General features: G+C 34.4%; 2 protein-coding genes and 1 long non-coding RNA gene across 4 annotated transcripts; 1 reads left to right on the top strand and 2 right to left on the bottom strand.

Moving 5' to 3' along the window:
- Window positions 1-12409: 12409 nt before the first annotated feature.
- Window positions 12410-15207, bottom strand: LOC145806699 (uncharacterized). The gene is made up of 3 exons (XR_014350146.1): window positions 14955-15207; window positions 12847-14816; window positions 12410-12712 (listed from the first exon to the last, which is right to left on the bottom strand). It is a non-coding gene; the product is annotated as an uncharacterized LOC145806699 (long non-coding RNA).
- An 18977-nt stretch (window positions 15208-34184) lies between these two features.
- LOC114258501 (uncharacterized) lies at window positions 34185-37633 on the top strand. Its single transcript, XM_028198462.2, has 7 exons — window positions 34185-35201; window positions 35333-35584; window positions 35683-35817; window positions 35916-35987; window positions 36071-36277; window positions 36375-36477; window positions 37361-37633. Exons 1-7 carry the CDS (start codon window positions 34677-34679, stop codon window positions 37396-37398), a joined length of 1332 nt encoding a protein of 443 aa, XP_028054263.1. The 5' UTR covers window positions 34185-34676; the 3' UTR covers window positions 37399-37633.
- A 4695-nt stretch (window positions 37634-42328) lies between these two features.
- RD2 (Adenine nucleotide alpha hydrolases-like superfamily protein) lies at window positions 42329-45713 on the bottom strand. Of its 2 annotated transcripts, none has more exons than XR_003627985.2 (5): window positions 45293-45702; window positions 45092-45171; window positions 42857-42975; window positions 42696-42762; window positions 42329-42602 (listed from the first exon to the last, which is right to left on the bottom strand). XR_003627985.2 is itself a non-coding variant. In XM_028198464.2 (5 exons), exons 1-5 carry the CDS (start codon window positions 45522-45524, stop codon window positions 42577-42579), a joined length of 534 nt encoding a protein of 177 aa, XP_028054265.2. In that variant the 5' UTR covers window positions 45525-45713; the 3' UTR covers window positions 42329-42576. The 2 variants fall into 2 exon arrangements, 1 of the variants encoding a protein (XP_028054265.2); XM_028198464.2 differs by having other exon boundaries at window positions 42696-42772; window positions 45293-45713.
- Between the last annotated feature and the right edge of the window lie 26376 nt (window positions 45714-72089).

The following is a 72089-nucleotide window of genomic DNA, read 5'->3' as shown; positions in this document are numbered from 1 at the left end:
TTTTCAATATTATTATAAATTTAAAATTTTTGTTGCAAATTTTATTTAAATATCAATCTACAACTCAGATTCATTCAATACTTAAACTCTACACTGCACAAATTCAATCTGCATCATACAAACACCTTATAAGTAAAAATAGGAATACTTGTTCTAGATCAATAGGATTTCTGATAATTTTTTCTCCTTTCATCAACTTCTTCTACTACTGGACTTGGAAAAGCATATATGCTCGGTGGTCCATCCTAACAAATTGGAAGGTCCCTAAAAAAAGTATAAACTGTGAATTATAAATGTCCATGTAACCTCACTGTCGAAAATCCAACTCTAGATCTTTGATAGCTTCATTTAGGGATGGACCATGGGGCGCCTGAGGTGACCGTCTCCAAACTTTATTAAAAAAATAAACATTAATGATAATAGTATTAATTATAAATATTTTCAAATGTATCTACTATAAGCCTTTATTTGCCCTTCTAAGATCAAAATCTTGCATAATTCTTTCATAAGATGAAATTTTTTTAATCCATCTCTGAATTTATTACTACACAAATAAAAATTTAAAATGATGTGTTGAGTTATGAGTCTATTATTTTAATTAATCAACATATATTTAATTTATAAAAATATCACTGTAATATTAGAATGAGCAATGATACATTTTTCTAATTTTAGAGTTTTAATTGAGCTTTAATAATGTGATAGAAAATAAAAAAAATAAAATTAAGACCAAAACATCACATCGCAGTGGAATCCACTCTGATTAGCACTCATTAGAACTTATGAACTGCGAATCATTTTTATATCATAATAGGATCCTATGTGTATGTACAGAACTTTTAAGAAGATTAGGATTTGTCATTATTAAAGGGTGATGAAGCTAGTAGGGACTGACTTTTCAATGAGTGTCTAAAGAAGTCCACCACTCATATACATCATGGTCCATGCTAAAAGCTCAATCGAGAGCTGCCATTAGTTGAAATCTCTGATCGGCGCATAAACAAGGGAGAGAGAGAGAGAGAGAGAGAGAGAAGGATAAGCAGATAGACGTATGGGTATTGTGTGCCAACCAAAGGGAATCAAAGTGATCGATCACTCTCTCTCTCACTTCCTATACAAAGTCTTTGATATTTGTGTGTGTTTGTGTTTGTGTTTGTGTGTGCAAGTTGGAGATGATGGTGATTCTCTGTGAAAAAACAATGAACCATAAAAAAAATTATGTTGGAAAGAGAAGGTACCCTTTCAGTGGCTTGACTTGATTCCATAACATGTGAAAAACACGAAAACACAAAAAACAAACAAAACGAAAACACAACTAAACAGATTGTGTTTTTTTTCAAAAAAAAAAAAAAAAAAAAAAAAAAAAACACAAGGAAAGATATTTGCCACTTGAACTTGCTTTGACTCTTGAAAAGGGTGGCTGAGGTTATGAGAACAATAATAAAACTGGATCAATTCTTCAACTCAGCACATTTATTTAATGGTTTATGCATAACCTAGGCTTGCCCAGTATCAAAGTATGGTATTTTGAGCTTCATTGATTAATTTTACTTTTTCCCACAACACAAAAAGCAATTTGAAAATAAATAAATAAATTGAATAAAAAGAAAGAAAAGAAAGCAAGCAAGCTAGCTTTTGTTTTGGTTTGTTTTCATCTTTGGTATTTACTTTTTTTTTAAAATTATGTTTAAAAAAAAGCTTTCTGAAATTTTTGGTCGGATAAAGAAGTTGAATCAGTTCATTAATACAACATTTGGATCTTGGATTTATCAAGAAATATGAAAGAAATAAATTTACGGAAAAATTATTTATAAGTCCTATTAGGGAGACTTATGTTACATATAGTCCTACTAAAAAAGTTATGTTCCCATAAGTCCTGTGAGAAATTTGTTGACATATTTATCCTCAATATTAGTTGTTAATATCATAAATAATAGTAAAATCATATATAGGAAATTGAATGTTATCATAGATCATATCTATATAAACGTAACGTAACGTGACACCTACATAAACGTAACGTGACACTTACATAAACGTAACGTGACACTTACATAAACGTAACGTGACACTTACATAAACGTGACGTGACATCTATGATCTATGGTAACATTCAATTTCCTATATAACGTGACACCTACATAAACGTAGCGTGACACATATATGAAACATAACATGACACCAACATAAACAAGTAACATTTTCACATTCAATTTAAAAAAAATAAAAACTCATTAAGTTTGCGAAACGTAACGTGACACGTTACGTTATGTTTATGTAGGTGTCACGTTACGTTTATGAAGGTGTCACGTTACGTTTATATAGGTGTCACGTCATGTTACGTTTATGTAAGTGTCACGTTACGTTACGTTTATGTAAGTGTCACGTCACATTACGTTTATGTAGGATCTTGTGGAATACATTCCTATCTAAATAGGACTTGAGACTATATAAGAAATTACATAAGACTTAACCTAGCATAAGTGTTTGAAAAAAGACTTATCAATAAGTCTCCCTAAATTTAGCTTATTTCACTTTATTCAGTTATTTTCTTCTTTTTTTCCTCCTTAAATTCCTATACAAATTTATGATCCAAAAATAGCCCAACTGGATAATTAAGGGCAAATGTGATGCCAATGTGATTTTTTGTAAAACATTTTTTTTTTTGAATTTTTGGTTAATGGTTTAAGTAATTTGCCAGATTAAGCATATGCAACAAATGGGCTCTGTTTGGGTCATGAGTTTAATTTGTTGAACAATGAACAGGCTACACTTAAAGCTCAATCCATTACAATTGAAAGCCCAATCCCGGTCAGAACTTTTCAAATAGACAATGTAATAGCCTTATTTGCTAAGCCCAGGCCACATTTGTTTGATCATTCAATGGGCTGAATTTCAGCAAATAAGGTTTGGAGAACTAGAAATTGATGACATGGTGGGATAGGACTGGAGTTTACACGTATGCTATGTTTGGTTATTTGGAATTAGTGGCCATGAAAATCCCTCAAAGTTCTCTCTCTCTCTCTCTCTCTCTCTCTCTCTCTCATTGTTCTACTTTTGGTTTTATTACAATGATATCAACAGCCTATATTTAAATCAAAGAGCAATCTCTACAAATGTAGGGTAGTCACCCCAATTTAGGGCTGATATATGTGTAAAGGAAAATGCTTTATAAATAAAAAAAAATTTACAAACTTTTCTTACAAATTGATGTGATATGAAGTGATACAATTTTGGAATGTCAAATAAGGCTCAACTTATTAATATTTTAAATAACACATCAGTTTGTAAGAAATTTTGTTTAAATGCACTACTTATGTGTAAATTCACCCATTTTCTCAAACTTAGATGCCACAACCAATTGAGTTGGGTGAGTGGGTCCACATCTACCAGACAGCATATAGTTTTGTTTGTTGGAATTAAAGCTAGAAAAAGAATCTCTCTCTTCTTTCACAAAAATTTCCTTATTTAGTCTATCAAATCTTATGAATTTTGAAACCTTAACCAGTCAACTTTGGTCTCCACTCACTATTCTTTTACACTAGGTTAAGAATTAATAGATCACAAAAAATGCAATAATATATTAAAACTTACTATTCTTTTACACTAGGTTAAGAATTAATAGATCACAAAAAATGCAATAATATATTAAAACTTATTGTAAATGCGAGTTCTTTCAAAATTAGGTTAAATTACAACTTTTCATTGTATTTTTTGTAAATTATTCTATGATTTATTGTGTGTTCATAGCTAGAGACGGAACTGTGTATAGACTTACAGGAGCCTTAGCTCCCCCACCCGCTTTGCACAAGATGCTCTGTTGTTAAATATAGATTTAGTTCAACACCAACAACTTCTCCTATAGCCCCCTTTCCCATCTAATTTTTATGATTTTAACTATTCTCTTTAACAGCTCTTAACAATATAACAATAGTATAACATATAGGAGAATGTTATATGTACACCCATTATAAGAAATATATGAATTTTTTATTTTATGAAAGTTTAAAATATTTGTAGTCTTATGCATAGTAAAAGTTATTAGTGGTCAATTTATGATGTGCATCTATAAAGTGAAAGTGAAAGTTATTAATCATTTTTGTTATGTTATGAACGATGTAGTGTAAATTTTACGAATCATTTGTGATGCAAAACGTAACAAACTATTTTGGAGAAAGAAGTTGCAATTTGTTGTGGTTATGTTACATATATTGTGATAACGTGTATACGATATGCACCTTTTAAATAGTGCACACCATAATAACTCCCTAACATATTATGTTCTAAAATATATTTTTAATTATATTATTCACTTTGTAAATGAAATTAAGTTAACAATTTTTGTCTCTCATTAGCCCAATCATTATTTCTCAATACTGCAATGTAATCATTGATTAGTGACGCTATCACGTAATATTACTCTTACATTAAATATTTAACAAAAATAAGAGTTTATTTATTTATTTTTGGATACATCGGAAACTAAAAGAAAAACAAGAGGACTAGGCCTCATTACTTCCATCCAAATACAACAAATCCGTAACTAACGCATGGCGAATTTCGATGAATATTGTTAATACATTTTCAATAAGAGTTTATACATTTTCAATTAATAGCATGAAAAATCATAATTATTAATTGCATGAAAATCCGTTGCTTTAAATCTAACTCCACTTATCTTCTTATGTTTTTTTTTTACCCCCCAATGATCGAATCCTGGGTCCGTCTCTGTTTATAGCATTATTATATTCTTTAACGCTATGCTGAAATATTAGGGGAATGAATTCCTCTTTTTGTTAAGTTAGAGAATAGTTAACTACAAGTCACTTTCCGATGTACCAAAAAAAAAAAAAAAAAAAAAACTACAGGTGAAAGGAAGGTAACTTTTATTATTATTTTTATTTGCACTTGATTAGATAATGTTTATAAAGAAATTTAAGGTGCAAAGTCAAATAAGTAACATTTGAAAAAAAATAAAAATAAAAATTATTAATCTTCTCACAAATTCACAGGCAAAATTGCTATTAAAAATATCTTTAAGGACAAACACTTCACTTCCTTCCTTATCCTCCCAGTTTTGAAAGAAAATGAAATGAAAGTACTGAAATTTTTGGCCCTCTTTGTATTTTTCTTTCCCTTTTCCTTCTTAAAAACAACAATAATGTTATGGACACAAATTTCATGCATAGAAATAATAATAATAATAATAATAATAATATATGATCCAAATTTATTCAAAATATAGATTTCAAAAATTAAATCTGAATTACATGTTATTTTTCACATAAATTTTGTGCACCAGGTAGTGGTGTAAAGTTGTCCTTAGAAAATCATTATGCATAAGAAACCATTTCATATCAGATATCTGCATCAGCCTCTCCCTCTAAAAAAAGAAACCATTTCATAATACAGTACAGCTGGCCTCTCAAAATTATATTGACTTTTGATTAATCCCAACCAAACATCATTATGACCTTGAAAGTGCCATTCCCCATACCATCTTTACAGTTGGGAAGAACCCACAAAAAAATAAAAAATAAAAAAAAAATCACAAAAATAAAAGTATTAATTTTATCATTTTCTTTTATTAATTATGTGCAATCCACCCAATCAACTACATGCATATATGTACAGTTTATCATATTTAAAAATAATAATTTCACCTTGATTAATGTAAAATTATGTAAAAGATGAAGGGTTTTAAATTTTATTTTTTAATTATGAAAATAAGGAAATATAAACAAATTAATTTTCATTTGTAAAAATTATTTTCATTCAAAAATAAAAATAATGGGTGTTTTCAAACTTTTCATTGTTTTTGATTTAGAGAAAACACAATTTTAAAACAATAAATGAAAGTTTTAATGAATTTATAATAGCAAGTGTCATAAAAAAAATTAAAATAAAATTATAAGACCTGATTAATACCAGTCTCTGAATTGACTTTTTTTGACAAGTCTCAAATAGCATCATTTTGTAATTGACTGGATTAAAAGATAATTAAAAGTCCACATGATTCTTCAAAAGGTTAATAATTAGTAGTTTAAATCATTGTGAATCTTATCAATTAGACAATAAGTATTTTTATGTCTTAGTCTCAAGATTTGTTAGATTCCTAGTTTAGTTCTCTAATCCAAAAAGTAATACACTCAATGGTACATTAGGGGTCCCAAGAAACTACTCAAGCATGCAATAGAATTTTCTGTGTCACATAATTTATTGAATGAGTTGTGATTATGTGGGAGCTATCACTCATTGTATAAATAAAAAATTAAAAAAAATACATATAGCCTTCGTTTGGGAAGCCCAAACTTGGGCTTTTTTTTTTGGCTATTTTCACAACAAAAAACAAAATAGACTTTTTAATCCAATAAGACAAAACATCACATCCAGCCTATAATCATTACATTTTTTTTCTCACAAAAAAAGTCAAAAAAATCAAAAAAATCAAAAGCCCTTCCCAAATTAGATTAAATTAGATTTTTTAGCCTCAGGCTAAAATAGTAAAAAAAACCAAAAAGCCAACCAACTTTCTAAACGAAGGCATATATATATATATATATATATATTCAAAGTTAATATGGTTTGAGTTGCACCCTAAATAAATCTTATTCACACTTTTAAATTTTTGATACTTTTTAAATTATTTTTTTCTAAATGTGTAGAGCTGATTTTTTCTTCCTTTTTGTCCTGTTTGCATTAGTTACCTTAATTGCTTTGGATTAAGGTAGTCCCGTGGTCAAAACCGCCTTCAATGTCGGATGTTTTGAAAAATCTTTCTTAATAATATATCTGAACTTATCTAATACACTTAATTGGTGAGTGATTGCATGTATCTAAAGTATATAAGGATAAGTCCAAAGTTGCTTTGGCCTAGAGAAGCTCCTCCTTAGCAAAAATAATATATATACACACTTGTAGAAGTGATGTTAATTTATGATTCATGTCTTTGAAAACATTTTGGGAAGGGTTGAGGACTTGTCTTTGGTACTTCTGGTCAGTTGTTGCCATAAATCAATTGTCCCAGGTTTGTTACCTTGTTCTGTACCCATGCAATAACCTGTCAATTTTTAATTCCATTGCAATAAGGTTGCTATTATCATCAAAGAAAAAAGAAAAAAAAAAATACACTAGTAACAAGTCCACTAGTCTTTTGTTTGGGCGCCAACCCATAATTCAATTGGAAAACCTTGTGGCCATACAATGCATAGCGTTTAAGGGGTTGAGTTGACACAATTTTAATTTAAAAGCTTTTATGTTGTTCAAGAGAGAAGATCATGAGAATCACAAACAACCTAAGGTCATCTGACTTAATTGATGATGTGTTCCTTACATTATTGTAGAGGGTTCAAATTTCTTGACTAACTTGATATGTGAAGATGGGCTCCTCTAACATTATTTGGGATTAGATGGGTTCAAAGGGCTCTACCACAGAGGGATTTCAGAAGATCATGGTAATGCAACTATTAAGATGAAAAAAAGGTGCAAACTGATAAAGTAAGAGAGAGAGAGAAAAGTATATGAATTATATTAATGAATGTATACAATACAATATGAGAAGCTTGTATATATAGGTCAAGAAACCTAAGTATACAAGAAATTTAAGTAGTATAGAAATAGATAAGTATAGAAGATATACACATCAAAGAATGGGAAAGGCATACTTGAGAATCACGGATAGCTCTAAGATTATCTGGATTAGTAGATGACTATCCTCCCTACACAATTTACAAAGGTTTGAATTCTCTCACTAACTTGGTGTGGAGAGATAAGCTTCCTAACATCTCTCAAGATTTATTGTGCAAAGATTGGTCAAAGGGTTCTACCAAAGAAGAATTAGATTTATTTTAAGAGAGAAGATCATAATGATGCAACTACTAAGATGTAAAAAAGAAAGCACAAACAAAGAATACAAACTTGATAATCATGGATAGCTCAAGGTTAGTTAGTGTATATACGCTCTTTACACAACTGACAATAGTTCAAATTTCTTAATTAACATGGTATGTGGAAATGGGCATCCTAATATCACCTGAAATATACTGTGTGCACGAATAGGTCCAAAGGACTCTAGGGATTGAGTGAGAGAGAGAAATGTGCACCCTAACATCACTAAAAATTTACTGTGCACGAATAGGTCCAAATGATTGTAGGTGTTGAGAGAGAGAGTTGGGGCATATGAATAAAAATGGGTCAAGTGGGTAAACAATGGATGGCCTTCATGGCTAGAAGAATTGGGAACAAACCCATATGGCCCTATGGAAAATGGCAAGAGATCTTGCCAACAACTTGGTTTTCTTTTCCTACAATTCACTTATCCTTTCTTATTCCATCCTAATATACATCCTCTCTATAGTAGTTTTTTAATAAAAATAAGAAGATTGCTTTGAGATCTCTTGTCTTTGTGCCTAAATAGACATCCCCCCCAAATACCAAAAACCTCATGTGACAATGTCTCTTACCATAATATCCTTAGTTTTAATATCATCATCCAACTCATAATTTCTAATGAACTCCACTGCAGTGCGACAATGAAGTTGCTTCTTGTCTTTTCTTTTGGGAACTCCCATCCATTTAGTTGGGTTTTCTTTTTGGTTGAAGCATCTCAAGGGCCAGATTAGATATGGATTCCGGAGAAATGAGAAATTACAATACATATTGTATGAGTTATTATTTGTTTTTTAACTACTTAACAAAGGTGAGTTGTCATATATCACGTATAAAAATATTTTGTTATATGATTGATTTGGAGTACATGTAGCGCTATTTGCTTCAATTTTTTAATATTTACGTCACTATCTCTTTGCAAACAACTAAAATTAATTTCACACACATAATATATGCATCGACTACTAATATATATATATATATATATATATATTTATTTATATATTCACAAGTAGGTTTAGACAATGGTAAACAAGCATTAAAGGGAGTGTGTGCCACACCATCCAAAGCATGGTGTTGAGAGTGTTTGTGTCCAAGAATTGCCGAATTTTTGTCCCAAGAATCCCTTTTCTCATATTTCAATATTCTTCTTGAATGTATGCATAAGAATAGTTGGGCTGGCCTGAAATGAATAACCCAAAAAAATACTTTTTTTTTCAATGATCGATAAGAACGAAAATAAAAATAAAAGATGGAAATCGCAGACTCAAACTAGAACATCATACTCGATAAGGAAACATCTCATCTAATAAGCCAACATTTGATCTCACTAATTCATTAATTATGGTAACTATATATAGTGAATATAGCAACTTCAGGCCACAGATATGAAAACAAGAAGTCCTTTAGCTCATGAAACAATTCAATAATGATTGATGCAAAATAAATTGGTAAAAATAGCAAGCACATATGACATGTTCTGTGGTCTGTGGACAAGTGTTTTTCATCAAAATTTTATGGGTTTGGCTGTTGTTGTAGTAGGTTTCCTTATCTAGAGTTGAAAACCTTGATAAAAAAAAAATAAATAAATAAAAAGAAGGCAAAAATAATCATATACGCGGAAAAAATTATTGTTAATTTGTATGACAATTTTTCATTGGCATGATACAAAATTTCCTTTTGACCAAACTTGGAATTTTGACTCATCTAATCAATAAGAATGCATGCATCTATGCCTATACTATACCCCTTAATAAAAGCAATGATCCTTTTTCTGACTCCAACATTTTCTTATCCTCCTACTATTCAAGCTCAAAGAGTAGTTCTAAAGCAATATGCTATACAATCTAACAAAAGATTAGATTCAATGAAAAAGATAGATATTGAATATGTACATACATATGTTTAACAGCTACATATATGATATTTATGAAAGAAAAGAAAAAGTAATTGAGTTAGCATCATTCTCAATTAATTGTGAAAAAGATTGGTACAAAAATTGTTTAGGTGAGGCTATTTAGACAACTCTCTCCCATGAGAGATGAAAAACTATTGAGTACAATTGTGATTAGGGTGTTCACAAAATTGGTTAATTAAACTGATTCAAATTAATTTGAACCATACAGTTTGGTTTAAGTTTTTTAAAAAATTGTTGGTTCTAGTTCTACAAAATTAAGAATCGTTAATGATGATTCGATTCACCAATTGTGGCTAAAAAAAACAACCCGAATTGAACTGAACCAAACTGTTTCCTTTTTTAAATATTATTTTTAATATATATATATATGGGTATTTCACAAGATATTATTCTTTTGATTTCCTAAACCGTCAATCTCATTTCAAAAATTTGGACAGGCACTTATCCAATCGAACTTGTCTGAATTGGAACCTAACTTTGATTTAGGATTTTTTTTTTTTTTTTTTTTAAATTTAAGCTAAGATTTATTGGTAGCCATATCAAGAGGTGTTGTATAAAATTAATTATAATAGAACATTGAGGAGGGTTGAAAGGTTGCTTTCAATCACTTTATAGTTTTCATGATGGAAAGAGCTGGGCCTAGTGGGCTCACTCAAAAAAGTCCTAAGGGCCCACTACTACTGGCCCATCCATTACAGCAAAATCAAGGGGTCATTTGCATTACTAGGACTAGGACTCACCCACAATTAAATTGAAAAATATTAAAATAATAATAATAACAAATAAAGTACTATACTTTAAAAAAAAAATTTAAAGTACTGTACTAAATATTGAGGTATCAAAGGCAACCAATAAAAATGTAAAATAAAATGATAAGGGCAGAGTAACATGGATGATGGGCTCCCCACAAAAGAAGGGGTTCTGTAGTAGTTGCATCAAACGTCAGGAGGTTGGAACTTACTATCTGCAAAACCTAAACCCTCTATCCATTTATTTTTTTTTCAAATTTTAAATTTTTTTATGAGATGCTCAAAAAATATCTATGTTCCTAACTTGACTCGGATAGCAATCATGAGTCTTGACTCGGCATAATTATTAAGGCGTGCAGTTCGGATTTTTATTTTGTGATGACAACCTATAGGTTATCTGTTGGTAATGGATTCTCTATCTCCAAATTTTTTGTGTCTTTCTGTCTCGAGCTTTGTACCTTGTGAAATGTGTACACTATGGTGGTGTATCTATTACACAAAATACTACATCCTCAGCCCCAATGTATTTTTAGTTATTGGATTGTCTGTTGAAATCTTTGTATCTCAAAATTACATAATCCTATGGTTAGGAGCTCATTGGAACATAAACACATGAGAATTTGAGGAAAATGACTCTCTATTTTTATTGCTAACGGTGGTATCTTATATAGTATGCATACAATTTAGGATGAATTTATAAGATGATACAATATACTTTTATTTATGACAATTTTACAAGGTAGGCAATTGAGAGTTCGTTTGGAATATGGATTGACTTTTTGACTTTTTGGTTATTTTAGTCTAGGGCTAAAAAATTTCGTTTGTAATAGATTTTTTGACTTTTTTGAGAAAAAAATGAAATGATTATGATTTAAAGTTAACATTTTGTCTTATTGGCTAAAAAGACTATTTTATTTTTTTATGACTATTTTAATAAAAAAAAATCTCAATTTAACTTATATCAAACGAAGACTGAGTTAATTATAACAAATAATACTTCTAGGCAAAGGTTAATCCACACTTCTAACCATTAATATTACAATTTCACAAATATTTTGGCATATATGTATAAATAAAATTTAAAAAAAATAAAAAAACATTGAGTGGTGAAAAAAATGTGGAACAATGGAACCATCACAAACTCATCAAGCACGTGAAAAAAAAAAAATGTGGCCACTGAAAACCTGGTGAAGACTAAAAAATTCATATTAACATTATTAAAATATTATCAGCTAGAAACACTACAAAAAATGTCACTTTTGGCTACCAAAATATTGGTCGCCAAAAGTCCAATATTTAGTCGCTGAAACGATTTAGCGACTAAAATATTTTGTCGCCAAGCTCGTCACCTTTACCCTGTCGGCGATAGTATTGGCGACTAAATTTCGTTTGGTCGCCGAAAGTGACTACATTTGGCTACTAATATTAGTTTAGTCGGCAAATGTTATGTTTCCGCCACTAAAACCTTTAGTCGCCGAATGAGGCTTTTTGGCTACTAAGTTGTTGTGGTCGGGGAAGGTGTCACCTTTAGCTACTAAATAATTAGTCGCCGAAAGTACACATTTGGCTACGAAACTGTATTTAGTCGGCAAAAGGTGCATTCGGCGACTAAAGTGTTAGTCACTAAAAGTGCATTGGGTTATGTTTTTGCTACTAAATTCTTAGTCACCAAAACATTTGATTACGTATTTAGCTACCAAAATATTTGGTGGCCAAATACTTTTAACGTGTTTTTTAAATTTATTTTTTTTTTCTAAACAACCTGTATCCATTATTAATACAACCTGTACCCTGTATAAACAATATAATCCATCAACGCTAAATATGTTATCAAGCATTCAACAACGTACACACATTTTAGTTCCAACCATCCAAAAAATTAATATTGAACGTCCAATTATGTATATATTACAAATTTCATAAGAATCAAGTTTAATCCAACGTCAATAATTTAATTTCATACATAATACAGGAAAAATCAACTACTCCCATTGCACATTTTAGTTCCAACCATCCAAAAATAAGTACTAATAAGTGCAAGATGTCGTCCTGGCATCACTATAAGCTCCCATTGTTCGAGTCCTTCCATAAAACCCTTTGATTGGAAGGGGCCAACTACTCCCACTCGCCCATTCCCTTCGTCCATTGCTGCTGGCACCTGCAGAACCATTGCATGAATGTGAAATCAAGTGCATGTCTAATAAAAATATAGAAAGACATATTCATAGTGTCCTCGATCCAATTACACAATGTAAAATTACTGCATAAGAAAAAAATAAAAGGCGTGCTTACCTGTAGTGCCATGGAAGTTGAACACATTATCCCAACCAGGCAATTGGGCTTGTGTTCAGATTCTTGCATCTCCAGAGCCTGAAGAGACCTTCAGCAATTGAGTTAGGAAACATATGTAGTAAATAAAAAAGAAAACTCATCAATATTAAACAATGAAAGTCATTAATATTCATTTATTCCAATATAGAACATGCATATATGTTGTTATGAAAGAAGTGTTGTGAAGTATCAATGATGAGAAAGTGCTGATGTAAATAGAAACTTGTGAGAAAAGTCATTGCTATTCATTTCTTCTCTTTTGCTTTCAATATATCAACAATACTTAGATAATGTTGCAAAGGAGGAAAGGTTGCTTAGATAATGTGGTTTGCACTGGTATCAAACAAATTATTGAGGAAAGTTATTTATGGAAACAATAAAATAAGTAGTTCATGATACAGCAAAAATACTTCACATCCCAATTATTTACTGAAGGATCAAAAGGTTGGTGACAATATGTGAAAAAAATGCAAGAAGCCCCTATATGTTTATAATTCGAGGAACTTTCCCAAGCTCTCTTTTCTGACTCCAAAACAGTTACTTTATCATCTGCCAACATGCCAAATGTAAGCCGTACTAAAACTTAAATTGAAAGGCAAACTCATTCACACATTGAATAAATTGAATGAATTCTAACAGGGTACGCTTGTTAATGTGACTAGACCTAATCTCGATCATGATGGCCGAAGATGATGGCATAGACAACTGAATTACGAAAAACAATACATGAAGCCAACAAGAAGTAAATAGAATAAAAAGCCTTAATGAGTTGAGTACGCATTTAACAGGTTCAGCTTTATCATGTGTTTCCAAGACTAGCATATTACAAGCTCGCAAGACTTTGTTTTAATTTCACCTCAACGCATATGTTAATGTCATGAATCATGATGAAATCAGTCCTAATCCAAAATCCAAAACCAATAAATTGTTTGTCACTCCTATGCATGTCTACAAAACTTGCCCAACCAATAAATCATTAAATTGTTTGTATATAATAGAATTTGAAATTTTCATGACGAATACATACACTTCCCCAACCAATAGAATTCCCAATAAAACTTTGTCTAAACGCTAGAGTTGAACTACATGAAACTAATGTTTCTAAAACATTTAAACTTTTTTAAAAGTAACTCATGTTAGATCAAGGTTCTCATCATTGGGCAAACCAAAATTCAGAGTACATAATTATAAATCAATTGCATTTCCATATAGCATTGACTGAAGGCAAGAATTGAATAAGCCATTTCTTTTTTAAACCATTGAGATAGTTCAACTCTTGCAATTAATAGTTCTAAATTTAATAGTTCCAAGTTCCAACCACTCAGATAAAGGCTAAAAGCAGCAGTACCAACCGAAAACCTATTTTAGAATTAGCTACAGAGGGAATAGAATGGTGATTCCATAGGCTTTCCTATAGAATGACCAAACATAAGAAAGAATATTTGTCATTATTTTTTTAAGTCTAACCAAACATAAGAAAGAATATTTTGATGGAATAATCATTTCATTCCAATGAACCAAACACTATCTAAGTCTCTAATAGATTATCTGCAAATTATGAATTAAATTCACATAATCCATTGTTTTTGCAATTTGTTTACAACCCAATCTCCTCATCAACACATTGAACAAATTTGATAAATTCAATCCATAACCCACAGTCAGCCATTCATTTTAGCTGGGCAAATTCATAATGAATGAGTGCATTGAATCCAAAAAATCAAAATTTCATAAATCAGAGCATTAATAGAAAACACAAACAGATAAAAATGAAGCAAAATGGAAAAGAGTGAGAGCTAAAGGAGTGTTCTCACACAGAAGCCGGTTTTGACCATGAAAAACTCCATTGAACCTCCAATCATCGCCGACACGACTGATATCTTCAGGTACCAATCCCAAAACTTCATTTCTCTATTTCACTTCTTTTTCCACTGCAAATTTGTACAAAAATGAGCAATTAGGGCAAGTTGCTTTCAGCAATTAACGATCAAATAGCCATACTCAAACGCATACACACAGATGATCAGAGAAAGAACTGAAGAGATGTGAAGTAGAAGAAAAACACAAACCTGAGAAGAAATTAATGGATTAGAAAGCATACCTTCTGACTATTTGAAGAACCCATGTGTGTGCGTGTATGTGAAGCTGTATGGGTTTTTGTGAGTGAATGGTGAAAGAAAGAGAGACAGAAAAACAGAGCCGAGAGAGAGAGAGAGGATCTCAGGCGACGGTGACCAACAAGGAGGTGAATCGGTGCTCCGGTTACTGGCCAACGCGAAGAGGACTGGCGGTGAGAGTGGAGGGGAGAGGAGGGGCGGTGAGGGAGAGGGTGATGGAAAGGGAGAAGGACGCTGAAGAGAGAGAGAGAGAGAGAGAGAGAGGAAGAGAGAGAGACGCTATTAATGGTTCAGGGTTGGGTTTGGTTTGGTGAGAGCGTGAGATAATTTATAGAAATGGTTTTTGGCGACTAAAGCTTTTTGTCGCTAAAGGTATTTTATAAATCCCTCTAAATATTTGAAATGTCTCCCTCCAAAACATTTTACTTCTTTGGCGACTAAAATTCAATTTTGTCGCTGAAAACAAACTTTTGGCTACCAAAATTTTGGTCGCCAAAGGTAAAAAACATATTTTTTTATTTTTCGTTTTCATTCGACAAAACGAATCGAAAAATTATAATTTTTTTCTAAAATTTAAAAAAAAATTCAATGAAGATAAAAATTAACAAATAAATAGTAAATATTTGTTGCTTATTTTGAATTTTGAATTTTTTAAAATTCGGCTCGATAAAATGAATTGAAAAAATAAAAAATTTTAAAATAAAATTACTAAAGGACAAATTTTTTTGAAAAAATAGGTGATTTTTTTAGATGTTGCCCAATGGTTCATGTGATACAAAAATAAAATTTAAAATATTAATTTATTATCTTAAAAGAAAAGAGAAGTAAATGTTACAAAGTTTCTGTAGAGATTCAAACCAATGTTTTATTCATATACCTACTACTAGTGGGAATTCATTTTTATTTAATTAATAAGCATGTTTCATTTTTATTTTTATTTTTATTTTTAAAAAAGAAGCTTCTTTCAATTTTATTTTTCTCATTAAAAAAAAAAAGAGAGTCAAATTTTAAGTGGAGACATAAAATGTCATTGTTGTTAATCTATTCATACTGCAAAAACAAAAACAAAAACAAAAACAAATTTAAGATTTGACAATCTCTATATGAAAAATTCAAGATTTGACAACCTCTTCATAAAAATAAAAATAAAATAAAATAAAAGTAACTATTTTGTTTAATCATCTTTGGCGACTAAATATGATTTGGTCGGCAAAGATAAAAGTAATCATTTGTTTTCATTCGGCTACTAAACAATTTAGTAGCTCTACAGCGACTAAAAAGGAATTTTGTCGCTGAAAATATATTTTTGGCCACCAAAATTTTGGTCGCCAAAGATAAAAAATAAATTTTTTATTTTCATTCGGCTACTAAACAATTTAGTAGCCAAAAGTAACTCTACAGCGACTAAAAAGGAATTTTGTCGCTGAAAATATATTTTTGGCGACCAAAATTTTGTTTGCCAAAGATAAAAAATAATTTTTTATTTTCATTCGGCTACTAAACAATTTAGTAGCCAAAAGTAGCTCTACGGCTATTAAAATTTCTTTTACTCGCCAATTGTAATATTTTTAGCTACTAAATTTTTTTTAGTCGCCAATAATCAACGTTCCCCTACTAAAAAAATTTAGTAGCTAAAAACTTGACTTTTGCCGACTAATATTATTTTTGGTAGCTAATTCTGTAACTTTTGACGACTAAATTGCTTTTGATAGTCAAAAATGATCGCGAAAAATATATTTTCTTGTAGTGAAAATAAAAAAAGGTTCCTAGTAAGCAGCAGCACAGAGTTGTGCTATTAAAAAGGCTAGTGGAAGGAATTAGGAAGATTTTTAAAAATATAAATTAGAATACAAAAATAATCATGGATTAGGTCTCATCTTTTATCTCACATTTATGATAATTTTTATGTTTTAACTTTTATGTTCTAGACAGACACAGATCATGATAATACTAACTTACTTTAATTAAGTAATTGAGAAGCAACGAATAATCAAACCTAATATATTCTGTAATTTTTTATTTATTTAAAAGACAACGTAACTAATTTAATAATATTTCAGGATTATCAAATGATTTTTCATTCTCAAGATGCCTCAACCTCGTTAATCTATATATATTATATATATTTGTGAGAACTAGGATTTGCTATTACCTCGGATCTGCTGCCACATTCATTACCTCCTTACCCAACTCTTTTATCCAATACCTGCTTCCATACTTCCATGAAAGATAAGATAAGAGGGACTAATAAAATAAAATAAAATAAAATAACAATATCAATTGACTTGCTAGGGAGGGTCTCATTGTACAATGAGAAGTGATTGGTAGCTTGAATTTGAATCTCCGAATCCTTCCGAATTCAAAAATGACGTCGTTTTCGTCGTTATTTATTTTTTTATTTTTATTTTTTTTTTTAGAAGAAGAAAATCAGAAGAAGAGAAGGAAGAAGAAGGAAGAAGAAGAAGAAGAGAAGGAGGAAGAAGAAGACTGGAGGGGCCATCAAAAACGGGCTGGAGGCGAAGGCAGAGGCGGGGGCTGCGAGGCAGAGGCGGAGGCGACGGCGGGGCTACGACGAGCTGCTGTAACGAGTTGCGACGAGGCGACGGCAGGGCGATGATCGAGCGGAAGCTACAGCGGGCGGAGGGGCTACCATCTCTTCCCCTCTCTTCCTCCTCTTCCCCTCTCTTCTCTTTCTCTCTTCTCTTCTATCTGATTCGGGGGATTCGGGGGGGCTCAAATTCGGGGAAAAAAACATTTTCCTTGTACAATAGTGGTAATAATAATATAGGACAAATTTCACTTTATCCCCGTATGATTTACGTCATGTATGGTTTATTCCCTGACGTTCGAATATCACCACATAATTATCCTGTGATTTATGGAGGAAAATGCACAGTTAACTTTTCTATCTATTCTAACAGGCTGTGCATGACACGCGCCTAATATGTAAATGGACATGAAAATGTGATTGTTTTTTCTCCAAATTAAATGACCAAAATACCCACATCTTCATCATGAATTTCCAAAACCTACCCTTAGACCCTTTGTCCCATACAGCACTACCTCTACTTGGAGCGAAGCACAGCACGAATGGAAAGTCACTCAACTTTGAGGAATTTTCCTGGCTCATCAATATCCACACAAAGCTCTCTTCTATCTCCAAATCTCCAACTCTCCAGCAATACAATTGTCCCAACAAGTAAATAAAATAGAAAACAAAATTTAAATCACCAACTCTAACATACATATATATATATATATATATATATATATATATATATATATATATGTATATATATATATAAATCTACAAATTGTATCACAAACATATATATACACAGTGAATAATATATATATAATCTATATATATATATATATATATGTATATTTATGACCTATAAATGTATATATATTATCCAATCATTCAATATTCTACAAATCAATTTAAAATCTAAATACTAAATTCCTAAATCATTCACAGCAATGAGTATCTCTCTTCTTTCTTGTTTAAGACATTGTCATTTTGATTGTCTTCGTACACTTCGTATATTACCTTTAACGGTGCTCTCACATCCCATTCAATGAACGATTCGGCGTAAAACCAGTTTGGATACAAACCCATTTCTATTTTGAACTCAGAATTTGATTCGATCGAAATCCATTTGCAATCTTCGATTGTCGAATCATGATGATTTAAGCTGAATCAGCCCATACTTCTCACCTACACCATTGAATTCCAATACAAACAGGCATGATCTCTTAATGAACTTGATTTTGATTTTTGTGATTTTGTTCAATCATACAACCTAGTTCCCTCCCCTTTCATCTTTTTAGATGTACGACTGTTGGAAGTGCAAATAATAAGTAAAGTTAGATATATATATATATATATACAAGGACAAATTGATCTTTTTACGTCTGTCATTAACAGTGTTAACTGTACACTTTATTCTATCGATCATTAAAAATTATATGGTGATATTTCAACGTTAAAAAAATAAATTACATATGACTTAAACTATAAAGAGTATAGTGAAGTTTGTCCAATAATATAAGGTGACCTGAATTTGCATAGAAATTAGGACAGCCCAATCACTGGAGGGTCTTTGTGTCTTGTGCTGCCAGCTACTACTGACAAACCCCCATTGCCTTTTCAACTAAAGCTGACCACTCACCTTACATATATTCTCTCCAATATTGTCAAGTGTATGAATTTATTTATTTTCATTTTTATTTTTAATTTATCTTTTACATGACAGTCACTTTCCAAGTAAATGCTATGTCTTTCTAAATTGAACAAATCAAATCATATATTCTCTCCAACATTGTCAAGTCTATGAATTTATTTAATTTCATTTTTATTTTTAATTTACTTTTACATGACAGTCACTTTCCAAGTAAATGCTATTTCTTTCTAAATTGAACAAATCAAATCAATGTAAGTCTTTGCTCTAATCATTGGGATTCACTGGATCAAATTTTTTTATTTTTTATTTTTTATTTTTGGTCATTCTGTTCATCAAAGACTATTGCCTTGTTTAGTTTGTTTTTTTTAAAAAAATTTGAATTTTTTTTTTTACAAACAAATTTTTAAGAGTAATCCAATCAAATAATTTTTTTTTAAAAAAAATCTCAAAATTTTGTTTAGTTACTTACTTTCTTAAACCACTTTCTCTTTCATAAATCAATCACTTTTTTTAAAACTCTTTCTTTCAAAATAATTTTTTAAAATTATTTCTGAAAAAAGACAAACCAAATAAGTTTTTATATTTTTTATCTCAAAAATTACTCTACGAACACAAACCAAACACACCATATACTTGATCAAGTTAAGTCTTTGTTCTAATCAATAGGGATTCACTGGATCAATTTTTTTTTTTTTTTTTGTTGGTCATTCTGTTCATCAAAGACTATATACTTAATTGAATTAAATAAATTTATATATTTTTTTACTATTGCATCTCATATTAAGTTAAAGCCTCGTTTAGGAACAAGCTAATTTAGTAATTTTTTGGCTATTTAGCTAAAATATGAGCTAAAAAAATTAGTATGTTTGGAATGATTTTTTGACTTTTTACGAAAAGTTGTACAAAAAGTAGAGAGAAAAGAGAATTTTTAACTTTTTGGTATGGGTTGTTGGCTTTTTGACTTTTTTAGTAACTTTTTAACTTCTTGACTAAACCGGTCGTTTCTCAAACGAGGCCTAAGTCTTTTTTTCCCTAACATTTTTATTTATGATATTCATATCATCCTTTATTATCATTACTTCAATTCTTCATTACACAAATGAAAAATGAAGTAGTATTTCACAAATCTCTGATTCAAAGAAACTCAGGGTTGTTTTAAAAAGATGGTTAAAAATTAATTTTTTAATTTTTTTAATTTTTTTACTGTTTTATATAAGGGGTGATGTAACTCAAAATAAATTAAAAATTGACTTTTAACTCTTTTTTGACATGTTGCCAAAACAGGCCTCAAATATGGGAATTAGGTTAAGGGTTATGGATTCTTTATATTGAAAAAACAGATGCTAATGTATAGATCAATTAAAGCATTGACGAAAAAAAGGCAATAAAAAGCAAATCCCACTTCACTACTTTTAAATTAAACATCATTACTCCCATTCAAAGAAACTACATTAGTACCATGCAATCTATGGTGCAATAAAAAGTATAATATAGCAGAAATACGTTGTACTATTGGCTTTTTTTCAGTCAATCCAAATATAAAGATGGAAAGAACTTGGAAAAGAAAAGAAAAACACAGAGAGAAAGTGGTAGTGGCAAATAGAAAGTGATAGAAGAAAATAAGATAGAGATAGAGAGGTCCCATTTGCCTTTAGTTTTAATATATGGTCATGTGTGAGTGAGTGTACACAATTCATATACATATATATTTGGAGAGAGAGAGAGAGAGGCATACTCATAAAGTAGAGGGAGATGGGGGGATGAAGGGCCCAATGGAAATAATGGAATGGAAGTAGCCTTCATCCTCTCTGGATTTGTTCCCACCAATCCAAATCCAAATTATGTATATATATATATCTGGTACCACTCCCCACCCTTCTACTGTTGCAAACATCAAAATGTCTGCATATTATATATATATATGTGCAAAGAAGGATCCCAACTCCACCCGATAGTCTCTAAATGTCAAGTGGCTGCATAAAAATTCCAAGCCAGCCGTGACCAAACACATGTTATTTTAAGTTAAAATTTGATAATAAAATAAAATAAAATCAAATTAAATGAAATCTTAAATCTCATTAAATGGGGTCGGTTGTATCAATCCTTCTTCTTCACTCGACTCTATCCAAGACTATTTCGTCAGTCAAATTAAGGATACAACAAATGATATGTATCATAAGCAACTATTTTTTAAGCTGCAACAAACGATACCAATAAATTGAAAAACTTAGCTCACATTTCTCTTTAAAACCCAAGTATCAAGTATTAAGAAGAGGGAAACTGAAATCTTATAATTAGCACAGATGGAGCAACTCCAGGCGATGTGGAACACTGTATGATCAATTGTGTATGTTTACAAAGTGTTCATCAGTTTATATAGCCCTAAATCTATGACTGAATAAGGAATGACTGCAAATTCTTATTTACACCACAATATTTCCTAATGCCCAATTCTTAATATACACAATCATGCCATATATACAATATATTCTCACAACCCCGCTCAAACTCAAGGTATTTGAGCAGAAAACACTGAGAGTTTTTTAAGAAGAAACTGAAACCGAACAGTAGTGTGAGTCTTGGTGAAGAAGTCCGCAAGTTGCAAAGCTGAGGAGACGAAAGGAAACGAGATAGAGCCAGACTGTAGATGTTGTCGGACGAAATGGCAATATGTGTTTCATCCATTTATAGAAAACAGTATTATGGGCAATTTGAATAGCACTACGGTTGTCACAATAGAGAGAGGTCGGAGAAGACTGAGGGACACCAAATCAAAGAGAACTCAACGAAGCCAAACAAGCTCAACAGTAGCATAAGCCATAGCACGGTACTTAGCTTCGGCAGTAGAGCAAGCAATAACAGTTTGTTTCTTGCTTTTCCAAAAGATCAAGGAATCGCCAAGAAACATACAAAAACCAGAGGTGGACTTGCGATCATTAACATCACCAGCCCAATCACAATCAGCGTAGGCCATCAAGTCTAAAGAGGAAGTAGAGGATAACAATAAGCCCTGAAAGATGGTACCCCGAAGATAGCGAAGAATGCGAACCAAAGTAGCCCAATGGGTAGAGCGACGAGCAGAAACGAACTGACTAATAACGTACACAGCATAAGTAAGATCAGGGCGAGTGACAATCAAATAAACTAAACAACCCACAAACTCGCAATAGAAAGTGAGATTATCCAGAGGGACATCATCAGTAAAATTGAGCTTCACATTAAGCTTAATAGGTGTATCAGAAACCTTAGTATCAGTAAGATCGGTACGGTGAATAACCTCATTAGTATACTTGGCCTGAAACAGAAAATTGTCCTTTAGAGAAGAGGCAACCTCAATACCAAGAAAATACTGTAATGGACCCAGATCCTTCATTTTGAAGGTACGAAAGAGATGTTGCTTGACCTTAGAGATAGCAGAAGAGTCAGAGCCAGTGATGATCATATCATCCACATAGAGTAAGAGAGCAACAAAACCAGCTGAGGTATGTCTCAAAAACAAAGCAAAGTCGAAAGCAAAAGGATGAAACCCAAGCTCAGTAACAACAGTCTAAAAGTGATCACACCAAGCACGAGGAGATTGTTTCAAACCATACAGAGCATGCCGAAGATAACAAACCTGCCTAGAGGAGTGGAGAAAGCCAAGGAGATGACGCATATAGACCTCCTCAGTGAGATAACCGTTAAGAAAAACATTCTTAATGTCCATCTGATAGAGAGGCCAATGTCGAACAGCAGCAACAAAAATCAAAATACGGACAGTAGTCATCTTTGCAACAGGGGCAAATATCTCCTCATAATCAATACCATACTCTTGCGAGAAACCCTTTGCAACCAAGCGAGCTTTGTACTTCTCGAGAGAACCATCAAAATAAGTCTAGACTTTATAGACCCATTTCCAACCAACTAGATTTTTGCCAGCATGCAAAGGAACTAACTCCCAAGTGTTAGTCTTCTACAAGGCAAATAACTCATCCTCCATAGCTTGAACCCAATTAGAATCTTGACAGGCCTCCGTGTAAGACTAAGGTTCTGAAAAAGAAGGAATAACAGACAACAAAGTATGATAGAAAATAGAAAAATATGTATTAGACCAACCCCATCTGTTTGGAGGATGACACTCACGAGTAAGATATCGGTGTGCAGCAAGATTAGAGTTGTCAGAAGCAGAAGAAGTAGCAATAGGAGTAGAGACAACTGGTGGTGGAGGAGTCTGGCTACGAGAATAGACCAACAACAGAGGGAAATAAGAAGCTGAAGAAGGAGAATGAGCCATAGGTGACGCAGATAGAGAAGTAGGAATGAGCTCAAGAGGAACAATGGAGATGTACTCATTAGACGAGACCTCAGAAGGAAATAGGTCAAAATGAACCAAATCCTCTTTAGAAATTGGAGCAGTGAGAGGGGGAAGCTAAAAGTAAGATAGCCGTTCGTGAAAGGCAACATGACGGGAGACATAAAGGCGACGAGAGACTAGATCGTAACAACGGTAGCCTTTCTGAGTAAGACTGTAACCCAAAAAGACATACAAGACAGATCGAACACTGAGTTTGGTCCTATCTTTATGGGGAGAGAGGATAAAACAAGCAGACTCAAAGACATACAAAAGGGAATAATTGAGAGGTTAGGAATACAATGCCTTATAAGGGAATTGACCGGAGAGTAGAGGAGTCGACATGCGATTAAGAAGGAAAGTAGTAGTAAGAACTGTCTCACCCCGGAATGGTGCCAGAATAGAGACAGAGAGAAGAAGAAATCGAGCTGTCTCAAGGAGATTACGGTGTTTACGCTCAGCACGACCATTTTGGGCAAAGGTATCAATACAGGAGGTTTGGTAAATGGTGCCCAATTTGGCCAAATACTCACAGAATTCAGTTTTAAAGTATTCCCCACCCAAGTTAGACAGAAGTATTTTAATTGTGATCGCAAACTGTGTAGTGATCATAGACTGAAAGGTACGATATATCTAATAGAAGTCAGATTTATTAGCCATAAGATAAACCCAAGTATAGCGGATACAATAATCAACAAAGGACACAGAACCCCCTATAGTGAGAACAAGAGAAGGTTCCCAGACATCAGTATGTACAAGAGAAAAAGGGGAAGCAAAAATAGAAATACTGTTATTAAAAGGTAAAGCTATCATTTTAGCAAGTTTACATCCTCGACACTCATTAATTTGACTAGGAGAAACTTTATCTAACAATCTTGACTGAGCTAGAGACCGCAAGCAGTCAACAGACAAATGACCTAAACGAGAATGCCATAAATAAAACTGACTCGATTAAGAATCTAACTGAAAAGAGGAAAGTGCAACGGGGGAGGTAGACAGAGGTAGATGCAAACTTTCTACCACATAGAGATCTCCAACTCTACGGTCGGTCCCAATCTGCTTCTTGGACACCCAATCTTACATACAACAGACAGAAGAAGAAAAGATAACATCAAAACCAGAAGTATCAAGCTGATTGATAGAAAGCATGCTAACAGACAGCTGAGGAACATACAAAACAGAGAGAATAGTAACAACAGACATGGCAGAGGGTAAAACAGACCCAACAGATTGGACAGACATACCAGACCCATTAGCAGTATTAATAGTAATAGGAAAGAGAGGAGGGATACAATTTTGGAGTAAGAAAATGTGAAGAGTCATATGATGAGAGGCACCAGAATAAAAAAGCTAGACAAAGGAAGGAATACTTGAAGAGAACCCAAGAAAACCTAAATGAAGAGAGGTAAGAGCAGAGGCAGATGAAGATAACTGAGAGATGGACTAGAGATGTTGAAGTTGAGCAATCTAGGCACTCAAGGAAGCCAAGCCAGGATCAGAAGCCGGAGCAGAGGCAGTATAAGTAGCAGAAAGGCAAAAACTACTTGGAACAGGACCTCGGAACTGTGGCTGGGACGGCTAAGAAGACTGACGACCCTTCTTGGGACAGTTGTACTTCCAATGGCCCTTTTGATGGCAAAAAGCACACTCATCAGAGGCTAGTGACCTCTTTTGGGCTTTGCATTGGCCTGAAGCTGATAAGGTGGGGGGTTTGACAGCAGAGGAGATTGAGTAGGAGCCAACAAGACAGATGAAAACTGAGTCTGATTGGCTGTCTTAAGACGAGTATCCTTGGAGAGGAGCTCACGAACAATAGCATCCATAGAGGGGAAAGGAGACCGATGAAGGATGCCACAATGAATAGCCTCATACTAAGGGGAGAAAGCCTTTAAGGACTGCACTAAACGACCTTGCTCCCGAAACACAACATAAGCGTCTAGTGCCTTGATGCTAGATGGTTCCAAGAGAGCCAACTGATCCCAAAAGCCTGTCATCTCAATGTAGAAGTCCTGAATAGTTTGATCCCGCTGACGAGCACTTTGAATAGATGTTTCCAACTCATACCGCTTGGCAAAGTTGGACTGCTGATAAACATCCAATAAATAATCCTACACCTCCTTAGCAATATTGTATTTAGAAAACATCATTTCAATACGGTCATCCACAGGATTATGAAACTAGGTCAGAACTTGGGCATTATCACTATCCCAAGTATCACAGGAAGTCAGATATCCTTTTGCCTTTGGGTCCAATGAATGAGAAATAGAACTAGAAACATAACCCTATTTTTTTTGACCAAGAAAAAAGTTCTTCATAACACTACCCCAATATGCATAATTTTCACCAGTGAGTTTGCACTTGATGGCTTGATTTATAGTGTCCGACATTATAATAAAACATAAACTTTGGGGGTTGTAGTGTAATAAACTTGAAATAGGGTATTAAGTGTAATACCCAAGCAGTCTGAGAGCAGCAACCACTGAACAAACCAAGAACCATAGAAAGGGACTTCGAGAACCAGAGAGAGGCGGAAGGAGATTGAAGTTGAGAGAGATGAACCACAGAGACGAAGCAATCTGAAAGCAGTATTGAGAACCACCAAACAAAATCGCGAACCAGAGGTAAAGAGAGAGAGTCACGATTCTGATGTTCACGAACCAGAAACCTAGTGGGTCACGAGGCAGATAGGTTTAAGTTTGCGAATCGAAACAGAGATAGGAACAAGGAACTTCACCAGAAGAGATGGGTTGTGATTCCGGTAGGTGGGTCACAATTCTAACAAGATCAGAGGCTGATAGTGAGCACAACTTCGGAGGCTTATTAGGGTTTTCAAACACGACTTTGATACCATGTAGTTTTCTGAAGAATCTGTATATTCAATTGTGTATGTTTACAAAGTGTTCATCAGTTTATATAGCCCTAAATCTATGACTGAATAATGAATGACTGAAAAAAAAAAGAAGTCTAATTCCTATTTACACCACGATCTTTTCTAATGCCTAACTTCTAATATACACAATCATGCCATATATACAATATATTCTCACATTCCAACACACGCTCCTGAACCACAACATACACTAGTCGGACTGTTAGAAATTGGGCGCTCATGTGGCATGACCCTTTTGAACCTTATCCATGTAAGTTTGAATTTGAATTCAAAACTTACTTGGATAACCACTCAGGATATCCATATCTATCATATCAACTGATATGGATAGATGAGATATTATCCTATATATCTAATATGATATGGGATATGGGTGATTAAGAAAAAAACAATGTATGTCGTATGTTTTTCCCATATACTGACTCTCTTCCAAAATACAACAATCAATAGCCATTTTGCATTGTGACTTGTGTGGGTGATGTTCATTCTGTAATATTACTCCATTGCTGGGTTGATTGATCAGATTCAGGAAGCACGTGATTTACCCACGAGATCCTTCAATTCAGATTCTGTAGAAAAAGGTATGACCATAATTTTTCATCCACTACGTTTATACTTTGTTTTACATTGGTATCATAGCAAATATGGGTATTTTCGTGCTTATTTTTATGTATTAAAATATGTGTATATTTTTATATATACATGATATATGCATGAATATTAATAAAGGAGGAAGATGTCTTCATTTTTATGTTCATTAAATGTTATTTTTTAATTCCATAAATGTTTTTATTGTGAAAAATGGAGTGCGGCAGTACAAAAATCGAACCAGAAAACACCTTGGAAGGCGGAGCGTGGGCCTCACGCGCCACCTGACGCCGTGGGAGGCTTCCACGCATTGCCACGCCCTTGCACGCGCCTCCACGCGCCAAACGCGATTCAGACGCGCTTCCACGCATCGTCACGCGCGTGTCAGAGGCGCTTTCCACGCGTGCGCCGTCCACGCCACTCACGCGCGCCGTGCTCTGAGCCGCGTGTGAGCTGCTCGCTGAGCCGCTTGTGAGCCGCTCGCTGAGCCGCGTGCTGAGCCGCGAGCTAAGCCGCGCCATTTTTCCTTCGCCGGCTTGGCTGCTGATGTTAAGGGTCTATTTGTTTTGTTTTTAAATTCTGAATCGCGTTAAATGGTCATAATTAATTCGTTATAGCTTTGTTTTAAGTGTGGTTGGTACCGTTAGACTCAGAATTAAATTTTTTATCTTATGTAAAATTTTGAAAATTTTATAAAAATAAAAAATATTTTTCCTGAAATAATAATTCATTATTTTTTGGTTTAAAATGCATCTGGTATTGCATGATTAAGTTTTGTGGCTGATTTTTTTATTATAGACTACTGTTGTAGTTTACTATTTACTGGTATAGTTATAGCATTTTACCAGATTCTGGAATATTTATTTCTAATTTTATATGTGTTTATTAGTTATTTAAAATTTCAGAAAATACCAGAAAATTTCAGAAGTGATATAGTTTCTGTTATGGCATAATTTGAATATTAAATACAGCATATTGTTATTTTTTGCCTAGAGTTTCTAATATGTTGTAATTAGAATAACATGATTAATTGTTATTTGTTTAAATTCCATTATTAATTGTGACATAGCATAAGTTGGTTGTGAATCTACATTATGATGCTATTGTATGGAATTAGAATTTTTTATCATGCTTTTAGACATGCCATAGTCAGTGGGAGGTTATTCGGTGGAGAGAAATCTTTGTAGATTAACTTCTGAAAACCAATATTTTGCGCATAAATTAAATTAAATTTTGGATAATTGTCACCTGTGGCGCAAGAGATGATTATGAGCATAGCGGATTTTCGATCTTGCGACTTGTGTAATATTGTCACTATTTAATTTAGATTTTTGTGGCAAAATTATATTATGCTAATCAAATTAATCCCAATGCGAATTTCTCTCTAAATTGACTTAGCTTATGGAAGTTAATTGGTTGACCTAGACTTAGTAAAGATGTTCAAATGTGAACAATGTAATCCCATTCTTTAGATGAGCAAAAGTCTTGGAGACTTTAGGTCAAACCTTAATTGAGCCAAAGTAAGGAAACATGACTCAAAGTCGCCGTGGTTTTGTTGCCGTGTTTGTCATAATAAAAACTAATATGTGCGCTATGGTTAGCGGCACGCTACGTAGTTTTGGTTGGCGAGTTTTGGAGTTATGAAATTAGTAAGCCCTCAATAGATTTGTATATGATCTTGACTATTGAGCTGTGCGGATTGACTTTGTAATTTGACTTGTAAATAATGTTGCATCATTGGATGAAGTAACATTCAAGAGTCACATCATCCAAGAAATGCGAGCTTAAATAAATTAGTCATTAAGTGTAAGACGAGTAGCCAGTATGAGCAGTGTTTTGCTTTCTACCCAATTATTGGGAGTGAATGGAGCAAAATTTCATGCACTATAATAGTGTGCGTTGAAATATCACGTGAAGTTAAAAGATTAGCGCTTAGAAGCTGCAAAATCTATTAATACTAAGTGAAAAGATTAGCGCTTAGTGGCTGCAAAATCTATTAGCATTGCCGACTTGTCTAAGTCTGGACACTTACTATTTCCAGACTTGAGTGTAAGACATGAGGAGGGGCTTCTTTGTATGATTTCTTAGCTAGGCTAACGTTTTTGAATAATGTTTACCACTAAGCGCAAACATTGCAGCATAGTAATGAAAAGGTCAAGGCTGACAAGGTTGTTATGACTCTAAGAATTTGACGCATCGCTTGTGAGAGCATTGTGTTGAATTAGACTCTTTAGCCTAATTCGCGCTTAAGTTACTTCAGGAGCTGTCATGGATTGATAGCTTATTCTCTCCTTCTTGTGGATAGTAGAATTAATTGCAAGTAATTATAAAGCGAGAAACAGAGATGGCAAGATGAGTATCGTCATCTTTCAATTAGATACAGTAAAGTTAAAAGCATAAAACATGAACAGATAGTCAAACAGTCAAACAGATGGATTATGCATTTAAACAGATACAGTCAGTCAATTAATTCTGGATTCCAGTCAGTCAGTTCAGTATTTTAATTAGTTCAATTATCAGTCGTAATCAGTTCAGTTTGACGGTAATCAATGTTTATCGGTAAGCAGTGGTGAGGGTTATTACAGGGGTTGATGTTCTGCTACTTTGGTATGTTGCCTGCGGTCACGTATGATTCGGCCTTAAGGGACATCACTGGGAAAGCGGTCAATCCTAAACTAAATGGCATGAGGGCAAATGGAAGATCATCTAGTATTACACCACTGTTGTATATTCACTGCCGGCAACTCACATCGCTCTGTATGAGAGACGGATTGAGTGTGAATATATTGCAAGAATTGAGAGGGTCAAACATGCTCTTTTTGAGAGATTAGAGATGCTTTTTGGACCGATGTAATTAGATGGGTCTGGGGTATATGAGACACTATTTCTGTTCTTTTTGGGTTGATGTCTCTATGCTGGCTCATTTTGAGTTTCTAGTATAGAGCTCCCACATGCAGGTGTTTTCAGCAGTCGCACGGCGCAGTGGCTAGTATGAGATTGTTTATTTTTTTGGGAGATTGAGATAGAGATGTGACAGTGTCATGCCAACTCATGTGCGAGTGGGAGATGTTAGAAATTGGGCGCCCATGTGGCATAACCCTTTTAAGCCTTATCCATGTAAGTTTGAATTTGAATTCAAAACTTATTTGGATAACCACTCAGGATATCCATATCTATCATATCAACTGATATGGATAGATGAGATATTATCTTATATATCTAATATGATATGGGATATGAGTGATTAAGAGAAAAACAACGTATGTCATATGTTTTTCCCATATATTGACTCTCTCCCAAAATACAACGATCAAGAGTCATTTTGCACTGTGACTTGTGTGGGTGATATTCATTCTGTAATATCACTCCATTGCTGGGTTGACTGATCAGATTTAGGAAGCACGTGATTTACCTACGAGATCCTTCAATTCAGACTCTGTAGAAAAAGGTATGACCATAATTTTTCATCCACTGCGTTTATACTTTGTTTTACACGGACAAACGACACACTAATCACAAGCTTGACCAAGCTCTGATTCCAAATTGAAAAACTCAACCCACACTTCTTCTTAAAACCCAAGTATTAAATAGAGAGAAATTGAAACTTTATAATTAACATAGATGGGACAACTCCAAGTAATGTGAAATACATTCCAACACAATATTGGCACACGTCTCACAAACCTAGGTTAAGCATGTGTTAAAAATAATAACAATAATTAACACATGGTACTATCATTTCTCTACAATATTTTTCAATTGTCAATTGTCAATCAGTAAACGCCTACGAGAGCGATTGTTTTACATGAAGAAATATAACTAGGAAAATATAAGGTCAAATGTTGCGAAAAACAGTGGGAAAACATCATAATTTGGCTGGCTAAGTAAGTAGTGTTGCTTGCATAATCAAAGGTTAGTTGTCACTTCAGCCAGCTTAAGTGGCCCAAAATTGTCTCACATTTTAGTTCATGACTGATATGTTCATGAAGCTGACTCTTTATCTCCTATAACTAGCAACAGAAATATGGAGCTTCTACATTATTGAGATCAAATTACACAAAAAATAAAAATAAAAATAAAAATAAAAGGATGACAAGGTACTGAATTTTTGACTTGACGATAAAGATTAGACGAAAATGGAATTGGGGATATTTTTATTATTATTATGTCGAGGCAATTTTCATGTTGATTAGGATTGTGCACTCTTGTGGTCCAAAAAGTAGGACAGCTTTTCTCTATTATGATGACAATTTGCTTTTTTAAGGATGAGTTTAGGGCTCTAATTAGAAAGTTTAGTTACATAAATATTACTATGAATGGCAAAGATACACAAATCAATGCTTACTTAATCTTAAACAAAACAAATACTAAATAAATTACAAAAAGAAATAATAAAGAGATACAGACTATATGCTATTTTTAGGGAGGACTGACAAGTCTTCAACACACGCACAAATCTTCAACTAGTGTATGTAATCAATTGATGCTCTCTACACTCTCTCTCCACGCACGTATCACGCACTCTACAGTCGACGGGGTTGTTTGAGATGACCTAAATAAGTGTACTTTTTGTCTTTTTACAAAAAGATATATAGAAAAGTAGAGAGATAATGTGATGAAAAAAAATAAAAAGATAGATTATTTTTGAGTTGCCAAACTTGACCTAAATATAAAAAGTTACACAAGCTCATGAATTTATTACGATGATTCAATTAATTTATTTTATAAATTTTTTATATGTAATTTATTTAAAAAAAATTAAATTAACTTGCTAATATATTAAACAAAATAATAATACATGCATAATATATACATGATAAACGGCTATTTTTAAGAAAAAAAAAATACAGAACTACTCCTTTGTGTTATATTATATTTTCTAACTATGGACATAAATATTATTAAATTATAAAAATTAAGTTATTACAATAGATTTTTGAAATTGAATACCTGACATAATAAATTATATATAAATTTTTAGTTTATTAAAAATTTCAATCATATAAAGTTCGTTCTCTTTTCAATCATATAAATTATATATAAATCATATAAATTGAATACCTGACATAATAAATTATATATAAATTGTTGTAGGTCATTAGGACGCTCCACGATGGCGCGTGGAGAAGAGATTATGAGGAGCTATTTTTATGTGGCTTGGCGGTGTATTAACTTTCCAAGGAAAGAGGGTATACACCAATGTACGGGCTCTTTTGGAAGGAGTAAAAAAAAAAAATTAAAAATTAATTTTTAATCTATTTTTAAATCATATTATTTTATATATTTTTTACATATATTTTTAAAAATATTTAAAAAATTAACTTTTACCATCTTCCAAAAAAATATCTATGTACCAACCACAAGTTGTGAAACCAAACCGCCCCCCGTTATTGCGTGGTCATATTCCACGTAATCACTCTGACATGTCAGATTCAAACGCTCTCAACGCCACGTATGTGTGAGTGAACCCCCCCACTCAAACCATGTGAGTGGGCCCATTTCCAAAATGGCCACCCACAGGATCCTTCACGGGCCCAAAACACAAGCCTCCCTCCTATCCTACGTCCTGTTCACTGTTCGGGCCTCCTCCTCACCGTTTTTCCGTTATTTAGGACACACCACGTGGCCGTCATGTCAGTGTGGGCCCCCACCCCCTGTTTTTTTTTTTTTGGGAGAATAGAGTCCCTCTGTCATTGATGCGTTCCATACCCTCCTTCCTCTCTGAAAATTTATGAGTTTAAGAGCACCCCAACCCAATCCTCTCGCTAACAGAATGAAAATAATTTTTTTTTATTTAAAAGATAAAAATAAAATATATTATTATTCATTTAAATTTCAATCATAAATTTTCATAACTCTTTATTTTTTATTCATTAAAAAGTAATTTTTATTCATTAATAAATATTTAATTTTAAAATTTTTATAAAATATATTTAATATTATATTCATTTTCATTTTAAAGGTATGATTTCATACTTTTTAATGATACCAATTTTATAAAAATTCAATTTACATATTAAAAGTTATTTGTAATATAAAAAATATATATAGAATGAATAGTATTTTGAAAGAGATCCTCTATTTTTCATCCTCCTTTTGGAGGAACAAATCCTTCAAATATGGAAGATGCATTGGAAATGCTCTAAAATTTGTTTTGAAAAATTAATTTAAAATATATATAAAATATAAAAAGATTATATAACTTAAAATAGATTGACTTGTAATCCGGGAAGTATCTAACTAACAAGATTAGTCCTATAGGCCACAACTCTTATTATAATTAGAGTCTTTTCACATGTATGTAAGATTTATTTTTTGGGTATTAATTAGGATTTTTTCTTTTATTTTGAAAGTTTTTGTGTTAATTATATGTGTTTTATTTGATTTTGATTACTATAATTTTAATTTATTAAATTTCATTACTATCTTATATGAATCAAATCAGAAAAAATACAAAAAAATAAAATAAAAAACAAACTGTGTGTGATATCTCCCCATAAATAATAGGGTGTTAAATATCCATGTATATTAATGGAAAAATTATTTAACAGTGGAATCAAATTAAAAAAAAAAAAAAAAGAGTACACAAACATGGTTAGTGCAAGTTATCTTATAATGGGATGCAACTCAAATTCTATTATATTGGCTTCATTTGGAGAGAAGAGTTGTGTTGGATTTAGGACTATTTTAATTACAAAAAGATAAAATAAATTTTTTAATTTAATAAGACAAAACATCACATTCAATTCATAATCATTATATTATTTTTCTCATAAAAAGTCAAAAAAGTCAAAAAATTCTTCCTAAACGAGGGCTTTTTAGCTCTAAACTAAAATAGACAAAAAGTAAAAAAAAATCAAAAAGCCAACCTACTTCCCAAACGAACCCATTGCGTAGTGATTTCACTTATATTAATCTTTTTAATTATGAAAATAGTATAAATACACTTTAAATTATTTTTAAAATAGAAAAAATCAAAATATATAATTTTACCAATAAAAAATAGAATAATATTCTCTTATGCTGTGTTTGATTGAGAAATTTGATAAGAGATTTGAAAAAAAAAAAAATGTGTAAAACTATATAAAATGTAAATATACTTTGTTCACATTTCACTTTTTTTTTTTCTTTCTAAATTTCTTTCCAAATCTCTCAATCATAAATAAATCCCAATAAAATCATATGATAATCCGAACTTACTAGATGATAAGCCGCTGCGCTCTCTCTCTCTCTCTCTCTCTCTCTCTTTTATTTATTCCGGCTAGTTGTGTGTCAGATTCCGGCTACTTTATCCATCTATATATACCCCCACTATCCTTTCTCTCTGGCCTTAGCGCACCCTTTTTCCATCTCTTTCCTGTGGCAACGGCCTCCACCACAACTACCCTTCATTCGCCTTTTAACAACAGAAACGGCGACATAGAAAGAGAGAGAATAAAGCGCGATAGCAATAACTCATTGGGTTTGAGACACAGAGAAGACGTGGTGGTGACTGGTGGGTTAGGCATTAAAGCGTACAAACTTGCCTAATCGTCACATACTCTCTCTCTCTCTCTCTCTCTCTCTCTCCACCGCCTTTTATTTTCCGCAACACCACTCACCTTACTCATCATCCTACGATAGCAACACAACACCCACACTCTCCCTCTCTCTCTTTCTCTCTCTCTAGAATCTTGGTGATGAACAGAGCTTTGCCTGAGATGCTGCACTGCCTAAACACGCCGGGAAATCTCTCCGGCAGCAGTGCGGACCTGAGCGTGCTCGAAAGACAACGAGCTCGCATCAAATGCCAACAAGAATTGCTTCTTCATCATCAACAACTACAACAGCAGCAGCAGCAGCAGCAACGTTATTTTGAGGGAAATGAATTGAACAGTGTCTTTTCTTTGCCAGCTCAGGGTCAGCAATTTCAGGGCGGTGATCATATGTCACTCAACGAGCTTATGACGCGTACAGTGAAAACGGATCCAGGCATGGAAAGCGGGTGGGCGGATTTCGGACAGTTCACCGGAGATTTCGGGTTTGGGTCCGGGTTCGAGATGAATTATGGCCTCTCCAGGACTACTAGCTGCCCGGCAGCAGCAATATCGGAGGTGCCAGTTACGGCTACAGCGGTGACTGAAGCAAAACAGAGAGACTCTTCTGTCTTGCCAGAGAAGATGAGCTTCAAGAAGAGAAAGGCTGAAAAGAACCACAACCTCAAGGTTTGTCTTCTTTTCTTTTGTTTTATAAATTGTGAGCATTTGATTCACTCACAATCAAAATAACAGGATACTTTTTAAGAGATTGAAGAAAATATATGTTTGGAAACTAAGAAAATTTGACACATATTCAGGCAGTAGCAGAAGAAGAAGCTTGTAAGGAAAAAAGGATCAGACGATGTACCGAAGAGGGAGAGTCGAAGATCACAGAGCAGAACAGCGACAACGACAGCAAGAACACCAGCAACAACAATAACAACAAGAGAGAAACATCTGCAGATACTTCCAAGGAGAACTCGAAGGTTTCGGAGGTTCAAAAACCTGATTACATTCACGTTCGTGCACGGCGTGGCCAAGCCACTGACAGCCATAGCTTGGCCGAAAGAGTACGTTCGAGTGTTGCCATTGAACTTATATATGTATTTAGATCTCTATAGTTGTAGATTGTACTAAATTTGTGCAATATATCTGTGAAATTGTGCAGGTGAGAAGAGAGAAAATCAGTGAGAGAATGAAATATCTGCAAGATTTAGTACCGGGATGTAATAAGATCACGGGAAAGGCTGGAATGCTTGATGAAATCATCAACTATGTTCAATCTCTTCAAAGACAAGTAGAGGTAGAAAACATAGTAGTCATAAACACTTGATTCAATTGTTGTTCTTAAGAAGGGTAAAGTGATGATCTTCCTATGTTGTTATTGTTGCCAAAACACAGTTCCTGTCCATGAAACTGGCTGCTGTAAATCCAACACTCGACTTCAACATCGACAATTTTGTAGCGAAAGAGGTAAAGAACACATCACAAAGTAGAAACATTTCAATGTTAACAATTTTCCAAAACATTTTAATGTAAACATTTCTATAAAACAGGTGTTTTCAGCATGCACATCCAATTTTCCAATCGGGGTATCATCAGAGATCGCTAATCCTGCCTACCTACAGTTTAATCCATTACAACAAATAGTTTCGTGTAGCGGGTTGGAAATGGGAATAAACGCTCCTGATATGGCACTTCGAAGAACAATCAGCGCCGCTGTATCGAGCCCTGAAACATTTCTCGATTCGTCCTGTTTCAATGTAATTTCTTCTACTATTAATATTTTCCCCCTCCAATCTGTATGTTATACATATATTTTTAAATTTCTCGCAAAAGTGTAATTCATTCACACTACAGCATATACAATCCTCATCGGCTTGGGAAGCCAATTTACATAACCTTCATGGCGTGGAATTTCTCCAAGGAAGATCACCATCATTTCAAGCCCAGCAATTTACAGGTATATAGAACCAACAAGTATTGTCAAATGTCAATCTTCAATTCCTGTTTCTAATAATTGTATAAGAGAGAAGTAGGGCTGCAATCGAGCCTAGTTGAACCAAGTTTTGTGATGTTCGAGCTTGGCTAGCTAAAAATTAGTCAAACTTGGCCCGAGCCAAGCAAGAGCTTGTGTTCGAACTTGAAAAGAAAAATGGAACCTAAATTAATATTGTTCATTTAGCGGAGGAGCCTAAAAAAATTGCTTGAGCTTCAAAAGAGTTTTAAACGAACCAAGTTCAAGCTATTCACGAACAACTTAGTTGGTTTGGAGCCTTACAAAGGAAGTAAGAAAAATGGAGCAAAGTGGAACTTACTACATATGAGAGAGACCATAGGGAACCCCACAAAAGGTTAATGATTTTTCTCAGGAATAAATGGGTCTTCTTTGAGTTATATCAAGAAAGCTGCCTATTAGGTATCTTTCTTTTTCTGTGTCTTCCACCTAAAAGGACCGAAGTCATCGGACCCTTTCGTTAGATGACCATAAATTCCCAAAACCATGAAAAATGAGTGGCGCATTTTGGCTATTGATGGACACAAAATGGCCATCTATATATCACCAATCCACTATTAAATAGTGCAACATACATTATCAAGAGTTTTGCCAAAAAAAAGAAAATCAAATTCTACACCCACAAAATCGCACGGTTGTGATCACTTGATCGCATTGATCAACTTAAGATATGACAATATCACAGGCGTTGGATTCTCACCGTATGCATCTTATGCTATCCACATCCATATACATTCTTATGCAGTTTCTCTAACACATACATGACTATAAATAACATTTGCTCTTTTTTGGTGTTGAATCTAAAGAAACATGCATCTTTCATTTGCAGGTTCCAATGAAGCTAGCAATCTGAAGATGGAGATCTGAATCAAAACATAAATCATATGATTTGTTGGATGAGTTCAATCCAAATGCCTTTCTTCCTCATTCGTTTTTTGTTTTCTATAGCCAGTACATAACGTGGATAGTTGTATGTATACCATCTCCGTAGAAATAAGTATTATAATGAGAAGATACCTATTAACCTCCTCAACATTCTCTAGCGTGTGATGTACTATGGGTGTACTTCAGGTTTCAATTGCGATTGATTTTTTATTTTCTCCGTCTGATTCTTCTGATCACTATTTGGACCACTCTGTTCTCATCAAAGTTACTACCATATATCAATTGAATAACAAAACAATACAAAACTACACTAGAAAAATAAAAGTTGTGCAATTGGGAAATGGAAGAACTGTAAGGTAGAGATCAAGGGGCACAAGTTGTCCTTACAATGAATGAAACCCAAAGGACAATGTTAATGCATTCCCGTGACGGATAGAGAACATGAGCCAACCAGTGGACCAGAGCGGTTTCTTTTGGGACAGAATGAGATGTGTCTGAATAAGACGCTGATAATTAGAGACAGTGAAAGAGAGCATATATAAGGGGGAATAAATAAAGCCAAAACACACTCTCCCTCTCTCCGGGAAAATCACATCCAATCCTGTCCACTAGGAAGGTTTCCATGTCCCCAGTATTTACAGTATCTAACTAGCTAACTGCATCATCAACATCAATTTGTTTCCACATTACATTTTTTACATGTGCTGTGTAACAACAAAAGCAGCTATTAAATATCTTCAAATGATATAAGAACATATTTGTAGCGTTAAGGGTGGAGTCAGAGAAAATATCAAGGTTAGTCATTCGGTTCCTTAGGTTTCGCATTAGGCTAATAAGGGAAGTTGTTTCACCTTAAAAACCATGTTAATTAGGATGAGTAAAGAGGTTTTACGGCACTCAATAACAATAGAGATCATGCCATACCTAATATTAGAATGATTTGAGATATAGATATATATCTAATGATGGTGTAGAAGTGAACTTGGTAACCCAGATGAAGATCCAGTGAATTATTAGCTTTTTCAATTCCAATATTCTTCTGTCATTGTTACTTGTCGTATGTAGACTCAGACAAGTATTTATAAAAAAGTTGTTAGATGGATATAGTAAAAACTATAAAGTTTCAGTCACATTATACCGGTGACAAGGAAGAATGTTTCACAATTTTAGAGCATTATTTTCTAAGCCAACTAAGAAACACCAGCTCCCTCTCTTCCTAAAACCATAGTTGCACGAAGTGGGAGAGGGGAGACGAGGTAGCGACAGCTCTATAGAAGAGTTTTAAGGTTGGGAGTGGGGCCGGGAGAGAACCCCAATAGGAGTTTCCTGCTACTATGCCTAACACCATTTTTTAAGAAACAAAGTGAACAATTGAATCGAAACCAATTAAATCATATTATCATTTTCACATACAAATTACATAACTAGACTAGACTTCACAGCCAAAAAGATCACCCCAATGTCACAATCAATCTTAATACATAAATATAACTGCCACGGTTTTCTTCTTCTTTTTTTTTTTCTTCCTAATTCCGGAATAACTAGTAATATCACAAGGGGCTTTATTTTTTCCATTCGCAGACAGTCTCTATTCCATATCTGAATAACCAGTAATATCACAAGGGGTTATATTTTTTTCATTCTCAGACAATCTCTATTCTCTCTCTCTCTCTCTCTCTCTGTGTGGAAAAAAAATTACCATACTTTGCTCATTTTCACATATGAATTACATAACTAGACTAGTTTTCAGAGTGAAAAAAGATCACCCCAATTTCTCAATCAATCGTAATACATAAATATAACTGCCATGGGATATTTTTTTTCTAATTTAGGACTTATCGGTAAAATATCACAAGGGGCCTATATTTTTTCCACTCTCTCTCTCTCTCTCAAACTATGAAGAAACCATACTTACCTCTTCTATGCTATCAAGTTTAGCCCACTACAAGTTCCTGTCTTTCTATTCATTGCCTTAATGCTAAAGAAAGGCTGTTTTCGGTGTTTGGGTAAGCAGCTATGAGCCATACTTTTCCCTTCATTTTCAAGCCTCAAGTAATAAAGAGGGGTAGGACCTGTGGCCCTGTCTCATCTGGAGGCAAGATACTCTGTAATTCTCTCTGCCTCAAGTGGGATAGGGAGAGATGGTTTTTTGCCTTTTCCCTTTCTTGAGGCCCACTTATGCTGACCTGGAATTTTCCCTTCTCACTTTTGACATGGTTGCATATTCAAGCACTCAAAAAGCTATAGAACCTAGAAAGATTCTCTGGGGCTATGTGGTGAATGTGAGTACTACTCTTGAGCCGATATTTATTGGGAGAAGCTAAGTTAATCTAGGGATTGGACTGTCTCCAGCCCGTAATTGGACTAGAAACAGGGCTCAAAAGTGGGCTCACAAAGCCCAACAACACCTCTTCAGTCCAATTGAGGACTGAAGAGAAACCATAGCCTTAATCTGGTACGGGTGTTGGATGCCAATGCCCCATCAAACCTTAAATTTATAGGTACTTAGACTTGGTAAAAAAGTATTTTACTCATTTTGTAACAATTATACAACAATATATATAATAATAGGGTCAAATACAATTATGTAAGAAATGTCCAACAAAAAGCATTGGACACATCCCACACCCTTGTCAAAGTTCCGGGCATCTAACACTGGTATTTTATTTATTTTGAAAAGTTTATGTAACTAAGTTATGGGTCTTGTTAATGACCGTCCATTGGGTGTTGGTTAAGGATCAAGTAATGCCAAAAACATAAAAATTACAATACACATTTTACATATTTCTGAACACTTTCATATATTTATATATATATTACATATTTTAATATACTTCATACACATATAGCGGTGGTTAACATTTCCCATATGTAATATCAGCCCCCAAAGTTGGTGTCTTTTCGCTCAGGACTCAAGTTTGTGTCTTTTAATTGGCAGGAGAATCCTAATGAATTCTCTGCACAACCTAAAGAATCGAATTCCTCTGTTTGCCAAAAAGGCGGAGAGAACAAACATAAATGTACTGCAACTTGATAATTCAGCAGAGATTTTTCTTAAGAATAGCCAAACAACAACACACCCCCCCCCCCCCCAAAAAAAAAAAAAAAAAAAATTTAACCCAACAAACTTTCTAGGCAATACAAATGGATATGGACCATGCTTGGTCCTAAAGTGAACAATAAAGCCAAGAGACCTCGAGCATAATTATGAGCTACACCAATATTTGGGTTGCTATATTTGACTAACAAAGACAATCTCATAATAAAGTATATATGGAAAATTTTGAAACAAGCCTAGGCCCAAAGTTCTCTGCTAGGCTCAATTAAATTGACTACAACCAAACTGTCCAAGTTGGGGTTTCTTTTTCGGAGAATTATTGAGTCACATAACTGCAATAAACAACAATAGGTAAATGAGTGACTCAAAATAATGTAATGGTCAGTCTGACTATAAGACCTACAAGTTGATGTGGCCACAAAGATCCGAACTGTACTACGAGGCATATACAGGTTCCATTGTGAGCAAATTTTTAACACACAAACCATTGGGGTTAGCCCAGTGGCCAGAACTTGTGTTCTTCGAGGTCACAAGTTCAATTATCCTCCCCCTCCAATGTACCAAAAAAAAATTACATGTTCTCCATATGCAAGTTCTTTCATAAACTTTGTTTAACAGCTTGAAAAGGTTGAACCGGGGAATTAATCTATGGTTAGAAGATTTCTCTATCAGGTTCATTAGATCGGAGACAAACAGTATAGAAGAATAATGCAAGAGAAACCAAAGTTCAAGATCAAGGAAAGTCTCCAGTCCGATTCGTTAGAACAGTTCGTTTTCTTTTATTTTATGTGCTTCTTTTTATGAGTTATCAACTCATGGGTTGGCTAACAGTATTTTCATTTAAAATGTCATGTGAGTCATGTAAATTGGCTTACTAACAACTAGTTATTCATTAAGGCAACTTTAGGCAGATTGCAGCTATAATATGACTCTAAGAAGCTCACTGCTGTATCAATTGTTATTCCTATTGGGAAAAGTATTATAAGAGTCATTCAGTAATTCTAGAATCTCAATTATCTTTATTCCCAGTTCATAAGTTTGCTATTATTTCTGTTTTCTCATTGATCATTAACATATAAATAATGAATTGATGAACTATCAACATATTAACGAAAGCAAAGAAACTTTAGAGCCAACTCATATGCTCTAGGATCTCTTTCAAGTGCTCTTCTCACCTATATAAGCCTACCATCAACATTACTATTTTACTTTTCAAAGAAAAAAGAAAAGAAAAGAAAAAATGGTTCATTTGAAATTTAAAATATGCCAAAATTTACACATCCATCTTAGACTACATTTCCGCCAGGTACCTTTTTTCAAAAAGCAGGTTTTGTGAGTAAATAAGTCGAACAGAATGTAGTCACCGGAAACACTACGGATTCTTAATTGAATTATATAGCCAGGTATTTAACTAGAAAGAATCACTTTTAAATGGAAATTCTAAACCAGATGTACAGTGTGAAACAACATCACAACACCACTAATTCTGGACTCAAATGTGACAAATTTGGCAAGCATATGATTTCTCTAACTAATCAAGATAAGAATTTCCACAAGATTTGTGCTTACAATGATCTTTGCAGGCAACTATGATTAAGCAACTGTACAGGGTGTTGTAGGAGTTTCAAAGCCGAGGCTTTGGATGAGGGTGTATTAAGTGAGGATTAAGGGACCATAAGATTAAAAACACTCGAAGGTCCGAGTTTTATGGAGGCAAAGAAGCAGTACAAACGTCAGACTAGTCTAACAGGATTTGAGATGGCACAAAAGATGAGGCCAGTTGATAAGGAGTGATAACGAGTGAATGAATCAAATTTACACATTTGTTACTTGTAGATATTTAGATGGCTCAGATTTAATAAGAAGCCAGACAATGAGTTCTACTTCAATGCCTTTCAAACAATTACACAGTTTACACTCACCAATCATACATCTTTTAATAAAGAATATACATAATTCTTGTCTACGAGTAACAAAACTACAACCATTGATTCACATAAAATAGAAGCAAACTTGTCTTCATCACAACAGCTGCGAATACTCACAATGAAACAAGGTTTCAAATAGATGTCGAATCTGTTTCATGTCTTCTTTCAAGTCAACTAAATTACAGATTCCTCTCCAGCTTCTGCCAGTTCCACATCACAATTTTATAAAATTTTGTAATTATTGAAAATCACTGAAAGGAAATCTACAGATTGATTTAGTTAAGACAAAATACCTTTGCCTGGAACAATAATAATGGGTGCTGTTTTACAGTTGTGGAAACAATACTCACTCACACTTCCCTGCAATACACTGAAGAGAAAACTACCATTCATATCAGAGAAAAAGAAAGGGAGAGACAGAGAGAGGGAGGAAGGGAGGGAGGGTGAGAGTGACCTTTGGATTAAGGTTCGGCCTCTGGTACCCATTACAACAGCAGCAGGTTTTATCCTTTCTGATTCCTTGCAAATTGCCTTTCCTGCATCTCCTTCAACAACACGAGCCAATGTCTTCACCTATTATCATATAAATCATTCAAAATCTATTGATTATAAAGCTAGAAACGCCCAAGTTATCAAGGTATGGTTGACAACAAAGTTTTACTTGGTTAGAATATCATTTATCACATAGCTTCGTAAGGACTATTCCACACAGGCTTGGTTTAAGTATTCCATTTGTGTTATGCAGATTCCCTGAACTAACTTCTTGGGACAGCTTGGTATGAGAAAAAGGTTGATGGTTATTAACAAATTGCACTAATATCTAGCGAAGGTCTTGCTTCAAATTTTATGTTGATTTAAGATAATCAACCCTTTTTGCATTTACCTCATCAATTCTGATCACAATTTCATTTTTGAGTTGTGTAACAAGTTTAGTGAAACCAATTTAAATTTGTGAAATGTAGAATTAAGGTTTGTGATTAAAAAAATAAGAAATATAACCATTCTATTGCGAAGAATTGGAAAGAGGGGCAACATTTTTTTTGGGTGTCCAAACATGCTTTCCCACAAGTCCCTAGACTCTAGTTATGCTAGGAGCTTCCAATGAGAGATTTATTCAATTGTACAATTTTTATCTTGTGTACAACAATACTTTCCCATTCCTCTTTCTTTTTCATAAGTAATTGGTTTGGCAACAAAGAAAGTATATGATTTTGCTCCGTCAACTACCACAAGTATAGGATTTAAATTTTGCATCTAATGCTATTTTTATTCCTGCTGTGGCTAGTAGTGACTTGCATTTATTTTTCCAACCTAAGACGATTTGTACAAGTCTAAAGATTCATGACACCCTTCAAGCACTGTGAAGAGAAGGAAAGGACTTTAGCTAGAGGTGCAATATGCACACCAACACCAACACACACACACAAAAGAGGATAAGCACACTTGAGAAATTGTAGACATCAGACCTATATATAAAAAATAAATAAATAAATAAATAAAAGGGAATTACACCATCATGCAACTAACCAGATACTTTTATTGTGGGAAAGAGTTCATTCATGTAACAATGTTGAGCGTTTACATTACACCAATTTGCTTCAATTTAGAGGTCATGAGCAATGTACCCAATCTATTATGCTGGATCATTGTCAAATTTAGTGCCTAAAATAAAAGCAAAGGGCAAAAGTATACCATACAAAGGGTAAGTGACACGAGTATCCTTCATGATGTTTGCTACCATGTGTATGGGGTAAGAGTTTCTGGACCTGAACTAACTCATCTAGTTATCCTTCATATAATTGGGTTACATCTGTGACCATGAGCAAGTTCTTGCTTCTACTTTCACAAACTAACGCAAAGCCCAATTCAAACTCTCACATATAAACCAATAACATTTGAATTCAGAAGCAACTGGCAGCTATCAAACTCAAAACTACATCAAGCATAGCTGAACAAGTAGCAGTAATTGCCTGGTGAATAACTAAAAACACAAATCTCACCAAGGGAATTGCAGGCTCTAGAAACCCTCTAAGTAGAAAGCAACACTGATTGTTGATTTGTCTGCCCCTTTTGTTTCTTTGCTTGCTCTCAAGCCACTAAAGAGAGTAACGAATCTATTCAGAAAAACAGCGTGCCAAGAACATAAAGGAGGTGTATGATTGGCAGTATGTCATGGATCATACACGGAATATAGTAAGAGTCCTTTTGGGTTTTTTCCCTTTTCTTCTCTCTTCTATTTCAATAGAGAATTTTCAATAGAGTCCTACAGTCCAAGATTGAATTCTAAAATTTTGCAAATTTCTGACACTGAAATTTTCCATCCAAAACTTTAATAAGATATGCGTGTGGCATGTATACATTAAAATATATGCACATGGCCAAGCTTTTTGTTAATCGATGTGGGATCACAACATACCATCACGATGTCCATGGTAACCCTATCCCTCGACCCAATGGTAACCCTATTCCTTCTGGCTGTTTCACTCTATCACTATTGGACACCTTAGTAGGTATCTAATCTATAGATGTGTTCGATCTCATACCCAACGTAGTGGCTAGCTCTGATACCAAATAATACAAAAACTCAGTCTTAAACTGAATTTTCAAAATTGAAATTCCTCATTCAAGTTCTATAATATTCTATGAAAACAAAACAAATGTAGATGGTGAAAAGGAAGATAAAACACACCATGGCGATCTCAAAAGCCTCCACAGCAAGCTTCTCCATAAGGGCCTGAGTGGCCTCGTACACAATGTTGTTCTTCAAACCTAATTTCAAAACCGCAATTTCTAAATCAACAATTGAGATCCAAAACAGCTTTTCACCAATTCAAAATACCTATATGTCTAGAGAGAGAGTGTGTGTGAATGAGAGAGAGAGAGAGAGTACTGGATACAGCGTGAACGAGATGAACGGTGTCAGCGAGGCGGCAGAGGTGGACGAGGGCCCAATCGAAGGCGTGCTTGCTGTTGGGGCCATGATCGACGGCGATGAGGATGTCGCGACCGCGACGTCTCTCGCCGGTTTCTCTCTCCAGTTCCGGCTCCGCCACCACCGGTATTAGCGACGGTAGCTTCACTTCTCTCCAATTGTACTCATCTTCCTCCATTAACGTCTCCATTCTCTCTCTCTCTCTCTCTCGGTGTCTGCTGATCAACTGATCAATTATTAGTTGAGTGATTCGTGAATTGTATAATTAGAAGTGAAATAAACAGCAAAGCCGCCGTGTTCAAATTGTCTTTCTCCCTCAATCTACCCCCAAACTTTATCCTCTGTCGTGTAAGGGTGGGTGGGTGGGTGGGCGGGCGGGCGGGTGGGTGGGGAGAAGTTCTTGGCTCGGCTAGGAGTACGTTTGTGGTATTATGTGTTTGGTTCTAATTTTTTGAAAAATTTTATATTTTTTATATTTTTTGTTTTTAACAAATATTTTTAAAATTTAACGTAATTTTTTTTACGTTTTAGATTTACCTTATTTAGATTTATCTAAAAAAATAAAATATTTATAAAAAAATATTTTAAAAAATTAATAAATATATAAAAATATAAAAATTATATTGAATTCTCATTTTTTTTTGGTATTTAACAAATTTTTTAAAAAAAAATTCACAAATATTATATTTTTTAAGTGTATTTATATTAGGTGCGTTTAAAAATTAAAAAAATTATTTAGAATATTAAAAAAATTTAATAAAAATTAAAAAAATATGAAAAATAAAAAAATTCAAATTTCTAAAAAATAAATCCTAAAATAGAAACCAAAACATGCTGATTATGATTGATAAAAAATAAAATAAAATTTATAAATTTATATTAAAGAAGTAAAAAATATAAAAAAAACATAATAAATTATATTAATGAAAGATATGATTCACTGATATGCCTAAATTAATCAATAATTTTTCGTGATTGTGACTGGTGTTTTCTCACCAACCAATCATATACATAGTTCGTGGGGCAATGCTATAGACCACTAATTTACCATCACTAATACTACCACTAGTAAGGTGGCAATTGAAAAAAAAAAGAAAAAAAAAAAAAAACAAGGCACAAAACATGTGGCAGTGGGTATTAGAGCCACCACTAATTAGTGATCTAAAGCATTTTTGATAGTTCGTGGGTGTGACTGTTGTTTTCTCAGCAAGCAATCATATTGTTCGAAATAATGTTTTAGAGCACCAAATTGGGAGCTCTAGAGCATCACTAATGATGTGGTACAGTGGCCCCCACCAAAGTGATGCGATGTTTTGGCTTGAGTTTGTTTTTTTTTTTTTTTTTTTAAAACTCATTAGAGCTATTAGTGATCTAAAAGTTAGTGGGAGGAATCACCATAGAGTTCGTGGGTGTGACTGCTTCTCAGCAAGCAATCATATATATAGTAGATATTTGAAAAGTCGCTATTTTAGTATATTATTTTAATTTTTAATTATTTTAGAAGGTTAAGGTTTTTATGTTTAAAAAGATAATTGAATTTTTTTATAGTTAGATGTGATATTTGTGAGAAAAAAAAAATTATAAATTTAATATGATATTTTATTTTATTAATTATTTTAATTTATTTTATTTTTTAATATTATTTTAATCAAAAAAGTCAAAAAAAAAAAAAAAAACTATTTCCTAAACACCCCCATAGAGATAAGGAGGGGAGGGGAGGTTTCCTTACTTTCTCTTCTTGTTTTCTTATTTGTTGGGTTATTAGGTTCAATTTTGATAATCTAAATTGTTCACATTTTAGATTTTATTTAGTATATTATATCTGTAAAAAATTAAGTTGATCAAATATCAGAAAAGCATGTGTTTGAAAAATTATTTATTAATTTTTAAAAAAAAATAGTTTTTAGTTTGATGATCCGAATACATAACTTCTGATATCTAATCAATTTGATTTTTTACAAGTATAATATACTCAACAAATCTTAAAATATAAATGAATCGGATCATCAAAATTGAACCTAAAAGTAAGCGCCAATAACCTAACAAGTAAGAAGATAAGGAGAAAATTTTGATTTAGGACAACCAGCCTTTTTGTGACTTTTGAGGGGCTTATTTCAGCTCATATAATTTAAATCTTTTATTCTATGATAAAATATAATATTAAATAAATTTTCATGTATGGAATTACATTAATTAGATTTTTTTTTCTGAACGAGATATTATAATTATATTTGCATTAAAGTTGAGCCATAAATATTATCTTGAGTCATTTTACAAAATAAATAATTTAAATAATTTCGTTAATCACAAATTTAATTCGAAAGAATTATAAATTCATACATAAAGCTGGTATGTATCATGTTTCAAAACATTATGGCTCTCTTTGGTATCCAGAGCTTATTTTGAACATAATATTTGTCTAGGAGATTCAATCATAATTCCACACTCACTTTTGAAAACTCGGTCGAAGGCGGAAAAATTTAGGCTAACCGGTCGTCTCACCGGACGTCCGGCGGGTTGATCGGAACAGTACAAATTTTTTATTTTGTATTATTTTTTTTTTTGACATATGTTAATTTTTATATATTTAAAAAAAAAATTCAAAATTTTTAAATTTTTTTATGAGCTTGAATAGAATTTTTAGTTATGTGTTTGGTTATGAGTTGTAAGTTTTTGTATCAAATATCATATGTTACATCAAAAATTCCCTACTCAATTCCAAACTCTTTTCAAAACTCTTTCACCAAACAAATTTTCTACACTCAAATTATAATTCCAAAACTCACAAACTCAAAATACAACTCCTACACTCAAATCATATTTAAAAAGTTCTACTAAATGCAACCTATAATAATTTTACTAACACTTTTTATGGGTCAAATAATTGTGAAGTTTGGTTCGTCGAGCTCCCATAATGAGTTTAACTTTGATGATCCCATCTGTCTATATTTTAGTTTTAAGTCTTTATGTATAAATCATTTAACAAAAAATAAAATATTAATTATATCTGATAATCAAATACACATGGTTTTGTAAAAAAAAAAAAAATAGATAGCTCATTGTAGGGTCAGAAATTAAACCCCAAATTAAGTATGGGCCTAAGTGTTGAGGTCGCCATTCTGAGACGACTAGGAATGAAAAAAAAGCATGTGCTAAAACCTAAGGGAAGTGGGCCAACAGTGGGCCGAAGTAAATCCTACCCGCCAAGGGTCCAAACAAACTCCACAAAGGGAAATGCCTAGGTCAAGTTACAGAGGCAACACATGCGACGGTCAAGTTGCGAAAGGGAACACTTGCGGCGGTCAATTTGCTGAGGCACTTTGCCTCAGCGCTACCATTCCCCAATAATGTCTATTTAGCCGCCGACTAAAGTTGCTGAGGGAAAGAGAAACCCGAAGCAACTAAATTGCAGAGGCAACACTTGCGGCGCCAAGTTGTGAAGGCACTTTGTCTCAACGCCGCCATTCCAAATATTGTTGGTTTCACCACTACCTGGAGTTGTTGAGAGGAGGAGAAAATCGAAGCAACTAACTTGCAGAGGCATTACTTGCAGTGCCCAAGTTGCAAAGGCACTTTGTTGGCGCCGCCATCTCCAATATTGTTGGTTTTTCCATTTGAACTTGCCACGGGAAATGATTGCTGCAGCAACTGCAGCTGCCGTAACCAACTTGTGGAAGAAATATCTTGCCAATGTGATAGCAGCCTTTGGGGAAAGCTTCCCATCTACAAGTAGAGGCTAATGCTTGGCGCTGATAGTAGGCCCCAAGACATTACCAGCCTAAGGTTGATAGCAGGCGCAAAGTTTATTACATTAGCGTTGATAGCAAGCCCTAAGACTTACTGGTTGGAGCTAATAACAAGCCTATAGATACCAGTTTACCGCGGCAACCCCACGAAGATGAGAACAGGGAAACTCGATCGCAAGGGACTCCCTTTTCATTTACCGAGGTCATGAACCTCCCTTAGCCGCACAGGCAGGACTAAGGAAGCCCCCTTGGGCTTGGTACTAAGACACAACATGGCTGATAGCAGGCTTAGCTGTGGCCTTTGCCTTGGGAAGCTGGGGAGTTTGTGGTTAGGTAGTTAAGAGTGGAGGCTTCGTTGAGGTGAGCACGAACATAGTCAATAGTAGATTAATGGAGTCCTAAGAATGCATGTACTGGCCAAATAGAACTAAGAAGGCAAGTGAAGTAGCAGGGTTTACTGCTGCAAGTGCACTTGCTGATGTTCGAGCTAATAAGGCAAGTGCAGTGGCAAACACTCCCGCTGCAACTGCACTTGCTGAGACTCAAAAGGGAGTTGCAGCGCCAAACACTCTCGTCGTAACTACACTTGTTGAGGGCTCAAAAAAAGTAGTTGCAGAGGCAAACAGATATTACACAGTACATGCAGATGGACACATGGCACCTTCAGCTTAGTGGCTTAAGGCAGAATATTCCATGTGATCCTCTAGGACACATGTCTTCTCTCAATTTGGCCACTTGGTATCCTCTTGGTACCAAAGAAAAGCCTATAAATAGGACCCATTTCCCAAGGTTCAAGAAGAGGAATTTTGGCGATTTGGGAGAGATGCTGCCCATTTGTGCACTGCCATACATTTCTTTTTGAGCTACCTGCTTCACCCTCACCCAACTGCTCACTCTCCAACTTTCTAAACAGTTGCTACTGCTCATCCTCATTCCATTCTACCATTGTTGGACTATTAGCATAGTTTTGCCTCTCTAATCACCTTCCTAACCTTTAACCTGCCTCCATTTCTGGCGACTCCACTGGAGAGGCTGCTTTGTTGATGGTTCATACCCGCAGTGGCTTACATACTTCACTGGAAAAGATGACAGAAGATGAAGTTCAGCAACCTCTATGGTAGCAAGGCTCTTCCAATGGTAGAACAACACATGCTGAGGACCATGACCACAGTGTTGTGGTTGAGGCGATCCAGTCACTCTAGGATACGCAGATAGAGATCCTGGCAGCTTTGCAAACTCTCACTGAGACTATTATGGCCATGGCGTCCAGACCAGCTCCAGTCCAGGCACCTTTGCCTGTAACAGTCCCAAACTCAATGTTTAACCTGTTCATTCGGAATCAGGCTCCGATCCAAGTGCCTCTAGTGGTACCCCAAGTGAACGGTACGGACGCTGGTTCAGCTACCCAAGAGCAGATTGGACCATTCTAGTCTACTCACTTTGTTACTCAAGCCGATATACAAGCTATGCTTGAGTAAGAGCGCAGCAAGAAACAACTACCATCTCTCCCCGACCTAGATATGAAGCCCCCATACTCTCAGGAGATATTGGTTATGCCATACCCAACTGGGTATACAGTATCCAAGTTTATCAAATTTGATGGGAAGCAAGGCAATGCCAGAGAACATGTGGTGAGGTTCATTGGAACTCTCAGTGTCCATGGTAGTGACCACTCTCTGCGCCTTCGGGAGTTCACCAAATCACTTACTGAAAGGGCTTATAGCTAGTACATGAACTTGGTCTAACTCGATCAAGAGTTGGGAGGAGATGGTGAACAAGTTCCATACAAAGTTCTTCCAAGTCCAAGAGAAAGTTACAACCCTCATGCTCGGGCGCGAGATGTCCAAAAGGAAGGTGAGGGTATACTGGACTATGTCAAGCGATTGTAGGATAAGACTATTGACTGTCATGAACCAGTGGATGAGGCCCACTTGATCAACATATGTGTGGAAGGTGCCATGCACGACTACAAAATTTTCTTAGTGAACCATAATCTACTTACCTTTTCAACCTTGGTTGAGGTAGCTAGGAACCTTAGTACCACTGGTGTAACGCCCCAACCCTTCACATGTCATCAATATTGTTCGCTTTGGGCCTTACCCGCACAGATTTGTTCTTCTCAGTAGGTCACCCATCCCAGAACTACTCCAGCCTAAGCATACTTAACTTTAAAGTTTTGTTAGGGATTTCACCACTCGGGAAAAGGCCTCGATGCTATATAAGGGTCTAGGTTTTTACTTTATAGTCCAAGAACTCCCCATCCATTCCCGATGTGGGACATTGGGACCTCACAATCCACTCCCTTTAAGGCTGCACGTCCCCGTGCAGTAGCCTGCCAGCTCACAAGCCCGTCTACATGCACCGAGAGATGCCAGGGCCCATACTCGGTACTCCGGAGAGTCGGCTCTGATACCATTTGTAACACCCCAACCCTTCACATGTCATCAATATTGTCTGCTTTGGTCCACGCCCGCATGGATTTGTTCTTTCCAGTGGGTCACTCATCCTAGAACTACTCCAGCTTAAGCACACTTAATTAGGAAGTTCTGTTAAGGATTTCACCACTTAAGAAAAGGCCTCGATGCTATATAAGGGTCTAGGTTTTTACTTTTATAGTCTAGGAACTCCCTATTCATTCCCAATGTGGGACATCGGGACCTTACAACTGGCCCTCTGCATAGATCTCGCAACAGTTACCGCTACTCCCACAATAACAGAGTTGCTGCGGTAAACTCTGTAGGAAGGAGCCGCTCACAAGGGGAGACGTCATCCTCTCGGAAGAGGAAGTTATGAGGACAGAAATCTATATCCTTGCAGCCTTGAGAATGTTAAGGCATTGGTTAAAGAATGGGTAGCTGATAATGAACTTATTTTGCCTCCGGTTGATGTCCCTCGAACCAAGAAGGACAAACAAAGCCCAGATTATTGCATCTATCACAGAGCCACCAGACACCCTACTAGGGACTGCTGGACTTTGAAAAGTATCTTCAAGAAGAAAGTTGATGCAAATGAGCTGAAATTCAAAGATGCCGGTAACCGTGATGTAAGGAAGGACCCTTATCCTAACCACAAGGAGAAGGGGGAAAATGCACATAAGATTGGCTATCTTGGGCCTGTGCGCGATCAAGTGCATATGGCGTCCTACTATGATGAGTTAAAAGAAACTGCAACTGGCTAGCTCCCTGAAACAGTACCTGCGGAGGCAAAACTCGCAGAGGATACTCATGCATAAGCCTTGCAAAATTCTGTCAAGTTTTGTACCTTCTTTGACCAACTAAGGCTGAGCCAAGCCGCCAGGTTAGAAGCAACATAGGCCCTCATCAACATCTCTGAAGTCCACCATACTGAAGTTACTGAAGCTAAGGAGTATGTGCCTCTTCACATCTAGGAAGATTATCGGGCCCTTACTTTTTCAGAGGCAGATAGAGCCTACCTCTTTCCTCATAACCATTCTCTTTTTGTCATAGCTTACATAAATGACGTGGAGTTTAAGCGTGCTTTCCTTGATGGCGGAGCATCCATAAACATCATCATTACCGATACCTTTGCGAAGGCTGGCATCCCAAAATCTAGGATGGGCCGCCAACCCATTACTGTGACGGGTTTCGGTGGTGAGAAAAATGTTACTAAGGTCCATGTTGTAGTGGACTTAGCAGTTAGCGAGGTTTACTCTGCCACTAAGTTCCATGTGATTAAAGCGGACACAAATTACCACATGATACTTAGCAGAGCTTGGATGCACCAATATGGGACTATCCCGTCTAGTTATCACCAATGCGTAAAGACAAAGTTGGGGAAGCACACAGTGGCCATAAATGCGTCTGAAAAGCCATTTGGAGTAGAAGAGGTACACTATTCTGATGCAGTTTTTAGAACTGAGCTATCAACTGATAAAACTCCAAGGGTTCGTAAGGTTGCAGGGGTAAAATTGCCGAAGTGAGAAGACATTCGAGATGTATAGGTTGCTCTAGAAAGCAGTGGGCAGAAGAGGAGCAACAAGTCCACAAGTCCTCTGTAGCGATCCTAATTTTCTTAAGTCATTTATTTATTATTATGATTATTATTATCTTATTTTATTTTTGACTTTATTAATTGTGTGGTCACATGAGAATTTAATGTGATATTTAATGAATTTAATGTGATATTTAATGAATTTAATGTGCTATTTAATTATATATATTTAACTTAAATATTTATATTTGTTATATAAAAAAAAGAAGAGAAGTGTTATATATATATATATATATCTAATCTTATATTTATATTTATATATAGTGCAATTATGTTGTTTAATATAATATAATAATCACCAAGGATCCTCTAGAGTTTTTTTTTCCTAAAGTTTCCTAAAGTGGTGTGTTGTATGGGTGAGATTTAATGCTAAAAAATTGATGTGACTTGTCATTAAATCTCAACCATATATATAACAATCAAATTAGATTAGAATAAGGATTAGGTTTTGAAGATAGAAGAAAGAAAACAAAATCAAAAGAAAGGGTGCTCTGCTACGGCAGAGAGAGAGAGAGAGAGAGAGAGAGAAATCAAGATAGAGAGTGTTGTGCTGTGTGCCGTGAAAAGAGAAGGAAGAAAAGATTAGGATTTTATTTTGGTGGTTCTATTAGTTCTTCAAACAATTTTTTGATCTTCAAAATAATATTGTCAGTACAAAACCTACTTGCCTTGATTTATGTTTAATTCGTTACTTTTATTTATTTATTTTTATTTATTTGATATTAGTCTGATTTTGTATTTACATAAAGATGATAGATTGATTTTAATTATTTTGATTAGTGGTGTACGTAAAGTTTAGGATTTTTGGATGATTGATTGATTTTAATTACCTTGATTAGTTGTGTATGTAAAGTTTAAGGTTTTTAAATAATTGATTGATTTTAATTACTTTGATTAGTTGTGTATGTAAGGTTTAGGGTTTTTAAATAATTGATTGATTTTAATTATTTTTGTTAGTTGTGTATAGGGCAATGGTAGAGGGCCACAATTTTTGTGGCTCAAATGGCTCAAAACTGTCAAAACGACATCGTTTTGAGCACAAAATATGCCAAAACGACGTCGTTTTAGCAGTTTTGAGCCATTTGAGCCACAAAAATTGTGACTCTCAAACATTATTCTTGTGTATACAAGGTTTAGGATTTTTTTTCTTATACGCATTTATTTTATGGTTGTAATCAGACTCATGATTATATAAAATTAAAAAAACTTAGAATCCATAGATATTGGTTAGAGGATGGATTGATTCGTTGTTTTTATTTATTTATTTTTATTTGATGTTGGATTGATTTTGTATTTGCATGTAGATGATGGATTGATTTTAATTATTTTGATTAGTTGTGTATGCCATGTTTAGGATTTTTATATGGATTTATTTTATGGCTGTAATTACACTCATGGTCATATGAAATTAAAATTAATTAAGAACCTATAGATAAATTCCTTATACTCCACCATGACTCCATGGATTGTTGTTTTATTTGAGTGATGGTGAGAAAGTGTGTATAAAAAAAAAGTGAGGATTATGAGATTTATTTGAATGCCTTAGGCATGGCATTGTTATGTTTATTCTCATGTGTGAGATGTTGTGTATATATATATATTGTTGCCTCGTTCTCATGAGTAGACGAGTGCTTTAATTTGCGCACATACGTATATGCTAACTATCCAGGAAGTGTGAGTCAAAATCGGGACGATATCCTCGTGCAAGTTTGGCTTCGGAGCGGTGTTAGGTATACGAGAGGCACATGGGATATATGTGTAGGCTGGAAGGGGAGGGCCGAAGTGGTGGAATTAAGGTACAAAGAATTTAATTATGAGTTTATTGATTTGTACATCTTGAAAAATAGTAATCGACCTCAATAAATTATGAGATTTGAGGAGAGGCATGTATACGTGATTTTGGACAACTTTTGTGTTGTAGCATTTTATTAAAAAAATCGATTAGAACTTATAATCGGATGACCTTGGTTATTGTTGGTTTGATTCATTTTGGTGATGCAGATTTTATAGGCTGTTTTAACCCACGAAACGAGCTCATTTTTTTTTTGTTTCCAATAAACTAAAGTAAAACATTATTCTGCACACTTTTCGTGTTTTGAACTTTTTCGAAAAAAATCATCTTAGGGCAGTTTTTGTTCGTTTTCAGCTTTAGATTTTTTGATTGAATTCCGTCTAGATTTTTAGATCAAGTTTTTCTCTTAACCTATTCAGTTTCTGTTAAATTCGTTCGCGCTGTCTTTTAGGAAAATTGATTCTGTACAACTTTCGTTCTTTGAGTTTTGATCAATTCAAATTATTTAAACAGGAAACGGTGCATTTTATACTTATTCAGCAAGTTACTTATGATTAAATTATACTAACTTTATTTTTTTTGCAGGATGGTGGGTCTTACTAACTTTTTATGCAGGGCTGACCCGCTATATTTTTATTTCTATTTTATCTATTTTATAATCAATTTATATTTCGTTGTGTACGGACAAGAAACTAAATGCCACCGTATCTCGAGAAACTACCCTTTCGTCTCGGTGCGGTTGGAACTACTTGTCTTGTCTCGTAATAAGAATTTAATGTGTATTTGTTTGTGTCTGGTGGACACGTGGGTGTTGAATCTTGTACTCATACCAGTATACCTGTATACTGACCCGTTTTGTCTCTTGACAATTCGGGTGCGTTCTGTTTGAGCGCAGCTGAGCTTCCTTTGCATGATTAGTAGAGGTTTTGGTGGTGACAAGAAATAACTGTGATCGTAGGACATGTCGTTTGGAGTTCTTTTATTTTTCTTGAGCTTAGGATTGATATTAGTCTATGTATTTATTATTCTCTTTATGACTTTAGTATTGGAATAATTTGGCATGGTTTGTAATCGTACATTATTTAAGTTATTTTGACTTTGTGTTGTTACTTTAATGTTAGAGGTATTTGTTAGTTATGGAATTATGGTGAATGGTTTAGTTGGCATTTAGTTTTTTTTTGTTTCACCCCTAGGATTTGGATGATGGAATATTATTGGGATTTAGTCCTAATTTAATATTTAATTGTCCGAATTTTGGGGTGTGACAGTTTGGTATCAGCGCTCTAGGTTACCCTAGAGTTATGAGAGTTTAAGTGATCCTCGGATTGTGGAAACATGGGTTAGATAGTTTAGTTTGGTGGTTGGATTTATTCTAACCAGTTAAGAACAAATTCTTCTTATGTGTTTAACTTGAAAGTGATGGCTGGAAGGTATCTTTAATTTTTTTTTCAAGAACCCATTGGAGTACTTTTTGATCATATCTAGGCAGTTTGTAGAAAGAGAACATATTGTAACTACCTTCTTGTCTAGCCCTATTCGTGTTGAGACTCCTTTAGGAAGGGCAGTTACTCTTTATGAGATGTGTAAAGATTTTGAGATTGACTTTGCAGGCAAAGTCTTGTATGCGGACCTAATTGTTTTAGGGTTTGAGGGGTTTACAATTATTTTGGGTATAGATTGGTTGCAAAAACACTTTGTGACTCTAGATTGTGCTGGAAGGACTGTAAATATAGATATTCTCGGTATGTCACGGCTTACCCACACTTCTAGCGATGGAGAAGAGTTGGTGATAACGAGTTTTCTGTGCTCGGTAGAAATCCCTAAGCAGGGTATTAGTGAGGTAGATGTGGTACGTGAATTTGAGGATGTATTTCAGGAGATACCTGGACCTCCTCCTCAACGGGTAGTAGAATTTCGCATTGACCTAATGCCAAGAACTGCACCAATTTCTAAGGCGGCATACAGAATGGCGCCTAAGGAGCTTGTAGAGATGAAAAAGTAGCTGGAAGAGATGCTTCAAAAAGGGTTCATTCGTTCAAGTAACTCCTCGTGGGGAGCACCTGCGATCTTTGTCTCCAAGAAAGATGGCACTCCCCGTATGTGGATAGATTACAGAGAGCTAAACAAGGTGACTATCAAGAACAAGTATCCGCTACCTAGAATTGATGACTTGTTTGATCAATTGAACATGTTCTCTCAGTTTGATCTCAAAACAGGTTACCATCAGATGGGTGTGCTAGAGGAAAGTATACCGTTTACTGGCTTTCGGACCCGATATAGGTTGTACGAATTTCCTGTTATGCCTTTTGGTTTGACCAATGCTCCTGTCTACTTCATGGACTTGATGAACAGAATTTTTCAACCATATCTAGATAAGTTTGTGATTATCTTCATAGATGATATCCTGATGTATTCTAAGAATGAGGAGGAACACAGAGAACACTTGAAAGTTGTATTGCAGACTTTGAGAGAGCAACAGTTATACGCTAAGTTCAGTAAGTGTCACTTTTGAGAGAAAGAAGTTCGATTTTTGGGACATGTTGTGTCCAATCAGGGAATAGCGGTAGATCCTGAAAAAGTTATTGCGGTCAAAGAATGGAAGCAGCCCACGAACCCTACAGAGGTGAGAAGTTTTTTAGGACTAGCTGGTTATTACAAGAGATTTATAGAGAAGTTTTCCACTATCGCAGCACCCATGACCAAGTTGACCCGCAAGAATGTGAAGTTTGTATGGACAGATGATTGTGAGAAAGCTTTCCAGGAGTTAAAGCAACGGTTGACTACAGCGCCAGTGTTAACTATACCGGTACAAGGGCAAAAGTTAGTAATGTTTACTGATGCGAGTGGAACTGGGTTGGGATGTGTGTTGATGCAGCATCAGAAGGTTGTATCTTATGCTTCTCGATAATTAAAACCTCATGAGAGACGATATCCTACTTATGACTTAGGCCTCGTTTGGGAACAGGTTAATTTAGTAACTTTTTGGTTATTTGGCTAAAATATGAACTAAAAAAAACTAGTATTTTTGATATGAGTTGTTGGCTTTTTGGCTAATTTAGTAACCTTTTGACTTTTTGGCTAAAAGGGAAGGTTCCCAAACGAGGCCTTAGAGTTGGCAGCAGTTGTTTTTGCGTTGAAAGTGTGGCGACACTACTTGTTTGGGGTGCATTTTGAGTTGTACACAGATCACAAGAGTCTCAAATATCTCTTTTCTCAAAAAAAGTTGAACATGAGGCAACAGAGGTGGGTTGAATTCGTCAGTAGTTATGATTTCGAGATCCTTTACCACCCAGGGAAAGGAAATGTGGTCGCTGATGCACTTAGTCGACAACATGGGATTATAGCTTCTTTGATGATTCAAGAATGGAAGTCCTTAGAGTTAATTTCGATGCATGATGTTCAACCAATAGAGTGTGCTGAGAAGGCATACATTGGTAGTTTGACCATGCAGCCGACATTACTGGATAAAGTTCGTCAGATGCAGAATTTAGATGGGTTTCTCGTCAGCAAGCTCGATGACCTTGTAGTGGATTTGATCGATGATTGTCCTACTGATTGGTCTGTGGACTTAGATGGGGGATTGCGATTCAGGGGCAGGTTGTGTGTACCTAACATTGTTGAATTGAGGAAAGAGATTATGGATGATGCCCATAGGTCTTGATATACGATTCACCCTGGTGGGACTAAGATGTATCATGACCTAAAGAGGACGTTTTGGTGGGAAGGTATGAAGAAAGACGTATGAGAGAATGTTTCTCGATGTTATGTGTGCCAACAGGTTAAGGCAGAACACCAACGACCGTTTGAACTTTTGCAACCTCTTGAGATCCCTACTTGGAAATGGGAGTGCATCTCTATGGATTTCGTGGATGGATTGCCGCGGTCTAAGTGAGGCAATGAATCTATTTGGGTGATAGTGGATCGACTCACCAAGTCTGCTCATTTTATTCCTATCAGTGTTCACCGAACTGCGGATAAACTAGCTAGGCTGTAGATTCGGGAGGTGGTGCGACTTCATGGCGCACCAGTTTCTATAGTTTCGGATCGTGATCCATTGTTTGTGGCAGAGTTTTGGGAGAGTTTTTAGCATGCTTTGGGTGCTAGATTAGACCTGAGCACGGCTTATCATCCTCAGATAGATGGGCAAACTGAGCGGGTAAATCAGATCTTGGAGGATATGTTGAGAGTTTGTGTCCTCAATCTTGGTGGTAGTTGGGAAGAACACTTGCCATTAGTGGAGTTTGCTTATAATAATAGTTATCACTCCAGTATCGGGATAGCACCTTTTGAGGCTTTGTGTGGGAGGCCATGTCGATCACCTTCATGTTGGATGGAGGTAGGAGATACGCCGTTGTTAGGGCTAGAGTTGGTGAGGGAGACTACGGAGAAGGTAAATATTATTCGGGAACGTATTAAGACTGCACAGAGTCGTCAGAAGAGTTACGCTGATAGAAAACATAAGGAGGTTGAGTTGAATGTTGGAGATTTCGTGTTTTTGAAGGTCTCACCGATGAAGGGTATTATGCGGTTCGGAAAGAAAGGAAAGTTGGCACCTAGATTTGGGGGACCATATGAGATCACTGAGAGGATTGGTAATGTGGCTTACAAATTAGCTCTACCACTTGGTTTAGCTTTGATTCACAATGTGTTCCATGTATTGCAGAAGTGTGTGCAAGACCCATCTCAAGTAGTATCACCAGAAGTGTTGGAGATTAGTGATGATCTAACATATGTGGTGCGATCGGTTACTATTCTAGATCGGGATATAAAGCAATTGCGGCGCAAGAAAGTAAACTTGGTGAAAATGCAATGGAGTGAAGATGAGAACGATATTACCTGGGAGTTAGAAGAGAAAGTTCGGCGTATGCACCCGAAACTTTTTGCTTAGTACTCTCTCCTATCGAATCTCGAGACGAGATTCTTTTGAGGTGTGTATATTTAGCGACCTTAATTTTCTTAAGTCATTTATTTATTATTATGATTATTATTATCTTATTTTATTTTTGACTTTATTAATTATGTGGTCCCATGAGAATTTAATGCGATATTTAATGAATTTAATGTGATAATTAATTACTTTAATGTGTTATTTAATTATATATATTTAACTTAAATATTTATATTTGTTATATAAAAAAAAGAAGAGAGGTGTTATATATATATATATATATATCTAATCTTATATTTATATTTATATTTATATATAGTGCAATTATGTTGTTTAATATAATATAATAATATATAATAATCAAATTAGATTAGAATAGGGATTAGGTTTAGAAAATAGAAGAAAGAAAACAAAATCAAAAGAAAGAGTGCTCTGCTATGGCAGAGAGAGCCGAGAGAGAGAGAGAGAGAGAGAGAGAGAAATAAAGATAGAGAGTGTTGTGCTGTGTGCCGTGAAAAGAGAAGGAAGAAAGGATTAAGATTTTATTTTGGTGGTTCTATTAGTTTTTCAAATAATTCTTTGATCTTTAAAATAATATTGTGAGTACAAAATTCACTTTCCTTGATTTATGTTTAATTCGTTATTTTTATTTATATATTTTTATTTATTTGATATTAGTCTGATTTTGTATTTACATAAAGATGATAGATTGATTTTAATTATTTTGATTAGTGGTGTATGTAAAGTTTAGGATTTTTGGATGATTGATTGATTTTAATTACCTTGATTAGTTGTGTATGTAAAGTTTAAGATTTTTAAACAATTGATTGATGTTAATTACTTTGATTAGTTGTGTATGTAAGGTTTAGGTTTTTAGATGATTGATTGATTTTAATTATTTTTGTTAGTTGTGTATACAAGGTTTAGGATTTTTTTTCTTATACGCATTTATTTTATGGTTGTAATCAGACTCATGATTATATAAAATTAAAATAAACTTAGAATCCATAGATATTGGTTAGAGGATGAATTGATTCGTTGTTTTTATTTATTTATTTTTATTTGATGTTGGATTGATTTTGTATTTGCATGTAGATGATGGATTGATTTTAATTATTTTGATTAGTTGTGTATGCCATGTTTAGGATTTTTATATGGATTTATTTTATGATTGTAATTACACTTATGGTCATATGAAATTAAAATTAATTAAGAACCTATAGATAAATTCCTTATACTCCACCATGACTCCATGGATTGTTGTTTTATTTGAGTGATGGTGAGAAAGAGTGTATAAAAAAAAATGAGGATTATGAGATTTATTTGAATGCCTTAGGCTTGGCATTGTTATGTTTATTCTCATGTGTGAGATGTTGTGTATATATATATTGTTGCCTCGTTCTCATGAGTAAACGAGTGCTTTGATTTGCGCGCGTACGTATATGCTAACTATCCGGGGAGTGCGAGTCAAACTCGAGACGATATCCCTGTGCAAGTTTGGCTTCGGAGCGGTGTTAGGTATACGAGAGGCACATGGGATATATGTGTAGGCTGGAAGGGGAGGGCCGAAGTGGTGGAATTAAGGTATAAAGAATTTAATTATGAGTTTATTGATTTGTACATCTTGAAAAATAGTAATCGACCTCAATAAATTATGAGATTTGAGGAGAGGCATGTATACGTGATTTTGGACAACTTTTGTATTGTAGTTTTTTATTAAAAAGATCGATTAGAACTTATAATTGGATGACCTTGGTTATTGTCAGTTTGATTCATTTTGATAATGCAGATTTTATAGGCTGTTTTAACCCACGAAACGAGCTCATTTTTTTTTGGTTTCGTACAATCTAAAGTAAAACATTATTCTGCACACTTTTCGTGTTTTGCACTTTTTCAAAAAAAATCATCTTAGGACAGTTTTTGTTCGTTTTCAGCTTTAGATTTTTCGATTGAATTCCGTCTAGATTTTTAGATCAAGTTTTTCTCTTAACCTGTTCAGTTTCTATTAAATTTGTTTGGGTTGTGTTTTAGGAAAATTGATTCTGTACAACTTTCGTTCTTTGAGTTTTGATCTATTCAAATTATTTAAGCAGGAAACGGTGCATTTTTATGCTTATTCAGCAAGTTACTTATGATTAAATTATATTAACTTTATTTTTTTTGCAGAATGGTGGGTCTTACTAACTTTTTATGCAGGGCTGGCCCACCATATTTTTTTTTCTATTTTGTCTATTTAATAATCAATTTATATTTCGTTGTGTACGGACAAGAAACTAAATACCACCGTATCTCGAGAAACTATCCATTCGTCTCGGTGCGGTTGGAACTACTTGTCTTTTCTCGTAATAAGAATTTCATGTGTATTTGTTTATGTCTGGTGGACATGTGGGTGTTGAATCTTGTACTCATACTAGTATACCTGTATACTGACCCGTTTTGTCTCTTGACAAATCGGGTGCGTTCTGTTTGAGCGCAGCCGAGCTTCCTTTGCAGGATTAGTAGAGGCTTTGGTGGTGACAGGAAATAACTGTGATCGTAGGACATGTCGTTTGGAGTTCTTTTATTTTTCTTGAGCTTAGGATTGATATTAGTCTATGTATTTATTATTCTCTTTATGACTTTAATATTGGAATAATTTGGCATGGTTTGTAACCGTACATTATTTAAGTTATTTTGACTTTGTGTTGTTACTTTAATGTTGGAGGTATTGGTTAGTTATGGAATTATGGTGAATGGTTTAGTTGGCATTTAGTTTTTTTTGTTTCACCCCTAGGATTTGGATGATGGAATATTATTGGGATTTAGTCATAATTTAATATTTAATTGTCCGAATTTTGGGGTGTGACATCCTCCGCCCAAGATTGTTAAGGTGCACAAAGGCAGTAAGATAGTTTACTACCTATAACGGTCTTGGGGACCAGACTTCATACCTTAGGAGGATGGCCCCGAGGCAAATAAATGTGATGGTGATGAGTCCCAAGAAGGGTTAGTGAAGACGCCTGAGCCTGCCCCTGAATGCATGCAAGATAGACCCAAACCGCAGTAGGAGGTACTTGCTGAGGTCAACCTCAGCCACTTACCAGGGCAGAACAAGCCTGTGTTTATTAGCGCTACAATGGCTCCAATAGCTAAGGCAAAATTGATAACACTATTGAAGCAGTACAATGACGTCTTTGCTTGGACATACGATGAGATGCTTGGTCTTGACCCATCTCTTGCCACCCATCACTTGGACACTTTCCCCAACTCTAAGCCAATAAAGCAGTATGCTCGAAAGTATCACCATGATCTTGAGGCAAAGATTAAAGAAGAGGTAGAAAAGTTGCAGAGGGCCAAGTTCATTGAACCTATATGTTATTCCAGGTAGACAATCCAAAAAGAGGGTGAATTGGGTTATTAAAAATTTTACAATATTAAAAAATAATAAACACAATATTTAAAATTTTAACAAATAAAAAACAGAATAATAATTATCAATATAAAAGTAAGAAGATATGAAGAGAAAATCAAACACTGAGATTTATAGTGGTTCGGTACGCCAGGCTTACGTCCACTCCCCAAGGAACCTCCTTAAGAATTTCTTTATTATCAAAATGAATCAATGCACTGAGGCTTCACTAAGCTTGTGGATTTTGCATAGGTCTTATTTTTATTTATTGAGCCTCACTCAACAATAAATTCCTCACTCTTACAAAATTCCTTCATAAAATAATAAATAAGGATAAGAGGTACTTCAACCCTCTTCTACAATAATTCTCTAACAAAGAGTAGATATGAAAGTGTAAGAACAAATACTACACTTAGATTTGAAAGTGAAAAAGCAGAATACACTTAAAATTTTGGAGCACACAGATTTTTTCTCTTTAAGTTCTTAATTTTTCTCTACACAAAACTTCTATTTATAAACAAAAATATATCCGTTGGAAGAGGAGACGCTCATCGACAGAATAGCCTGTGGAAAAGCAACTTAGCACACCTTTTCTTTTTCAAACTTTATATTTTCTTTGTCCATTATTTCTTTGTCAAACATTATATTTTCTTTGTCCATTTTTTCTTTGTCAAACTTTACATTTGTTTTTTTTGTCCTTTTTACTTTGTCAAATTTTTGCTAAATCACCAAGGTTTTGAATATATAATTCAATCAACACTTTTGAATATTGATGTGGGGCGAAAGTGTCATGCCCCAAACCCGCCCCTAGAAGTTTGGGCATGACCACTTCAAAAACAGACACTTAACTTGTTTTATGTCTATATATATGGGGCCTGAGCGGAAGCACTAAATATCAAAATTTGACACTGGCAACAAACTCCATCGAGCTACTACTATCATGCCAAGATCACAAACTTTTAACAAACAAATAAAATCTAAAACATATACCTGAACATCGGTTATATACATACATATATACAGACCCAGCCCTATCATTGGGCATAAACAAAAACACGAAAGCTATATACATCACTCTTAGATAGACATTCAAAAAGCAAGCCAACATCTTATCAGCTTAACAAAATCAATGGCTGAGTATAGTGCCTGGACATACGAAGGTTAACAAAAGAAAGCGGCGTCACGGCTGGGACTGATCACCTAATTGGTGACCTACAGAAACAGACATAACAGAGAGTGAGCCGGGCTCAGTGAGTAGTAATACATAAATAAAACGATGCTTAACTTGAAACATAACACATAGCAATGCATATAAAGATGTAGAGTTCACATAGTTAGTCTGATTCTATGCTAAGTACATAACGGCCTTAGGTTCAATCTTGCAACATAAACATGGTGGCTATAAGCCCTTGAAACATGGTGGCACGAGGCCCTTGAAACATGGTGGCTATAAGCCCTTGAAACTTGTGGCATAAAGCCCTTGTAACATATGGCACTAAGGCCCTTGAAACATGTGGCATAAAGCTCTTGTAACATATGTCACTAAGGCCCTTGAAACATGTGGCATAAAGCCCTTGAAAGATTGGCATAAAGCCCTTGAAACATATTTGACCTTGTAGCATATTTAAACTTGTAATATATACTTGAAACATACCTGAACATACTTGAACTTGTAACATACTGGAAACATGCCTGAAACATACTTGAACATCATTCATTAATTCAAACGGAACATATCATGACTAGACCATTTCTTATTGTATCATGTCATTATCGTACGCTTAACAATGAGAGACTAATTCACATTCGCATGAGGGTCACACAATGATGCTAAACTTTGCACTTATATAGTAGATTCTGAATAACTTCCAAGTTATAAGCAACATAGCAAAATAACTTCAATTCATATGGATACACATAGCTACTCTTATATTTACTCAGAATCCATTCTTCAAGAATGAACATAAATTCTTTTGGGTAAATGACTTACTTTACGTGCTCTATTAATCAATAGCATACACCTTTGTTTAATCATTCTTATATGTTAACATAGTTGCCTTGCCTTGTAATTAACAGAGTTCTAATGGTAACCGTTACACCATTCCCATGAGTTGACATAATTAACGTAAAGTTAACAGGACATTCCTGATAAGTAGTAACGAAAAGTAAGCACATTTTCATTAGATTACAGATGACTTTATTGGTTTCACAATTTCACAGTTCGGCCCTTGGCCTGAGGAGTTCACACATTCACAATAGCCTTTGGGTTTCATAGATTCACAACTTATCACATCGGCCTTCGGCCCTTTGGATTCACAAGTTCACAAATTTGGCCTTGGCCTCATAGTTTCATAAGTCACAAGTTGGCCCTTGGCCACACAAGTTTGATCTTCACAAATGGCCCTTGGCCACATAACTTCATATTTCACAAGTTCTTTTGATGTTTTCATAATTTCATAATGTTTCTCACATAACTTCACAAACTCTTTTGAAGTTTCCATAATGTCACAGTGTTTCGCACATAGCATACATAACATATATGTCAGCATAATTCTTACGACGAAGATTTAACATCAATAACGATATACGGTTAAAGGTACATCAAAGTACTACTACTCACAGCGTTCAGGTGCTTGATCTGCCCTTGTAACTGACCCTACACAATTCACATAATTCAAACATAATTCATCATAGTACAACACCAATCAATTCACTATGAGTCAACACAACATAATCCAACAAAGTCAATATCACTTTGTTCATCAACACCATTTGTAATTTAACATAATTCAAAATAAATCCTTGAATTCCATTTCAACATTCAAAAACCGAGTTCATATCATCCATATCATTAATAGATTATTTCCCCAATTTTTCCTTCACATTACAGCATGAATTACAATGTTTATAACATAGCTCATTCGCAAATTTTAAACATAATTTTCAAACATTTCCAAATTCCAATTAAACTTGAACACATAGAATTTCATACCTCAATTTCATTACTCTACTTTCAATTTGGGCCAATTCATTGGTTATCATCATTAATCAACCTAGGGTTTCAAGAAAATATTTGAATTTCAAGAAAAATACAAACTTATTAACCCATTACTTTTTATTCCAATTTTCCCAATGATTATACATCTAGGAGTCACAATCCATCATTTTAACCCACCAATTTAACTTCCAACATCTCCAACTCTAAATCCTCAATTCTTAAGTTGGACATAATATGCTCAAAACTATAGATTTTGTTTGTATATACACAAAATTCCATAATTCTATCAATGAATGCAAATATTGAAAGGGAATAAGGACCCTACCTCAAGAATCAAGCAAAGGAGCAAAGATTGAGAAGAATCCTCCAAAAATTCAAATTTCAATCGGTTGAAAATGTTGACCCTTTCTTGTTCTCCATCCTTGATGCAAGATCCATGGTGGATTTGTTGATAAAAGTGGAGGAAATCAAGGTTTTGGGAGCTAGGGTTTCGGACATGGAAGAGGGGAGAAGAAGAGAGGAAAAGAAAATGTAAGAAATGGGCCAAAAATCTCGTTTTTGAGCTGCTGTCCTGCACAGCCCGCACGTGCGGCGCTATTCCCCGCACGTGCGGCTCTACTTCCAGCACAGATGTAAAAACTTCAAACGGGTATAACTCTCTCATCAGGACTCCGTTCTAGGTCGTTCTTGTGTCCAAATTGAAGCCCCGGAAATAAGCTTTCCAATGGTTCTAACTTTACATTCAAATTCAAAGTGTAGAAAAAGAAAAGGGCAAATGAGTGACGGTTGATCGGAGAATAACTATTCAGATTATATTCTTTGGTCCAATCTTACTTTACCATCATACCACCACCTCAATCATTACCCCAAAATAAGATAAAAACATTCTCAATTCCAATAGATATAGTTGAATTAAAACACATTAACCCCTAATTAAATAAGGATGACTTTTGGGGTCATTACAGAAAGGTACCATATTGAGGTCGCTTAAGTTACATTTATAGTCTTTCAATTTTGTTTAATTGGTGGAGATGATGTGTTTTGTGCACTTGTACAGATTTGGCAAGAAATATGTAAATTCAATCAAAAAAGGGCACGAAAGCAGATTCTCCGTGCAAGAAGCGAAAAAGCTGAGCCAACCATCTCACCGCACGCGTGGCCCACCACAGCTTGAGCGACCCACCTAGGGATGCATGCGTGAAATTTTAATGCTCTTCTGCTGGGAATAAAAGGAAAAAGAGGGGACTGAAAGAGGGTTTGAAAAATATTCGAAGAAAAGGAGAGGCTAGGGTTTGAAAAAGGGATTTTTCCTCAAGCTTGAGGGACAACTTCCATGGGGGCTTCTTCCTCTTCCCACTCCTCCCTGAGTAGCTAGGTTATTCTTTTCTAGGGTTTTAATGAAACCGTAGCTATGTAATGAGGTTTTCTTTTTGGTTTTTGATTATGTAAAGGTTTGAACAATTGTATGGTGCTTTAGAAGTTTCAAATACATATTTTTCATTATCTCTTTGAGTATTCAGCTTTCTGTGATTGTTGAATGCTTTCCATACAATAGTTTTATTTTATTTTATATTCATGGTATGAGACGAGCCATACTACGAGGGACGAGTCGTTTTGCTACCTTGGTTTAGAGCGAACGATTCGTTCTACTTGAGATGACTCGTGCCTATACATTGAACGTGATGATTCTCTTGATAAATGCTTCGAACTTGTAGTTGCGAAGTATTATTTAGTTCAAACTGTAGCATAATTGATTTTAAATTGAAACCTTATTTACATAACTAGTGGTGAACTCATTGCCCTAGGTTTTTCCCCAAATCAGTAAATTCATCTTTATTTATAATTGCTAGTTTAATCTCTTAGTTTATTTTATTTGTTATTAAATTAGTTTATGAATCAACCATCTCTTCGATCGAAATTGAATTAGGAATTTAACAATTAAATTAATTAATTTCATAATTGTCCCTATGGATCGATACCTGGACTTGCCATTATTCTAAATTAATTTGGTATAGTTTAGTGTTTAATTTTGGTGTGTGTAATGACTCATTAGATTTGTAATATCAAATTTTGATATTATATATATATATATATATATATATATATATATATATCATGTACACATATATGCATATATATAAGATGCAATCCCTAGCTTTGCTAACGTAACTTATTATGTAGGTATGTCCTACATATAAAAAGATGCAAAATAGTTTTGAATTCGGTGCAATATGTATCAAAAAGATATAATACAATTTTACTCAAAACAGACAATCACATCAAATTTGTCAAAAGATGAATAGTGATCAACCAAATTATTCAAAACATGAGTAATAAAATTTTTTAAAAAAATTTATTTAAATAATATTTATAACAAATGTATCATACAATACATATTTTAAACAGATAATATTTTGTGTCAAATAATATAAAATATGTATATTATTTACAAATTTTTAATTAATATTTTAGACATCATCAAAATTAAACAACATGATTAACAATCTTCCCCCTTTTTGATGATGACAATATTTGTATGGATTTGACACAAAATAAAAATCAACAAGTTATTTGATAATTTTGCAACATAAGATATTTGATAATTTAAAACACATGCATGCACAACAATTCAAAATCATATTTTTTTCTCTCCCTTTGATATCATCAAAATAAAATATGGAGATAGGAAACAAACACATTTGATAAAAAAATCTAAGATGCGAAAAATATAATACTGGTCCTTAGGTCTTGTCGAGATCATTGTGGGGATTTTGGAGCATCTCTGGCACACAAAATGTTGACAAACAAAAGATTTGAGCAGATATGCATCGAGTATTGGATCGGTGAAGTGTATAAAAAATGACAAGGATGATAGGAAGATATACGAAATTGTCAAGTGATAGTAGAGAAAAATTTATTTTACCTTCTTGTGTAAGCATGTCATTCCTTACCTTAGCCATCAATGGTTCGGACATACATGAGATGCCTGTAATGCAGACAAATGAGAGGTTACCAATGGCGCAGTCACACGTTATTCCTGTAAATGAAAGTCATAGTGTTGTTGGTAATCGAAATGATATCGATGCTATTAATAACACTATGGCTCTTAGTACATAGGCAATGACTGCAGTTTCCAATATGGCTCGATGATTACAAGCAAGAATACAAGAAAATCAGCAATGGAGAGATGAGGTGTGCTTATTAAAACAACAACATGCAAATATTCGTAAGGAGAAGAGAGAGCTAGAAAGAAACAATACACAGTTGGAGAATGCGGTGCAATATTATGCTACGGTTTTAATGCCAAGAGTCACAAAATTCGAAAATAGAAAGAGGCACGTAGAAGAGGCTCATGAAAAGTTGTTGAGAGAAGTGAAATGAAAAAAATCTATGAAGCCTTCTGAAAACTTACATGTAATTAAGTAATATTTTCTTCTTCTAAAATAAAATTGCAAGCATTTCTCTTTGAAAATTTTTTCTGTCTTTGCAAAAAAAAAAAAAAAAAAATTGTTGATGCAGATAAAATAAAAATTATATATACTCCCCTAAAATTATGCACAGAATATACAAACAACCTCTTAAGATTACTCGTATTTTTATGTTTTATTTTTATTTCATTGATGTAGTCTCAAAAGATTACATAATACGAATCTCCTCCTAAATTAATACACAAAGGAAAATTACACAAATTGTAAAAAACAGATTACTAATTTATAATACCAAAGGTCATTAAGATCCGGTCAAAAACAACTATACCAAGTGCACCAGCATAAAAAGAGAAAATACAGATAAAAACAATTTCTTCAGACAAGGTAAAAGCAGTGATTATTAAATCCAAGAGAGTTTAGAGCACATACAACCATATAAAAAATATATCAAAGGGCAACAATAATTTTAACATATTGATAGGGGAAAAGATGTTGGCGGATGTAAAATTCATCGATGACGATGAAGATCGGTGGCAATGGCGACAGACGATGATAATGATGTAGATCTGCCTCAATGAAAAGGATCGAAAAGAACAATGAAGATCGATAGATCGGAGATAGATCTTGGTAGATCGGTCATGGATTTATGTAGATTTGAGATGGATTTTGCTCAGATCAGTGAGGAATTTGGGTTAATGATGATGGTGATGAACAGAAATGATGGAGAAGATTGGGAATGAATTTTGTGTAGAGCTGAGGTGGTTTTGTATAGATCGAATGCGGATGTATGTAGATCGAAGATATTTGTGATGAAGTTTATGGATGATGTTGTGGATGGTGGAGCTGGTGGTGGACAATGGTGAGGATGAAGATGATGTCTGAGGATGAGAGGAAGAAAGAGAGAGCGAGAGAGCGAGAGAAAGAGAAAAAGAGAAAAAGAAAGAAATAGAGTGAGAGCGAGAGAGAGAATATATAAAATATATATTTTTTATTTTTATTTATTTATAATTATATATATATATATATATATATTTTTTTTAATTTAAATTTTATTTATTTATTTACTTATATTTAAAAGAATAAACATTATATAGGAGTATTCATCATACCAAGTTCAGTTCTAATATAACAAAATTGTTCTTTATTAAGAGGCTTAGTAAATATGTCAGTTAATTGATGACTTGTAGGCATAAATTCGAGTTCAATGTCACCTTTGACTACATGATCTCTTAGAAAATGATGCCTTATTTTATTGTGTTTAGTGCGTGAGTGCTGAATAGGATTTTTTGAAAGGTTAATGGCACTTGTGTTGTCACATTTTATAGGAATATGATCATAGTGAAGTCCAAAATCTTGAAGTTGTTGTTTCATCCAAAGCAATTGTGCACAACACCCAACAACGACAATGTATTCTGCTTCAGTAGTTGACAGAGCCACTGAGTTTTGTTTTTTGCAAAACCAAGAAGTGAGTGAGTGTCTAAAAAAATGACAAGTACCACTTGTGCTTTTTCTATCAAGTCTACATCCTGTAAAGTCGGTATTCGAATAACCAAAAAGTTCAAAGGTATTTCCCTTAGGATACCATAAACCCAAATTTGGAGTGCCAACAAGATATCTGAAAATTCGTTTGACTGCGGTGATGTGTGACTCTTTAGGTGCGGATTGAAAACATGCACACATACAAACACTAAACATTATATCGGGTCTACTAGCAGTAAGATAGAGTAAAGAACCGATCGTACCTCGATATTTCTTTTCATCTACCGGTTTACCTTGCTCATCTTTGTCAATTTTTATTGATGTGCTCAATGGAGTTGCTGCATGTCACACCCCAAACTTGCCCTTAGAGGTTTGGGCATGACCGACCCATAACGAGTCTCAAAACTCAATAGTCAAAGTTATGACCAACTTATATACTACGGGGGCCTGAACGGAAGCAATTATTAGTTTAAAAAGATGACATCCATTGAGCCAGTGTTTAAATGCCATGATCACAAAATGTGCCAACACATAATTCCTCATACAATGAAGCATATACATAAGTAATAACCATATGCACGCATATATACAATCCCAACCCCGTAACTGGGGGTATAACCAAAACATCGGTAATGAAGTTATACATGTTCATTAACATTTAACAAAAGGCTGGTGACAAATGCTAAGAGCTATGAAAGGAATTCCACAAAAAATGAATAGTTTTGTTTAGCTGCTTGGACACAACGGGGTTAACAAAAGAAAAGCTGCCAGGGCTGAACTAGGACTGACCTCCAGGCTGATTACCTACAGAGACATACGTAACACGGAGTGAACAGGGCTCAGTGAATAATAGCATGCAGGTAATTCAAGTGAATAAACATAAATCACACTGTATATAAGTGCATGGTTCACATAGATGATCTTGTTCTGTAATCATTTTCAAAACGGCCTTGGGCCCCATATTAATACAGAACGGCCTCAAGCCCAATGTTTTACAGAACGGCCTCGGGCCCACATATCAACAG

This window comes from Camellia sinensis, chromosome 2 (assembly GCF_055761805.1).
Source record: "Camellia sinensis isolate YWXY chromosome 2, ASM5576180v1, whole genome shotgun sequence".
NCBI lineage: Eukaryota > Viridiplantae > Streptophyta > Magnoliopsida > Ericales > Theaceae > Camellia > Camellia sinensis.
The sequence above is the reverse complement of the archived record's forward strand: the minus strand, read 5'-3'. Positions and strand labels throughout refer to the sequence as shown.

Excerpts from the sequence above, each read along its gene's own strand:
- RD2 (XM_028198464.2), bottom strand. The coding sequence starts at position 45,524 with ATGGAGACGTTAATGGAGGAAGATGAGTACAATTGGAGAGAAGTGAAG. Across the intron at positions 42,773-42,856 it reads GGCCGAACCTTAATCCAAAG|TGTATTGCAGGGAAGTGTGA; the intron begins GTCACTCTCACC and ends TTTTCTCTTCAG. Across the intron at positions 42,603-42,695 it reads TATTATTGTTCCAGGCAAAG|AAGCTGGAGAGGAATCTGTA; the intron begins GTATTTTGTCTT and ends TGGAACTGGCAG.
- LOC114258501 (XM_028198462.2), top strand. The coding sequence starts at position 34,677 with ATGAACAGAGCTTTGCCTGAGATGCTGCACTGCCTAAACACGCCGGGA. Across the intron at positions 35,585-35,682 it reads GCCATAGCTTGGCCGAAAGA|GTGAGAAGAGAGAAAATCAG; the intron begins GTACGTTCGAGT and ends GAAATTGTGCAG. Across the intron at positions 36,478-37,360 it reads TCAAGCCCAGCAATTTACAG|GTTCCAATGAAGCTAGCAAT; the intron begins GTATATAGAACC and ends TTTCATTTGCAG.